Source organism: Talpa occidentalis, unplaced genomic scaffold (assembly GCF_014898055.3).
Source record: "Talpa occidentalis isolate TD23 unplaced genomic scaffold, MPIMG_talOcc4v2.1 talOcc4.14, whole genome shotgun sequence".
NCBI lineage: Eukaryota > Metazoa > Chordata > Mammalia > Eulipotyphla > Talpidae > Talpa > Talpa occidentalis.
Window position 1 is genome coordinate 13,767,634 of NW_023601433.1, and position 70,070 is coordinate 13,837,703.

Below are 70,070 nucleotides of genomic sequence, written 5' to 3' on the forward strand. Positions count from 1 at the left end.
TAAAACCCCCTTATCTCATGCATAGTGTCCAGACCTTAGACCATCATTTATTTCTTCCTCCCCAGGTTTTTTCTCTCTCCCCCAAGTTTTCTTTGACTGAACACCAGACCAGCCATTTCCTGGTTTATAGGGACCATGTTGGGTCCAGTTCTAATGCTGTGTAACTAACAACCCCCAAACATAATATTCTAAAGCAACAATCCATTGCATCTGTGGTTTAAGAATTTGGAAGGGGGCCTGCAGTGATGGTTTGCTTCTGTCACCCCAATATTGGGGGCATTGGCTGGACATGCAAATCCATTGCTGAGATGCTTGTTCACTCACTCCTGGCACTATGGTGGTGATCGCCCACCAGGTCAGGGTGGCAGGACTTCTTCCATGGAAGCTCAGTGCTCCAAAAGGGGAAGCACGAAGGGGTGTGTGCTAAGAGGGTCAGGCAGAAGACAGTCGCCTTTTACTACCTAGGTTGGGAAGTTGAACAGTGTCTTGTCCACTCCACTCTGGGTTGAAACCATTAGGAATGGCCCGAATCAATGGGAGTCATGTAAAAAAAAATGTGGGCCTCCCCTGGTGGCACAGCGGTTGAGTGTGGGGCTGCGAAGCTGCCTGCAGCCTCTGCAGCACCAGTTCGATCCCCGGCCGCTGGCAAGGGTCCCACATGGCGAGACAGACCTCTCCTGCCACACCCACTGCTCCCCTCAGCAGTGTATTTCGTCAGTCTGTCTGTTCTGCTCCCCGCTCTGGCTCTGGTTAATCCTCTCACCCTCCCGCGCATCTTACTGTACCCAGTGCTTGTATAAATAAATAAATCTTAAAAAAAAAAATGTGTGGCCATTTAAAAAAAAGCTTCAACAATGTTTTAACAATATTTAAAACTGCCTTGTAATTTTGCAACAATGCCTGCTTTGAAGCACTCCTGTCAGTGGAGCAGAGTTCTGAACTGAACTGCTGAGCTGAGTCTGGGGGTGGGGCAGGGGTGTGTGTGTGTGGCAGAGGATCCCTGGTGCCTTCCAACTGGCTCTGTTGATCTCCCTAAGCACAGAGCCAGTCTCTGGACCACAGAAACTTCTCTGTGTCAGCAGCACATGGAGGAGCTGCTGTAAGTAGAAGCACGTGTTCATCTCTGGGCTGGCTCTGCAAATGGACTGCTCACCTAGGAGCAGTGGATATTGGTCTTGAAGTCAAGGAGTTACCAGTTTATGACACGTCGGAGGGTCAAGGTCTCTAAGGAAGACTTCCAGGCAATATCTAAGTGCAGCTGGAGAACTCCTCAGTGCACCATTTCCTGCAGGGCTGTGTGCCACTGGGCACAGAGGGGCGGTGGCATGGAGCACTGTTCAACCACTGACCCCAGGTCTGGTGCAAAGCCAGGGCCCTACCTCCCGATCATCCCCCAAACCCAGCACAGACCACTCAAAGGCCTTAGTCAACAGTTTCCACGGGGAACTATTTCTGAATTTTCAGGAAATGACTTCTGGTCAGAGATGGCAGTCTCTCAGCTGCTCTTGGGTTACCTGTAATGTGATTAAAACGAATTCGTTTTCAACTTCTTCTCCTTTTCTTTTCCTTAGGGGAAAGCAATCCTTTTTTTCCTGGAATATCAATAGTCTTGGTTATACAGCTTTCTGTTTTCTCTGTTAAAGAAGTTTCAAATCAAACACCAAATCCCAAAACCAAATCCTGGAAAGATTCAAATCAAAGAAGCTTGAGTTGAAAGAAACATTTTGCAATACATTTTATTTTTTTGTTTTTTAAACAAAATCAGCTCTAGTAACTACTGACTCTCAGTGCACCATTCAACATAGGCAGCCCAAAGCCCAGAAAACCAGCTGAACACACAGAGAGGAGGGTGTCTCCCAGAAGTTGACCGTAGATGCCGGTACCCAACTGAGGACCTCAGCTGACTGGAAGTGGGGTGTCTCAGCAGATCACTTCTGGCTCCACTTTCTTTGCTTTTCAATGCTGCTTTCTACCCCCTTCAACCAAGAACACTGCTTCATTTGTAAGACCTCAGCTACCCCTTACCATCCTTTAGTTCTTCACCAAATCCTAGAACACCAAGAGCCAAATATCAAAGTCTCATCCTACATTGTTCACAGAAAAACCTTGCAATCCCATTAATGGAATGCTCAGTATACAGGATTCCCAGGAAAGCCCCACTTAGACCAACATTGCTTTTATTTATTTGATTTGATGAATCCCCACATTAATTAACTAGCTTCCCATAGGCTGGGGGTGGGGGGCCGTTGAGAGGTGAGAGAACTCCTGGCTGAGACTCAGGGCTCTGTGTCTTGCTATGTGTGGCCTTGGAATGTCTGCTGGTTTCCCTGAGGCTCAGTTTTCTCCCCTACAAAATGGAAGGAATGGCACTTACCCCATAGCATGTGTCAATGTCACCTTCCATGTGTGTCAAGGTGTCAGAGTATCTAAAGTGTTCCTGAAGTTTGGGTCTTACTGTGATTGATCACAGCTTGGCAGGAATCTCAGAGTCAAGTCCAAAGGAGGAAATGTAACATTTGACCCTGAGCAGCCACCCAGGGAGGGTATTACAAGTTAAAAACGACAGATGACCAAGGAGTTGGTGGGAGGGATGCACAGAAGGATGGACAATGATCACCGAGACTGACCGGAGACCCTCCCAGATCATCCTGAAGGAGAATGGGATCCCATGTCAGCTGTGTTGCTTGGGAGGGGTCCATTTGCTCCAGCAAGTCTGGAATTGACCATCATTTCAACATGCTTTCCTGTAGATTTGCAGACACTGTAAATACCTCTGTCTTTCAATGGTTCAGTCTCAGAAGCTTGCTGGTTCTAATCCCATGTAAATGTGTCCCAAATGTGGAGTCAGCTTTGGGCACTTAGGACCTGATGAATTATTTTGTACTCTGGATCACTGCGAAACAGGACATGAAGATGGAATTTTCAACTCCACCCCCAAGTCTATATATAGAGAATGGCTTGTTCTTTTCACAAGTTCAGCCATCGGTGACTGTGATGAGACTTCAACAAGAAATTCCTCCTTTAACCATTCCATTCTCAAATGGTCAGGCTTGAAGGGGGCAAAACTCTAGGGTCATAGTCCTTTTTGGAGTGAACAGTTCTTTATGGTCTTGTGAGTAAGTCAGGAGATAGGTAGAAGTGGGGAAGAATTTGGGGGAGACTCGGAGTTTAACAAGTGACCTCTGGACTGGGTGAAGAGGATACTGCTTACCCTCTGTGAATGGGAGCACTGAGCCTCATGAGATGATCCTGGATAAGCTCCAGCCACCTCCTGCTCAGCCCCAGACCATGACTTTATGAATTTATTTTGGGGGACACAGACATTCTATGTACAAAAATTGGGTGACTGGTTGTCTTGGACACAATCTTTTAATCTTAGTTTCTCCTTATAGCAGAGTTATACATACAGTTAACTAAAGCTTCAAGGTTTGAGATGAAAACTAGCAGTCCTACCCCTTCCTCTCCCCAGACAATCCCTCCGGCCTCTTCTACCTGATTACTTCCATGACTCAAACAGCCTGTGCTTCTATTTTCTACTGGTGGTAACAAATTACCACAAGTTAAGTGGCCACAAACAGCACCCACTTAAGATCTGGTGGTTCCAGAGGTCAGAAGTCTGGACCGGTGTGGCTAGATTTTTACTCAGGTTGTCACAGGGCTGAATCAAGGCATTGTCATGGCTCTGTTCTCCTGTGGAGCCCAGGGCCCTGCTTCAAACTAATGGGGTTGGGATAGGCTGTGTCCTTGTGGTAGGGCTGAGTCTCCAGTTGTCTGTCGCTGGATAACTCTCCCCTCCCAGAGGCTCCTTGTCATGCAATTGCTACATCTTCAAAGTTAGCCACAGAGAATCTCCCTGACCTCAAATCTTTCTCATGCTTCCAGTTTCTCTGAGCTTCATGCCTCTGAACCCTAAAACCAGATAAAAGGGGACCCATTCAGACCATCTCCTTATCTCTAAGTGAACTAATCTGGGATCTTAATCACATCTGCAAAATCTCTGCACAGACACATGTAGTATTTGACTAACGGGGAGAAGTTGTGTCTAAGTCACAGGCCAGAATGCTGGGGCCATCTTCAAATTCTGTGGCTCACAGCATGATCGCCTTGCTCCCCACTGGGTTCTCAGTTTGCTGGATCTTTCCCTAGGTAGAGGGTACACTTAGCTTCTTTTCCTCCTGCCACCCCAACCCCTAACACAAAACAGAGTCCCCAGCACATCCTCCACATACTGAGCATGAAACCTTTGGTATTTGAAGACACTGCACTTTTGCAATTATTTGTTACTGTGGCTCAGTTTAGCTGCTCCTGATTGATTCTGAGAATGAAAACCAGAAGTGGGAGTTGCTGCCACAGAAGAGGGATGGGTGCCCTTGGCTGGAAGTCTGGCCAACCAGGCAGTAGAAAAACTCAGGTGACAGTAAAGGTGAAGGATGGTCATCATGGATCGAATGGTAGAATCTTAGGTAACTGTCACTGGGGATTACTAAGAAGTTTCAGAGAAAAGAGATTTAAGGGTATTCTAGCATCAAAGATCTACAGGCTGGAAGAAACTGTAATTAAGCTGAGAAGCATGTCTTGAAAAGCTCTATCAGAGAAGCTATTGACAATGAAGCTAACTGGAATCCAACAGATAGGTAAGAAGTTAACTAAGATTTTGAGAAACTAGTAATGCCATAAAACCACATACAAAGACTAACAGTTTGTGTTGGGAACTTAAGATAAAATCCTTCAACTTAAGGGAACAGAAGATTGCTCAGTCTCTAGTGACCCTCGCTCCTACCCACTATGCAGCCAAGTAGGATGATGGTGAAGGAGCAACCTTGTTCCTTCTGCTAAGAGTGTAGCAAGGCCCCATAGAACAGTGGACTTTTCAACGAACATTCTCACTCCAGGATTGGGGGCAGGATCTGCCCAGCAGGACTGGGTGATGTGTGCGGGGCATCTTTTACTGCTCCACTTTCTGAAATGGGCTCTTTGTTTTCTGCCCCTATCTGTGCGTTGGGACAGTGTATAGGGGCTGGCGGTGGGATGGGTTAAGATAATTTATCTTTAGGTCATAAATCTCCAGGCCAAGAAGAACTACATGAACTAGCCCCACGAGCTACACACAGAAATCACTGAAGACTGACTAGGCGGCCAGACCTGGAGTGGGTGCTGTGGAACCTTCCTTACCTCCAACCTGTCATCCTTCCAATCGCTGATGCCTGTTTCTGGCCTCTAGATCCAGATTGAAAGGACTCACGAGAGGGGGATCAAATCCACCGGGGCAGGGAAATTATATTTCATGGGTGCACAGTGCTCTCCCTCCCGCTCCGTGCCAGTGACCAGTGTGCTCTAGATGAAGGCTACTTCCTTACCCCATGTGTCCCTGGGGCCGGAAAGAAGCCTTTGAGATTTGCAGGTTGTGGGCCTGTCAGTGCAGTCCAGCTTCTCCTGAATCCACAGGGGTTCTATCTAGCACGCTTCCAGAAGTGCCCCCAGACTTCTGGCCTGCTCTGACCTGGACAGGTGAACCCCTGTGCCTCTCCCCTCCCTCCTTTGGTAAATACCTACTTTGTGGCTCACCTGCTTTCCTCTTTCTTGGCTGGTTTCTTAATATATATTTTTTTTTTTTAGAGGCATGTTTTATTTATTTATTTGTTTGTTTGTTTGTTTATTTATACAAGCACTGGGTACAGTCAGAAGCGCGGGAGGGTGAGAGAATTCACCAGAGCCAGAGCGGGGAGCAGAGCAGGCAGAAGGACCGAAGTACACTGCTGAGGGGAGCAGCGGGCGGCAGGAGAGGTCTGCGCGCCATGTGGGACCCTCCTCTGGTGGCCGGGATCGAACCGGCGCCGCAGAGGCCGCGGGCAGCTTTGCAACCCAGCGCTCAACCGCTGCGCCACCAGGGAGGCCCTGGCTTCTTAATATTGGTGAAGTATCTCTCGTAGCATCCAGGAGAGGATGATGCCTCGAAAGTAATTTTTTTGAGATCTTGTGCATCTAAAAATACTTGGTTTGTGCTTATCCAGGTAAAAATGGGTTACTCATTGTCCTTTAGATTTCCCAAGGCTTTGTCCTGTGTCTCTTAACTTCTGTCACCGTGAAGGCCACAGCCATTTTAAGTCCTGCACATCTGTCTGTGACCTGCTTCTAGCATCGGGACACTTTGGGTTTCCAATATTCTGAACTTCAACAATCATATGACTCAGAAGAAGCAGAAGAAGGCTATTTCTCCCGCCCCCCCCCCCATTTTGCTGAGTGTTCTGTGGGGCCTTTCAACATATATTCGTCTGTCGTGAAGATAATTTTTGGATCAATTCATTGATGATTTCCCCATTCCTTACATGCTGTTTACTCTGATCACCCTTTTGGGGGTTTCCATTACTTAATCAATGGGTTTTCTGGGTGTTCCTCTAAATTTTAAATCTTACCTCTCCTATTTCCCATTTCTTAACGATTTATTCAAGTTTATCTTCCAAACCCTCTTCTGAGGGTTTATTTTCCCTTTTTCATTTCTGCTGCCTTGTTTCAAATTTCTAAGAATGCTTTGTGTTTGTTCTCTGACTGTTTACATAAGTCCTGCTTTCATGGATTGCAACATCTTTAATTTCTCTGATGAGAAATTATGAGAGTTATGATGACATGTCCTTCTCTCTGCATAGTCCCTATTTCCTCCAAGATGCTTTTAAAAAAATCTGCCAGGGCTTTAGATTTCATGGCACCAGCTTGCCGAGATGCTGGGTCAGCTTTGACTGCCTGTGAGAGGATTAAAGCTCTGCATGTGTGTGGGGCCTGCCTGGCCTCCCCTCTAGGGTGCTCTGTCTGTTTAGTCGGGGAGTGGTAGATGACAGGATGCTCAGGTGTTCCCCTTGGCCCGGTCTGATGCCCTAAGCAAGACCCTTCCACCCTTGTCTGTGTGTGTTCCAAAATTCCAGGACGGGGTATGGTGGTCATAACACCCAATATCCTTATGTTCATTTAATTCCTCTGTTCCATTTTGGCACTTTTGTCCTTTCACACTGTGCTGCCTCTCAGTCTGAGAGGCTTCCTTTTACCTTCTTCAGACAATGCAGGTCTTCCTCATTCTCCTAAAGTAGAATGTTCCTATTTGGTATGATCTAGTAGGTTATTTTCAGGGTCTGGGAATGCTATTACTATTAATTTATATGGAAAAATCTTGAACTTTCCTGACTCACCAAATAACCTACCAAATCATACCAAATAGGAGTGTTCAGGGAGTGGAGAAAACTGCAAACATAGAGTCTTTTGTCAGGAGGGGAAGGCTGCACAAAGCTAGGAGGGGTTCTGGGTGTAAGCACTTCTTAGGCAGACTTTTCCCTAGTCATCCTTACTTTAACTCCATTCACACCCATCTTGTGCCACCCATTCCTAAACCTTCTGGAGAGTTCAGAGTTTGTTCTTGGCTTTCCTTCCTGGTTACCATTTCAAGCTTTCTTTTTCTCAGATCTGCTATAATAATTATGCTGCTGTTACTTCCTACCTGCTTTCCCCATCCCCGCCAATGTCTGCCTTACAGCAAATTATTATTTCAGGAGGCTCCAGAAGTGAGAGGCAATACATGCTGTCACCCCACCACCTTCAGAAACCGTGGCCCCTTAAGCAGTCTTTAGTCTCTTTACTCACAGACACACCTCCATCCAAGAGTTCTCTGATCTTCCCTAGCATCCTTCGTTTATTGTTTCTTCCACTCAACACCTCGATCCCCACCCACCCTCCTACATACTTAAGCCACCTCTGTCAGAATCCTATGTAGCAAGGAAAATAGGGACTGTGGCTATGGTAAGATTTTTTTTTGGGAAAGAGAACTGTATCTATATGGAAGATACTTCCACAGGGGTTTGGCATCAAGTCTGTCAGGGCGAGACTTCCTTCAGTGAGCTCCTAAACAGTCATTGACTACTTGAGAAATCAGCTAAGGGATTGTTTTGCAATTAGAATGTCATGGGACACAGCTGAACCCCTTGGGGAGGCTGCACTCATAGGGAGGTCTGTGCATTGTTTCTCCTTGTGGGTGGAGAGGAGTGTGTGCCAATGCAGAAGACCTTGACCCAGGGCAGGTGCCTTGTCCAGGGTTACCACTCGATACGTAGTACAGTGCATAAGCCTAAGAGGCCATCAGTGGTTGCAGGCTGGGGCCACCCAGCAGGGCTCAGGGAGAAGGCAGAGAATTGTGTTACCTTGAAGGTTGGTTGGGTAGACTCCTTGCGGCTAGAGTGCAGTGGGAGGTGGATGGGTGACTAGCAAGTCCGTGCAAGGCCAGCTCCGTCCTTAATGAAGTGACTGATTGTAACATGTGGTGGGACTAGAGGAATACTCTGAATCATGATTTGGTCAGAATGCAAATCTCTTAAATGTCATCCACACAATATGCCTGGAAGGAGAATGACTCTTTTCTGCCAAGAAAAGACCCCCTAGAAGGATATTACCCAGTGGGCCAGACAGAACCCAACCCACAAGCTGGGTGGCTCCCCAGAGAACCAGTGCCAGGAGGAAGAGGACAGTTAGGGCTTTAGTTAGATACCCAGAAGAGAGCAAACGTCCAGGCCAGTATGCAGTTCACCAGAACATGCAACCCACAATGCCTGTTTTAAGTCCTCCTTGGTTGCCTGCAAAGACAATTTTTTTTCCTACTCAAAATTAATTCCGTGAGAAATGGCGGCTCTTTGTTTTCCGACCGGGATGTCTTTGCCCCATCCATTCCTTCTCTTCGCATCCTCAGGGGTGGGCGTGCTAAGGCTGCCCTCCTTCTCTAGCCCCCCCCCCCAGCACCCCAGCAGGCCTGGAGGCTGACAAACTCCAAAGTCCATTAAAGCAAATGAGCCAGGGGTTGCAGGCACTCTCACCCCCCTCAATTTCCTGGGATCAGGGGCTGCTGGCAAGGGTCCGGGAAGCAGCCTGCAGCGCTTGGTTCCTAAGAGGCAGGAAACTACGCACTGGCCTTTCTGGGATGGTGACCTAGGCCAGGAGAAGGGAGAATGGGAGAATGGGGCGGGGCGGGGCGGGGCGGGGGAGGGGGGTTGGAGGGCAGTCCAGGGGATAAGGACTGGGGCGCCCGTGAGAGTCAAGGGCAAGTTGGCAGGTCTGGGGAGACCACAGCAGGACGCAGTTTCTCTGGGAGGCCCAGACAGCGGGTGGGTGGGGCGCGGTGGGCGGGGTCCTAACAGCTGGTGGCATTTGAAGCCTCCGGTGCCGCGGTGCGCGAAGGGCAGCCTGGAGAAGTTGGCAGCAGGCCGAGGGCGGAGGGGGGGCGAGGAGGAAGAGACCCCGCGTTCTCTGTCTAGCGACGCCGGCTGCCCCAGCACGTAGTGCACTCCCGCAGGCGCGGGGCGCGGTGGGCACGTCACCCTCGCCCCTGTGCAGCCACCGTCCCGGGGACAGTCCAGCTCCCGCAGCCCGGACTCCAGAGCAGCTCAGTCTGGCCCGGTTCCCGTCCAGCAGGAGCCAGTCGGGGAAGCTCCGGGTCTCACCAGCGCATCGGCCCCGCCAGCGGCGATCTCGCCACCGCTCGGCCGCGCGGAGGGCCCGGGGCTAGCACAGGGGAGCGTGGAGAGGGCGAGCGAGCGATCGCAGCGGCCTGAGCCCAGGGCGCGGCCGCCCGGGCTGCGGTGTGGGGCGCAGGGAGCGGTTCCGCCCCCAGACGAGGCCCGCGGCCCGGCGCGCAGCCGGCGCGGACACGCCTCCTCGACGTGCAACCCTCACTCCGCGGGGCAAAGAGGAGCAGCGGCGAGCGCCTCCGGGGCGCACCCACCCACGGAGCCCTTCCCGGGCGAGGCTGGAGGGACAAAGGCGCGCCCTCGGGAGCGCTCGCCCGCGCGCCGGGTCCAAGGCTGTCACGGTACAAAAGCCTTGGCAGGAAAATGCCCCGCGGGGTCCCCGCTGCGGGGGAGGGGGGCGGGGACCGGCCCCCGCGACCACGCCCCGGCCTGCCACCCTCGGACGTCGTGCGTCAGCGTGCCCAGCTCCGGCTCCAATTTCCGCCCCTCCTCCCGCCGGCCAAGGTGTCACGCCCATTGGCGCACGTCGGTCCCGAGACCGGTGAGGCCCCTTCGGCGGCCCGGATTGGCCCGGTCCCGCACCCACGGGCCAATGGCGCGCGCCCCGGCGCCCGGCCACGCCCCCTCCCCAGGAGCGGGCGCGCGGCCGCGCTCCCCGGCCGGTGCGCGCTCCGGGGTCCCCGCCCCCCGAGCGCGCGCAGCGCCCCGCGGCCGCCGCCTGTAACCTGCGCCGCCAGGATGTGGCTGGGGGCTGACGTCGGGTCCAGATGTGGCCCCGGCCCCGCCCACCCCCGGAGCCGGGCCGCCCACACCGAGCCGCGGCGCGCACGGCGGCTGTCCCGCCTGCTACAATGCGCGGCGAGGCTGCGGCCGCCACTCGGCGCGGGCGTCCTTAGCGTCGCCGCTCCGCATCCCTAGGGCCGGCCGCCCCTGACGCCGCGCGGGGCCCCCACGCGCCCGCGCCCCCCATGCGCTCACTCCTCGGGGCCGGGTCGGGCGGGCGCCTCGGGGACGCGGAGCCGCGCGGGTGACGGCAGAGGCGGCTGCGCGCCCAGCCCAGCCCGCGGAGAGGGCGCTGCGCCCCCGCCCCCCGTCCGCTCTCCGGAGGCCGTGGGCGCGGATGCGCCGCTGACGACGCGCGGCGAGGAGCAGTGTCGCCGGCCCGCTGGCCGCCGCGCGCAGCATGGCAGCCGCCGCCTATGTGGACCACTTCGCCGCCGAGTGCCTCGTGTCCATGTCCAGCCGCGCGGTCGTGCACGGGCCGCGGGGGGAGGCCGAGCCCGGCCCCGAGGGCGCGGCCGCCGCGGTGGCCGGCGCGCTGCCCCGCGTGGAGGAGCGCCGCGAGGGCAAGGACAGCGCCTCGCTCTTCGTGGTGGCCCGGATCCTGGCGGACCTCAACCAGCAGGCGCCCGCGCCCGCCCCGGCGGAGCGCAGGGAGGGCGCCGCGGCCCGGAAGGCGAGGACCCCCTGCCGCCTGCCGCCCGCGCCGCCGCCCGCGCCCGCGCCCGCCTGCCCCGGCGGCCAGGGCGCCGCGGCCGCGCCCCTCAGCCCCGCGTGGAGCGAGCCCGAGGCGGGGCTGGAGCCCGAGCGGGAGCCGGGGGCGGCGGGGGGCGGCGAGCCCGGCCTGAGACAAAGGGGCCGGCGGGGCCGCAGCCGCGGCGACCTGGAGTCCCCGCAGCGGAAGCACAAGTGCCACTACTCGGGCTGCGAGAAAGTTTACGGGAAATCCTCGCACCTCAAGGCGCACCTGAGAACTCACACAGGTCAGTGCTGCGGCGCGGGCGCCCCGCGCGCGCGGACCCCGGCCGGCCCCGCGCCCCACCGCGCCCCCGGGGCGGCGGCGGGCCCCGCGGGGCTCCCCCTTCCCCGCCGACCTCGCGCGGCGCGAGGCGGGTCCCCGCGCTCCGAGCCGGCGCCCGCCCGGCGACCGCGCCCCCGCCGGGCACGCCCCCTCCCCGGGCGCTCGGGCGGGGCGCGGGGGCGGATGTCGTCATCGGGGCTGGGGGCGGGGACCCCGCCCGGGCCGGGGGGCGGCGCGGGCAGGTGCCGGCGGGCGGGGCGGGGGCCGTGGGCGCCGCCGGGGGCGCCTCGGGGCGGGGGGGGCCGCTCCCCGGCCGGCCCCGGCGCGCGCGCGGAGGGGAGGGGCCGCCGGGCCGGGCGCGCGGGCGAAGTTCACGCGGGGACAGGGCTCGCTCCGGCCGCGCGGCGCCTTCCTCGCTCGCCCCTTCCTGTAATTTTTCCAGCGCTCTAAGGTTTAATTTGTGGAAACCGGAGCCAGAGGCGGCCAGCGGGGCAGGGGTGAGGGGGGCGGTCCCCGTTCCCGCCGGGCTCTCTTTGTGGGAGCCCCGCCCTGCGGGCCGGCGGGGGCGCGCCCGGCCGGGGGGCTCCGTGGCCCGGCGGCGCTTTCCCCGCGGAGCCGCCCCACGCGCGTCGCCCGCGGGCCCCTTCCCGGCCCGACGCTCACCTGCCGGGGCTGCGCGCGGGCGGACGCACCTGCCCGGGCGGGGGGCGGGCGGGAGGCCCGGGCCGGCGGCCCCCGCCTTTCCCCGGGGCGGCGTTTCCCTCCTGGCCGCTGGGACCTTGTCGTTGTCGCTTGTGCGCTTGTTTTTGCTGCTTCAGCGCAGACCTGGAAACCACATTTTAACGCGTGGCAGACCCGACCCCTTTTTCAGTTCGATTTACCGAATTGTGCATGTCCTCGGCACCCACCCCCTCTGCTCTGGGACTCTTCAGTCTCCCGGGTTTGGGGCAGGGTCCAGACCCCTATACTTAGGCTGTTACCTTGTTCCCAAAGGTTTAATAGATTACGAGCAGATTAAAAGGCCGACTTGAAAACAAAAACTAAAAAAAACTGCAGCTTTCAAGACCGTAAAGCCGAAGGGCCTTTCCCTCCCTTCAATTTAAGCGGGTGGCAGAGATCGGCCGGTGTCCAGGCCCCCGAATCTCAGGGGACCCCTGCCTAGGAGGCTGGACCCGCTTTTCTGGGCCGCTGTGGTGGCCCCAAATCACGTGGCAGGCTGTGGGGTCGAGGGTGAAGGCGGGGCCATTTCTAGGCGTTCTGGTCAGAATTAGGGGTTTGTGTACCCAGGAGAGGGGTGGGCTTAGGAGAGGGGTGTTGGCTCAGCTGGGGAACATGGCTGCGAGGGTGGGTGTGGTCCTGCGGGAGGGCCCGGACAGAGATCCCAGCCTTTGGGCGCTGAGTACCCACTTGGGGCGTGACCGGTCGAGGACCACTTTGGGGGGGGCGGGGCCGGTACTGGGAGGGAAAATGAGTGGAAAATCTCTCTGCAGTTAGTTTCACAGCAATGTGGCCGCTGGGGTTTTAGAATCGCAGAGGGCTTGGTGGAGGGGCGGGTTCCCTGTGCCGAGCCAGGTGGGCTGGCCTGGGCCTGATCCAGGCTCTGGGTTTTCAGCCATCCCCTTGGCAGGAGGGGGCGAAGGAGCTGGGAAGTGGGGCCTGCCTCCCTCGGTGTGAGGGGCTTCCGTTTCTCTGGGGTGCCTGGGAACCTAGACAGTGAATAAGCGGGTGGAGCTAAGACTGCAGTGTGCTTTACCTCTTTAGCCGTTATTAGAACTGGAGTCATTCTCTCCCCGCCCCATCCCCGAGGTGTACGAAAATTTGAGGCCCTAACTCTAGAGTGGGTGCAGACCTCAGAGCTAGGAGGGCACAGGGTTCCCTTGGGAAATGCAGATTTCCAGGTTCTAGATGCCCCCCTTTAACCCTGCACTGCCATTTAAATGCTGTCCCAGGTGACTTTCACCGTCAACCAAGAACCTGCCCCTGGAGGAAACCTCTTTCACGCTCTGACCCAGGGCAACTCTAGGGCACCCACTTCCACCCCAGCCCAGGTGTGCAGGGCATAAGTACTGTAAATGGTGTTCAGAAGACAGACTGGCCCTGGGGAGACCGAGAGGCCGCACCAGGCTGGGATGGCTGAAGCTTCAGCCCTGCTCTCAGGTGGCTGAGGTTTGCTTTGTGGGCTTCTAGCAGGTTGTGGGGGAGGAGGGATCTGTGCAGGCAGTGGCTCAAATCACCCCAGGCCTTCTATTCCACTAGTAACCACCCTCCCCCACCCACGGGGATTTCATGGCGGAGGCTGAGTAGCAAAACCACTTTAATGGGTGGGGAAATCTGGTAAAGGGATCAAATATACGGTGTATGGAAACTAGACTTCTGGTGGCGAACATAGTGTCATATATGCAGATGCAGATTTTAATTTATAAAGTTGTATACCTGAACCTTACATGTTAATAATTAAAAAAAGAAGTAGAAGCCTTTTATATGGCAATGGTAATAATAAAAAGCAATTCTATAGAAAAACGAAACAAAAAACTCACTTTAACCGAAGAGGTTGTCGATGACTTGCTCTGTCTAATCAGGGTCAGACAGATTTGTGACCTGGGATTGGCCCCAGACCTCTCTGAAGTGTGTTGTCTCCCCACACCCCCCTGGAGAGTCTGTGGCAAATGAGGGCGTGTGTGTGTGTGTGTGTGTGTGTGTGTGTGTGTTTGTTTGTGTGTGTGCTGCCTGCAGAGAGCTACCTGCCCGGGCTAGCTGTATGGCAGTCTGGTCCTCCCCTCCCATCCCCAGGTGTCATCTTGGGCACTGATCACCCTCTGTCACATTTAGTAACTAGTTGAGGTTATGGCAACTGCATGATAAAGTGATTCAAGACACTTAATATTTGGTTAACCAGAACTACCCAGCCCAGACCTGGAAAGTTTGCTAAGATGTCTTTGGGGAGAAGCAAGGCCAGGCACAGATTTCATGTGAAAAATTTGGGGATTACAGAAGGAAGGCCCTGGGGGGCATCTGAGGAAGACACCCCATGACTCCCATGAGCATGGTCACTCAGCCCCGGCAGGGACGCCCCAGTGCATGCCTACCTATTTGTTCCCACAAATAATTGTTTTCAGAATGCCTGTCTACTCCGTTTCCCCTCCAGCCCCAGTAGCTGAAGCCTCTTGTGCACTGCCTGGGCCATGTCCCTCTCAGACCCCTGTGCAGACCCCAAGGCTCATCCTGGTCACCTGGCCCTGTTTGGGATCAGGTGGCGACTAGAACAAGATTGTATTCTCTTAGGCAGTTCTTGTGATAATTTGGGTGAGGTTAGTTTGAAACGCATCTCTTCCCCACTGAACATGGGGTTTGATCCTGAATGGCATTATTGAATGGGTATTTAGCCTCCCACAGCCCCTCTCCAGCACCAGCTCTGCCTGCAGAACCTGGTTCTCTAGCACACTGTTCTCCCCGACCCCTTGCAGGTGCTCCCTGGTGCAGCTGCCGGGAGAGGCAGCCTGTCAGAGCTGGGGCTGAGTGGCCGGGATCTCCTTCCACACACGGCGAAGCCAGGCTAGGCTGGCTGTGGGCCAGCACTTTGTCCCAGACACATCCAGGCCGGCGGCCGGCCGCTCCCGTCCCTGCACCCCCACAGCCCAGCCTGCCAGGGGACCTTGTTGTGAAACTCTTCAAAGAATGCAGAAGCATATAGACAGAGTGTGCAAACTTTCTCCTTCCCCTGCTAACCCTCTTCCCCTGGGTTGGTGTGTCTCTTTCCAGACCCCTCTGATGGGTTTGCACCTCAGCACTCATATAGACACGTACAAAATACACGTGCCGGATCCTCCAAATCACACTCTGCCATAGGCTTTGTGTTGTGTGTTTGCTTAGCGAGCATATTCCTCCTTTTCCTGGCTTAGTTGTGCTCCAGGTTGTGGGATGTGGCTCTTCTGTCATTATTGTCCCTTGCCTGTTGGAAGGACAGCTTGGGTGTCTTGTTTTTTGCTGTTTCTAGCCTGCATCAGTGGCCTCTGGGTGTGTCCTGGTCCAGAGGAGTTGGTATTTCTGTAGGAATGAGACCAGGCAGTGGTGTTGACTGTAGTGTAGGCAGCATTTAAATCAGATGCAGAGTTACTGTGTTGATTTAAAATACCCATTATGTGTTTTTTAGGGAAATAGACCAAGACATTCTGCTGTGCTGCTGTGTTACACCCTGTCTTTCCTCTTTGACTTCTACTTCTCCTTTTGCACGTGTGAGAGCATCACATGAGCTTGTGAAACAACAACACTGCTGTCACTCTCACCTCAAGGCGGCCTGCCCTCCATCTTCATGCCCGGGACAGCTCTCAGACCTCAAGGCGGTCAGGCCTGCTCCCCCACCACAATCCTTCCTCCACTGACTGACAGAGGGCTCTGGCCCCCCTGTGTGCATAGGCGGTAGGACCACACTTCACTTAACCCTGTGTCTGGGGCTTCCGATCTCTGGGATACAGTAGAGCTGGGGGCTCTGCCCTTTCTGAGTAGGTGTCTTGAAGTTCACTCATTGAAATGGGCCGGGGACAGCCGCACACTCGTAGGCCTTTTTTGTTCTGACTTTATTCTGAACCCAGTTGGTTGGTTGAGACCGAGATAGAGTAAATCAAAAGTTGGAAGGCCAGGGAGGTTGGTAATGGCTAAAAGAAAGGGAAGAAACAAGCCAACAAGTTACTGATATGTCTGCATGTATGTGCTTACTTCAATCTATAACTCAAGAAACCCCACAGAATGTGGCAGGCCTGGAACAAATGGGCCATTTGTGGATGGCCTGTCATCTCCCCAGGAGTCCCTGTGGGCTGCGTTCTGTCACAACTGACATCCATTCAAACTAAGATCTTGACATGCTAGGGTGCTGTTAATTTGTGCCTGGTTTGTGATTGAGGAAGGCAGTCAAAATAGTTTTTAAAATAAAAACTTCTAGAATGGTACACTCAGTGCTTATGGTTGTATCTCATATTTCGATGCGACTTGCCAGGGGCAGCCATTGTGCTGTTTCCATTAGTTAACAAGAAATTGTTTGGTCTCATAAGGATCCTATGAAAAAGGCACTATTTTAATTATTAGTTTCCAAATAAGAGAACCAGAGCTCCAATGGGTTAAGAAATAAATCCAACATCACACAGCAAAATGAGGGTAGAGCCAGGACTTGTGCCTGGGCAGCTGCACTCTGGGATACACCTGCCGTGCTGACTGCCCCTCCTGCCCAGACCTGCATTTCAGGTGGTGACAGGTGAGCAGGGGCCTGTGGTGATAGATGCCTTCATGTCCCTAGTACACTGCTTCTCCGCAAAGTTGTAGTACTTCTGAAATCTTTTCTTTTCTTTTTTTTTTTTTTTTAAAGATTTATTTATTTATGCATACAAGAGCTGGGGTACAGGCCAGAGGTGTGGGGGGTGAGAGGATTCACCAGAGACAGAGTGGGGAACAGAGCAGGCAGATCGACGGAAGTACACTGCTGAGGGGAGCAGTAGGCGAGACAGGAGAGGTCTGCTGCGCCATGTGGGTTGCTCCCTGGCCAGCCGGGATGGAACTTGCACTGCAGAGGCTGCGGACAGCTTTGCAGGCTGCGTCTTAACCCCTTGCGCCACCAGGGAGGCCTTACTTCTGAAATCTTAAGGGAGGTGCAGTGAACACTCAGGTACCCTTCTAGATTTGTCAGTTAATCTTCTTTTGTGCTTTTTAGCCTTCCCTCCTCTCTGACCTCCCTCTAAATACGCTTTCTCTTGTCCCTGCCTCTCTTCTCTGTAAATACTACATCTTATCTTACATACAGTCTGTATTCAGTTTCCCTAACAAGCCTCACAGTGTTCCATGTAGGATTCTGGATCCAGCTAAGCACACATTGCATCCCTTTGTCCTATCTTTTTGGTTTCCTTTCATCTAGAAAAGCCCCCTTCCCACCCCCAACCTCCCAGCCCCCAGTTTTTGGACTTTTGTTGTATTGGCATCTTAGGGCTCCAGGTCTGTTGTCATGTAGACCACCCCACACTCTTGATTGGTTGGACTGTTTCCTCACGATTAGATCCAGTTTAAACAATTTTGGGTCGAAAATATGACCCAGAGGATGTTAGGTGTGTCTGTGGCACCAAGGTAGGGGGGCCGGTGGTGTCAGGTTGTCCCAGTGCTGGGTCACATGGTTAAGGTGGTGTCTGCCAGGTTTCTCCCCTGTAAAGGGACATTCTCTTCTTGATCATTAATAAGTAACCTGTGGGGTGAACTCTGAGACTCAGGCATTTTGGAGGGTCAGGTTGCTGCCGCTCCTGCGCACAGCCAGGTGCCCTGTGGGGGCAGGTGTGATATCTCTTCACCTTTAGATGTTCATCCCCTTCTGTCCAGGCTAGCTGGTAGGTTTCTACTTCATCTTCCAACTTCCTGCACTGCGCAGGTGCTGGGTTGTGCAGGTACCCCTGCTGGGAGTCTTTTTAAAGTCAAAGAACAACCGGGTGAGTCTTAGGCGCTCCCTTACCCAAACAAACAAGGCACTCTAATTTTACCTTGAATGAAAATGTCTCCACATGATATTTATAGCCAGCTCAGAAGGTGGTTATGGGCATTTTCTTGGCCAAACCACCCTTGCTCTGTGGCCACAGGTGACCCGCCTCCCAGACCTGGGCAGAGCCTGTCGCTGGTGACACGCGTAAGGTCCTGGTGAGTCTCTGTGCTTTTCTTAAAAACAACACAAAAAGCAGAACCCACTCTCCAGGTCTACACATTTAATTTGAGCCAGTTTTTCTCCCTTCTCGTTGCCCCAATTGGGATTATTTTCTTGAGATGTCAACTTCCTGTCAGGATAGGAAAAACTTTGGGGTGTTCTCTCCAGTGTGACAGTTCAGAAACAGATGCTGCAGGGTGACTGGAATGGGAGGCAGGGGTGCCTCCCTCCCCAGGGGGTTGCTGAGCTCAGAGGCTTTGGCTACTGTGCTGGGTCAGTAGAATGGAGACTACCCTTTTATCCTTTTACCCAGATTGCTGGTTGGCAAGCAATTTAACATTATGCCCCTAAAGTAAGACAGAGAAATCCTTACCCAACCGAAAGCTCTGCAAAGCGCGCACACGCACACACACACCCCCCACTCTCAGACACACAGACGTGGTAACCTCTTCCTTGCTGGGCAGAACTGAGCACTCAAACCTGGGACATGTTTGTGCGGAACCTGTGATTTCTGGCTCATTTGTTCATTTGTAGATCTTAGAGTTCCCTCTGACCCACACCTCCCCTGCTCCTGTGTATCGGGCAACTGTGAATCCGCTGTGTGAGAGTTAGGCCTCCTGGGGTGGGAGGGGGCACGGAGTTCCCTTGGCGGGAATGGGCCGTGGTAAAGATGCTGTTCCTCTGTACCTCTCAACCCCCTCGCTCCTTCCAGTGAGTGCCCACAGCTGGGGTGGTTTCCACCTGCTTCCCTTGCCCTTGCATCCAGGGTGGCAGCCTTGTCCCTATTTGCTGTTGGGTTATGTGTGCATGGGGGAGCACACAGCCCCCATCTCTAGTTTTTACCTTGGGGTACGCGTGTGTATGCATGGGGGCATCTGTTTATTGTTCTCCTTTATTGAAGTTCATCACACAAAAACACTTGCTAACCAGGAACTTGGCCACACTCTGTGGCCACTGGCCAGTTTGTCCCAAGGTGACCTGTTCGGAAAAGCGCTGAGGCTTGATGTCTCAGATTAAATGTCCCTGTGCCACTGCCACGGGGGTGTGGCCTGCCCTGCCTGGGTGGGTGACCTGGGGTTCCTGAGCACAGGGCATGTCTCCTTGTTGCTGAGCCCATAGTACATCACGGAATAGCACTGCAAGAAACAGTGACACAAATTAAAAATCACTTGCTAGGGGCACGTGATTCCATGCCTGGCGGGGCTCCTGTCTCAGAAGGCGCTTGTAAAGGGGGAGCTCTGGCCTGTGCCTGTCTTCTGTAAACATGGGCTGGGTGGAAGGAAGCTTGGGCCAGGAGAGAGGCCCAAGTTGGCTCAGAGGAGTTCAGGGCGACGCACAGACATGGAGGGGGCGGTTAGCAAGGAGACAGCGGGCAGCCTGATGGGTGGTGGAGGACTCCTCAAGGCCAGGGGATAAGTCCCCTTAAGTGAGTGCAGGGCCTGTGGTGGGCCCAGGCGTCTCTGAGCCTCTCACTTGTTTCTAGCTCTTGTTCGTTGTATAAATGCTCTTTTTTTATTTCTATTATGTACATCCAAGGAAAAAGTACTTGGATTAGAACTACAAGTAGAAACCGAAGAACACAGGTTTTTGCAAGGATGTGTCAGAAAAGAGAGAGGAAGCAGTAAAGGCCTAGGTGGGCCCAGAACTCCACCATTTTGGAGAGGAAGAGCAGAGACCCAGGGTCTGGGCGTGTCCTTGGCGCGGGGTGATGTTTTGCCTGGACGGTTGGCTGGGTGTGTTGCCCAGAGCCACGTGGGGAGTCACAGGGAGGGCCTGGGAGTTGGAGGTTGACACCATGGGTACCCAGTATCTTAAGCCAGTATCAGACAGTGCAGTGCATTTGACAGTATGTGGTTGAGTGGGTTACATAGTTGCTACTGTGTAATACTAATCTGTATTATGTAACCATTGATGGTTACTCACTTACTGCCCATTGGCCTCAGTCCCCTCACTGGCAAGGTCTGATTTGCCCCCTGGTGATTGGTGGCTTCCACGTGTCCACCGAGGTCCTCTCCCTGGCTGTGCCAGTGATGGTGGAGGGGGGTGGGGACACAGGCCTGTCAGCGTCTGCCCACAGGTCTCCTCCGCCCCAGCACCGAGGTCTTGCCAGCTTCCTCCTGCGCCGGGCGCTCTGGAAGGAGTTCCCCCCGCCTGTTGCTGTTTCCATTTCTTAGCAAGGGCGGTCAGCAGTCAGCGCCGTGGAGGAGGGGACCCACAGGGACGGGCTCCCTGCAGCCCTGCGTGCGAAGGGCGGTTTCCCAGAGCTTCATTGTCTTTCACAAAGTGCCCCTTTTGGTCTGCTCGCATGGCAGATCCTGTTTTCTAACATGACTGTGCACTTGGCCTCAAAGAACAGGGAGTTCTCTAGGAGAGCGGCTTTGCAGGATGCCATCCTTTACATGATTGACATGTAGGTCCAGCCTTCTCAACACAGTGTCCTCACTGCGGTGGGGTCCTGCGACTGTCCACTCGCAGGCGTTGTGGGGATATGCTGGCAGGCACACAGCGGGTTGTCTGGAGTTACCACCCGGTCTTGAGGTCCTGCAGGAAATTCCGTCCTGGCTTCCAGTCGCGTCTGATTTGAAGCTGCCCTCCTCTCAGAGCTGGCTGGGCAGCACATGTTAGCATTTTGCTGTGGACACGTTGCATCATTCTCCAGTTCAGCCGCTATCCTTTGCAAATCTGCAACCTCCTTTCTTTTCCCTGGTCTTCCTCATCTCTCTAAATTATTCTCGAGCATTCAAACTTCCCATGTTCATTCCCTTCTGCCGCACATTCGACACTGCGTGGAGCCTTGAAGACAGATATGTGTGTGTGTGCAGGTGTGCCTGAATACGTGTGTCCACGTGTATGTGTTCCTGTAATTGTGTGTGTGCGTCGATATGTCCCTGTGTGGTTTGCCTATGTGTGTGTGCATGTGTGTGCCTGCAGATGTCCCTGTGTAAGTACACGCATGTACATGTGTGCATGATTCCGAGTGTGTCTACATGGTCAACTGCCCGCCAGGTCTCAGGACAGTAGTTTTGGGAAAGCAAGTCAGTCATGAGGCGTCTGGCCAAGGGGTGCAGCCTGCGGCGAGGGTGTTTGTTTCTCCACGACCCCCGGTGGGGCTCTGCCACGGGAGGCGGTGTGTGCTGGCCGGGCCGCGGAGGTCCGTGGAGCTGCGCTGGAGGATGTGAGTTCCTGGTCCCAGGCTGGCAGGCCTTCTGGGCCGTTTTGCCCTTGACCTTTTCACTGGGCCTGGCAGTCTGGTGTGGTGGCCTGGAGATGAGCTCTTTGGCTGCCGAGCTGAGGGTTCAGCTTGGGGCAGTCTCCTCCCTGCTTCTCCGTCCTCCTCCATCTCTCCTTCCCGCCCAGTAGGAGACCAGCGGGGTTCTCACCTGCCGCGCATGGTTGTAGCCCTCAGGACTCTCAGTGGGCGGACATGCTGGGCGCTGGGCGCAGGCCCCCCCAGGGCTTGGGGAGGTCTGTGGATAGGAGCCTCTCTGTGATGCAGCCCAGGCCCCGCTTGGGTCTGGTTGGGAGACCCGAGGGGACGCTGAGCCTCTGGGGGCAGATGCCTGGGCGGTCGGTCCCCTCTTGCGTGTTGGAGGCAGCGGGCCAGTTCCTGGTTGGTCAGTCCTCCCACCAGGGGAAGCAGGGTAAACACTGGGTTTCCTTGGCAACCAGCTGAGCTGGGGCTCAAAGTGCTCATGGCAGGAGAAGTTCTCATTGTCTCAAGTTTCTAGGATGGGTTTCTATTTTGATTTTTTTCTTTAATTAGCTATGTGACTAAGATACCAAAATGCCTGACCTGGTTCTTATAATTTCTTAATAAACATTTGTATTCCCTTCACAGGAGGAGCATTTCTTTCAGTGATTCATTAACTTTTTCTTTTTAACTGTGGGAAGGGCCTGGTGAAGAGTGGCCGGGGCAGCACAGAGGCCCCCCCCACCCCAACAGCTGGCAGGGCCCCAGGCAGGGGAGCGCTGGCCAGGGTCCAGGTGCTGGAGTGCTTACGTAAACACCACACCAGGATTTTATTGGCTTTGAGGTTGACGAAGGGACATGGAAAATTTTGGGGAGATGCCTGTTTCATCTGGCGGTGCTCAGATCCCTAGAACTGGAACTTCTGGAAGTCGCCTGGTGGATCGGTGTGTCTGTCTGAGCCCAGGCAGCATGCTCCCCACTGATGCCACGTTCTCTGGAAGGCCCAGGTGGGAACTGGTGTTGTACCTGGTACTGGGAAATGGTCTGGTGTTTTGCTGGCAAAATGGAGCTGCTCCCCTAGGTAGCTGGGACTGAATGTGCTGTGTTGGGTGACTTCCTGCCCACCTGCCAATGTCTCTGGGACCCCCGGAGGGAGGACCAGGTCAGGAGGACCTAGAGGGCACATTGCTGTGGGCAAGATTCACTGGCTTGTCCCTCACCTGCTCTGTCTACCTGAAATAACCTGGCGTACAGTCACTGCCCCCTGCAGGGAGGAGCCAGGTCAGTGCATAAGAAAGCTGACTTCATCTTCTCATCAGACAGGCTGGTCCAGGCCTCCCTGTCATTGTGGGAGTGCAGGGCCCCTTGGGTCCCTTTCTGAGACACTGACAGGCTGAAGAAGTGCTGGCTTGGGCTGGGCTACCTTGTAGACCCCCTTCTCTGGCCTCCCTGCCCACCGCAGGCCTGGACCTGCTCATGGTGACCTCCATGAGGGCAGGGCCCACCAGCGACACTGGAGGAAATGTCCAGATTTGTTGCTTTTGTTTTGGGGTGAGTCCCTGGTGTTACTTTCTGGGCACCTCTCCTGGGTATGACACAGGGCCCTGGGCAGCTCAGGGCTGCAGCACCTGGCCTACAGCACCCCTCTTTACCTGGACACTTAGCAGCCTTCTTGCCAGCATCCTTTCTCTCTTTGTAAGGGACCCTTTCTTTTTTTTTTTTTTTTTAAAGTTTTATTTATTTTATTTATACAAGCACTGGGTACAGTCAGAAGCGCGGAGGGTGAGAGAATTCACCAGAGCCAGAGCGGGGAGCAGAGCAGGCAGAAGGACCGAAGTACACTGCTGAGGGGAGCAGCGGGTGGCAGGAGAGGTCTGCGCGCCATGTGGGACCCTCGCCGGCGGCCAGGGATTGAACTGGTGCTGCAGAGGCCGCGGGCAGCTTCGCAACCCAGCGCTCAACCGCTGCACCACCAGGGGAGGCCCTGTAAGGGGTCCTTTCTAATGACGTATACAGAATTTAATTTTTGGGTGAGGAATTCACTTTAATAGTCTTTTATGGTTTTTTACTCAAAGATATTGAAGTGTTATTAAAAGCCTGGAAAGCCCGAGACACTAACACATCCTTTGGGGTTTTGTGAACCACCCAGCACCTCACCTCTGTGTCATCTGTAAGTCCTGACAATGTTGGCTTTGGCTCTGAACCCCACATCACTGCTGCAGCTCGTGTATGGCCACGTGGGGGTTCGACCGCAGATGTGTGTCTCACTGACCTGGTTCAGGAGCCTCTGGAAGTTGTGTTTCTATCCAAGAAAGTCCTTTCTGTGTGATTATGCTTTGTCATAGAAACAGACCAAAGGGACCCCGGGCTTGGAGTGAGAGCCGATGGAACCCAGCCCTGGGTTTTCATCTCTGCAGCAGGTTGGGGGGTGCTGAGCTCTGAGGTGGGGAGGCGCGTATGTACAAGTGTGTCTGTGCTGTGTGTACACGTAGCATGTATGGTATGCCCATGTGTGCACACACGGTGTTTGTGGTATGTGGTATGTATGTATATGTAGCGTGTGCTGTGTCCCTGGGCGTGTGATGTGGGAGTGTGCACATGATATGTAGTGTGTACGTTGCATTGCAGCATGTTTTATGTGTACATGTGTGGCATGTGACACACATGGTATATCCATATGGAGACATCCACGTGTGGTGTGTTTGCTGTGTGTACATATGTGCACACATACACGTGGGGAGGTGTGGTGAGTCTGTGGGGAGGCGTGTGGGGTGTACATGCACATGCGGCAAGTATGTTGTATTGCATGCATGTATGTGCTGTGGAGTGTGTGGCCATCTGTTTAACTTGCCGGAGCAGAATTTTACTGCTGTGGTATTGCTCGCAGGCACCTGAATGAACATTCTTGTTGCCTTCTCTTTTGAAAAGGAGCAAACAGATAGACAATTTGAACTACTCTTTTGAAGCAGGTGCCAGCTCTTGCCCCAGGGTTCTCCCAGAGCCTCCCTTTGGAGATGAGCTTCAAGGGCCTTGTGGCCCCATGATCACAGCCTTGGCTCCAGTCTGTAAGATGCCCATCTTGGACTGTTTGAGGATAAACCAGGACTGGATGCAGAAAGGTGGTGCCCATGTGAGGTTCTGGGAGCCATCTCATTGCTATAGAGACCCCTGCCTGGTGGGCTCTGCTCAGACTAGGGAGTGGCTGCCCACGTCAGGTGAGTCTCTTTGTACCTGGTAATCTAGCCTTCCCAGGGACCAGCCGCTATACCTGACCAGACTTTACAGAGCAGAGGTAGGTGAACCAGAACCTGAAGGTGAAGCTTCAGTTCCCAGAGCAGTTCTGGATGGGCCCACTTGCTCGTGGTGGGCTTGTGGGTGATGTGGCCCCTGCTGTCCCCTGGAGAATAGTCTCAGTCCGTCTCATGGCAAAGGCCTGCAGTGCCAGCGTGCTGGGTGATTCCACCTAATAGAAGGACTGTCTGCGTTCACATGTGCTTGGGAGACTCCCTGAAGTGTGCGGTCTTGGACCAAGGCGCCATGACCAGTTTTCCAGCTGGCAGCCTCTCTAGCCCCAAGGACAGAAGCTGCAGCGAAGCTGCTTCATCGGAGCAGCTCAGACGGGTGTGCGTGCAGCGGGGAATCCCACTCAGGACACCGCTTGCTATTTTTATGCTGTTCCTGGGCAGCCCTGGTCGCTGCTCACATCCTATCCTGCATCTTGTTTACATGAGTAATTGCTGCACGAGCTTCCGGCTATCTGTGGATATGATTTTTGGGTATTTTTTTCCTTTCTTTTTTGGGGCAGTAATTCTATATTTACAGATATGAGACTGGTTTCCTAATGGGAAGCATGGAAGCATCCTCGGGGCTGGCTCCTCAGCCTTGAGCCATGGTTTTGTGCCCCTTTCCTGCCTGCTTTCATCTTCCTGTGAGTGTTTGGCATTGGAATACTTCCTGTGTGGTCCGAGGTGAATGTTTTGAATGGATGGGGAGAGCCCAGGGCACTTATTCTGAGATAAAACCTGAGCCACCAGCGTGGCCTTCCTTTCTCTGTCCCTGCATCTGACTGTTCCAGTGGATATCTGTGAACGTCCCTCTGCAGTGCCCACTGTCACCACGGGTGGCTCGTTCTGAGTGCTCGGGGAACATACTGTGGCTGCCACTTCTGCCCCTTGAAGACTGGGTGTCTGTGAGGCCCCATCCCCATGTGCTGCTCTGGGCCTCGGGGAGCCTCTGCTCCTTGCAGGCCGGGGAGCCACTTCTCCTGTGCCCCTTGGGGCTCTCCTTCCTCCTCTGGTGCCTCCTTGAAAAGCACTGGGATCAGGGAAGACAGGGGCCTGGGTGACCCTCCCTCTGCTCAGCACCCACGAGCAAGGGAACGTCTCATTGAGTGTGAGGAATGGGTGGAGACCTGAAAGCCAGAGGTGACTTGCTTCTGTGTCCCCGCTCAGCAACCCCTCCCCCCACCCCAGCCATCCCTTCCTGAAATGCCCCGATGCTCCCTGCCTGATTGGCATGTGGGCCTCTGGGAGGCACCACTAGGATGCCATGCTCGTCTCCTATAGCCTGTGCTGTCCCCCATGGTCTGGGGAGCCTCTCCCTGTCAGAGAACTGAACACACCTGGTGGCCTGTGCCAGTTCTCACCCAGTTGTCTGCCCAGCTGGCCTGGGGAAAATTTTCCTACACTTTTAGTGCCATGATATTATCCTTGCACACACGTTTGCCATGGGGTGCTCCAGCTGTCACCCCAGCTCCCACTTGCCCCTTGCCTCTGCTGCCCATAGGTGAATTTTGGGGTCGCTCACGGGGAATAAATGTGTCTGTTCCAGAGGCTGGGAGCAAAGGATAAGGTCTCCTGGGAGACCCTGAGGAGGCAGGCCTGGGGCTGGGAAGGGGTGCTGCGTAGGCGATGAGAGATGGGGGGTGAAGGTGTGGAGATCCAGGGGGTGGGGTCAGGTGCCTCCTGAGATGGTAGGGAGAGAAGTTCTAAGGTAGCCTTCCACCATCGGGAGCTGCATGAGGTACCCCAAAGGGGGAAGGCAGGCAGCAAGAAGCCCAGGGAAGAAGTGGCTAAAGTGGGGTCGCTGTGGCTGTGCCTGACAGAGCCTGTCCTGCCCTTTGGGGTCTCTGGACCTCTGGGCCCCTTAGCTGTGTGCATGCCCTCCTCCCCCGGGGCTGGAACTCCTGCTCAGCCCCTGCCCCACCTCCCCAGGATGGTGCTGCCCATAGGTGAGGAGGAAAAGTGTGTTTCCAAAGTCACATCTGGTGTCTCCTGGTTGAACATTCCAGCCCATGCTTCTTGGCACCCTTTGCGGATCTGCCTCAGCCCTGGTGCTCCTTGCTCTTTCTGGACTCTTCCTATCCATTTCTGAAGGCCAGAGACAAGAGACAAACCCTGGGTTTTCCTACTGGTGGGGGAGAGCAGGAAACAGAGGACTTGGAAGGGAGGGAGCATGCCAGTTCCTGACCCGGGGAGCCAGCTTGGTGTGTTGGACATGCCGCCCACCCCCGTCAGGAGGACACTGAGAACGGGCAAGTCCAGCGAAGAGAAGACTGCAGCAGAGGCAGACAGCGGGCAGCTCGGCTGCAGTCTTTAACTAGGTTCTGCACTGGAGTGACAGCAGGACCCAAGGGTCTGGTGTATCATCCAGCCTTGGCTCTTTCTGGAAGGAAAAATGCCAGGCGTGGTAATGCATGCACACACACATTTTTATTGAAAATGAGACATTTACTTACAAGCCATTTGGGAAGAATAAAAGAAGAAGAGGTTGTAGCAGCCTCAGTTTTACCTTCCAGAGGGCACTGTTGCTTGGCTCATCCTCCTGGATTCACCAGGATGTGGCCCTAGGAGGTCCCCCTGGTGCCCGGAACAAGGTGGCTGTGACTGCAGTCGCCTGCCCTCTGCGGGGGCACTGGCAGCTTGTACAAGCCCAGGATTGGACGGCGTGCCAGGCCCCGGCGTCTTGGGCTCTCGTAGTCAGCCTCAGCCTCTGGTATTGCTTTTCACTTCATCGAGGGCTGTTTTCACCAGAACCAGAGAGCACAGGAGTGATGTGGGGTGCTGGGTCCTCTATAGCCCTATTTCCCCAACTCACGGGGGTGTTTTGTCACCTGACTTTGGAGTCTTTGACTGGGGGAGACTGAGGCCCAGGGGAGAGGCTGCTGCCTGATGCTTTCTGGTGGCCCACCTGTGTGGTTCCTGGCTTGGGCTCCGCTGCCCTAGGGATGGGGGTTGGACCCAGTGTCCTCTCTGCCCAGATGTTGGGGAGAAAATGGCCCCTGCCAGGCTGTGCCTCCATCTCTGCACAAGAGCAGCAGTCAGGACTTGGGGGGCCCCTCTTTCCTAAGGACTCCCTGAGATCACACCTGCCAGCTCCCCTCCTGCCAGTGTGAAGTGGGGTGTCAAGTAACAAAAAGCAGAAGAATTCAAATGTCTCTGGAATTCACATAAAGTTAGAGAGTGGAATAAGCGATCAGCCACATGTCCTCAGCTAAGCCGGAAGTACTTGGAGAGCTGCTGAAAGTGCCAAGTCCTCGGAGAAGCCCTTGCGGGATCTGTGACCTTCCCTGTGGATGCGGTGGCTCTTCACCAAGTGAAACCTCACAGAGGAGTTATCCTGACCTCCCAGACCTGGCGGTGTGATGGGGCCCGCAGTTCTTGTTTGTAAGCCAGCGTGCATGGGGGTGTGTGGGGAGAGGTAAAACTGGCCCCTGGAAGGCCCCCTGCTTGTCCCATAGGCTACCAGGCCAGTTGTTCAGAGCCTGTCCTGGGCTCCTCCACCTGGGGCAGGTCTGAAGGACTGTCCCTCAGCCAGGCAGGTGGACATTATTTGAACTCCATCTCCTTACAGATTTCAAGCGGGAAGCATTTGGTTCTAGGTGAGGATGCTGCCCTTAGGTGCTGTTTTTGTCAGATGCTTAAACCTGGTCTGTCAGGGGCTGTGTCCCCCAGAGTGTGGGGTAAAGGAAGTGAGGTCCAGGCTTGGTGCCTTGTACCTGCTCACCCTCCCAATGTTTCACAGAAAGTAGTAGGCATTTCAGGAGGCCTGACTTTACAGGACCCACAGGGTGACATTGGTTGGGTACAGTCCTCTGGGTAAGCCCTGGAGCAGGCCAGGCCTGGTGAGCCCTGAAAGGCCTCGAGGCCAGGTCAGCGCCGCGGCCCAGGGTGTTTTCATGGCCATAGCAATGTGGAGTCGGTGTGGAGCCTAACTTTTGTTGGCCCTCCTGTAAGAACACGATAGTGGCGACAAGAACAGGGACACTAAGAGGGGATGTTGGTGGGCATTCAACTAGTGAGTCCCACAGCATTCAGGAAGGAGTTGCCCTTTCAGATGGCCCATGTCTGCGCTCCCTGGACCTGGTGGCAGCTTCTAAGCTGGGTGCAGCCAAAGGTCAGATGTTTGCTCCTCTCTTATTATGGCTTAGCTGGACTTCCAGGGTGGCCTCTTGGGTTCTTGGGGGCAGGGAGCTCCCTGAACATGGACACATGATGAGGCCTCACTGGCCTCTCTTGTCCTTCCTCAGCCCAAATTCCTGCCTCACTCTGACTGGGTTGCTGGGCCCTAGCCTCCCAGCCATACCCCCTTCCCCCACCATGCCTTGCTGTGGTGCCGCCTCTGAACATACAGGTGGGCTTTCTGGAGGAGGTGGCGGCACTGCAGAGGGTGGTGGCAGGTGCTGTGCCCTGGGTGGCCCCACTGCCTGCTGCTGTAACCCAGGACGTCGCAGACCCTCACTGGGCCTGTTTTCCTGTCTGTCACTGGGGCAGTTTTGCTGGCTGGTGTTAGAAGGAAGTGCCCACCAGAGCAGGTTCTCGTAACCTGGTTCCACAGCACAGTTTCTGGGAGTTTTATCACCCCTGACACCGAGCCAGGAATGAAAGAAGAAACCAGGCTAGTACCTGGGGAGCCCAGCCCAAGTCTTCTGTAGCCACAGCCTTAGGTGCTTCTCAGGCCGTGGAAGGCCAGCGAGGGAAGAGAACCAGGGGACGTCCCTGGGGGAGGAAGAAGCCTGAGAGGGTCCTGGGCTGGGCAAAGCCTTGCCATCTGGCCTGGCCCACCACCGGCCCAGTGACTGGCCTTGTCCCGGCAGGGGTTGGGCTGCTTCCAGATATGTTTTCATTTTCAATTCCCTTTATTGCTCAAACCACCTCAGGGCCGCAGAAAACAAACCGTTATCCTTAGCTGACCTCGGATTCCTGGCCTCAATTGTTTGCCGTTTGCTAATTTTAGCTTCTGATCATTTCCACCCTTATCCTCCCCCCAAAGGGAGACACAGACCAAGAATAGTTGCCGGGAAGGGGGGCTGCGGCCTTTGTGGCCAGAGTTCCCACAGTGATCTGGCAGAGTGTGTGGGGTAGCTTGCTGCACTGGCCTTCCTCTCCCTGGGTGGGTGGGTATGGGGGGCCTCTTAGTACACAGGGGATCCCCCATCCCCTCTGACTGTGCACTCTGCACCCACAGGCACTGATGTGCAGAAGGGAAGAGGGGTTTCTCAGTCTCTGTTTCTCCTTTTAAACAAAGCAGGCCACTTCTGGGAAAAGGCACCCTGAGGCTCCCAGACTCTGGGACCAAATAGACATGCGTAGTCTGGGGTGAGACGTGGCGCTTGGCCATAGCAAGGAGACAGCGTCAGGCCGGAGGGCCCAGTGTGGCCTCCCTGCCCAGTTATAGGCCCTCCTTCCAGCCACGGAGCCAGCCCAGAGCCTCGCGGCTGACCTGAGCCAGGCCTCCAGGGCACACCCTGCCTTCAAGAGGGCAGGGCGAGGAGCAGCTGATGGAGCCCCAACCTGGGGTGTGCAGTAAGCAGGCCTGGGGGCAGCCAGGGATGGATAAAAGGGGCCTCCAGGCTGGGCTTGAGGCAGTTACCCCTCACCTCTGCATGGTCATTCAGCTTCTCGGAGAAAACATCAGATGGACCCCGGGGTTCAGAGGAGCATGTAACAAATACTTGCACCCACAGCCTCCCCTCTCCCAGAAATCTCAGATACTCGATTCACCCATAAACACTGCTGTGCTGCGCATTTTAAAACAAAAGCCCCACGAGTCTAATTCTAATGCCAGAATAACAGAGATTGGCGGTGGAATAAAGGAAACTGAGGCCTGAAGTCTGGGTTCCCAGAGCTGGAGGGGCTGGGCCCACACTGAGTCCCGTCTCACTGGCCCTCCTTGCAGACGCACACATTTATGAAGTGGAAAGTGACAGCAACAAAAACAATCCAGAGTGCTGCCAAGGTGACCCAGGTAGACAAGGAGGGGCCGGGCGGCCCCCACGGGACTCTGTGGTGTGCGAGGGGCTGACACTTGATTTTTGGCTTGGCTTTTCTGGTGGACTGGGTGTACAGTCATCGGTCTCGTGGCTTGCTGGTGGGGTTTGGAAGGCCTCGCCCACTGTCTGGACCCCTGAGGTTGCTGCCAGGAAGACTGAAACATTCTGTTTCCTGATCGCTGGTCCCTGACTCATTCCTTCCTTCTCCGGAACTTGAGGCTGTGTCCATATCCCAGGCTCCAAGCACTGCCTGGAGGTGCCCTGGCTGTTGCCTGCAGGGGTTCCTCCGGCTTCTGAGTCTGGCCTTTCACGTGCTCTGGCCGGAGGGCACCTTCTGTGTCCGCAGGGCACTCTGGAAGGGTTGCGCTGAGCCCTCCCTTTTCTGACCTCCGCCCTCCTGTCCTCCATTTGTCTCTTGGCTGTCCTCCGTGAGGCTTTCCCGGTGTTCTCCTTCAGCGCGGTCCCTGAGATTTCAATCCACCCTGTTTCCCCTGCTGTGTCTTTACTTTCAGACTTGGGTTTCTGGGTCCCCTTTGAAGGCGCACCCTGTCTTTGCGTCATGGCCGCTGTTGGGACCTCCGAGGATGATGAGTGCCCGTCCCCACACGCCATGGCCTTTGTGTCCTGTTGGCCGCCTTCTCCACCTGCTGGCTTGGAGCCCTCACCCATGTGCCGCAGCCAGAGGCTCTCTTAGGTGTCTGTGAGCCCCGGAGGCCTGGGGGTGCTCCCCGAGCTGGGCGCGTGGTGACAGGCAGTAAAAGAACTTGCCCTCAGGCCCCTGTTTGGGAGGCGGCCTTGCCCCAGTCACCTCTGGGGTCACCAGTCTGGAGTCCCCGCCTCTGCTGACCTGCTCAGATAGTAAACTGGCCTTCAGCAGGCACGAGAAAGGCGGCAGCCGTCTGCGAGGCTTCCTAACCCTCAGTTGTCCTCTCTCAGCCCACCTACCCTGCCGCCAGGGCCCCCTGTGCTTTCGGGCACTGTTCCGTGTGCCTTCCGCTCTAATGTCCAGTTCCTCAATCATTATTGTTCACTCCTTTCCCTTTCATTTCTTTTGTCTCAGAGGGCCCTGGGGACAGAAGGTAGTGATCTGCCGCTTTGGTCCAGCAGGGAGGTCTGGGAGAAGAGAGGACGTGATGAGGCCTCCCTTGGTCAGCACCAGCTCCCCACCCTGGGCCCCCACCACCGTCATGCTCTGTTGTCTAGCCCCTCGTCGGCCCGTGTCCTCCTTCTGCTCTTAGCCGTAGTGCTGTCTGGGGATTACAGCCAGAGCTACTCTAAGCAATGTTCTAGAAGCCTGTGAAAGCAGCTCAGAAAAAGGTATGCAGGGCAGGAGAAGCCTGCACCTCAGGTTAGCAGGTTTAATTCCGTGCTCTGAGATGGACCGTCCAGGACTGCAGCGGAGACCCAAGCGCGCGGCTCTGCCCCTTTCCCTGGTGGTGGTGGTGTATGGGTGTAGCCGTGCTTCCCGCCACGAGCACATGCCAGCAACTGTTCCCCCAGCATCGGGCAGACTCCAGGCAGGAAGAGAGGCAAGGGTGGGACAGAGGGGGCATGGCCCTCTATTACAGAAATGCACCCAGTGGCTTATCCAGCACACCTTGGTCGGGACCAGCTCATGGAGCCAATCCTGGCTATCGGGAGTTGGGAAGGAAGCGTTTTTTACCTGGTGCATTTTCACTGCAAAACAAAGTCATGTTTCCTGGGGAAAACATCCAGGGAAAATGAGTGCTGGCCAATAAGCACTTAGCTGTTGCTGCCAAAGTCTCGTGCATTGGTCCCCTAGGTGGACAGTCATTGATCAGAAGTGTCCGTTGGCAGAGATGACCACTGTGCGAGCCAGTGCTCTCGGAGCATTTGAAGAACCTTGGAAATCACTTTCTCCAGCATTTACTTTCCCCCAAACAAGCAAGGCTGTGTTCTTCGCCATTCGTGTTATAGCCAAGAAGTGTTGGTTTATTACTCAGAAATAAGCTGCTGGAGCGATGGCAAAATGTGGGTGAAGTGGGTTTTTGATAATTTGTTTTCTGAACTAGAGTCACTCGGTCTTCTTAGCCACTTCTTGGCTGTGACAGTTTTCTCAGACTTTGTTTTCCTGCCCTGGAAGGTTTTGAGGTGTGCTGGCCAGGTGTTGTGTAGAATGTTCGTCAGTTTGCATTTGTGTGATTTTTTTTCCCGGTTAGGCTGGGTTTATGGCTTTTGGGGAAAAGTCCCACAGAGCTGACGTGTCCTTCTCTCACGTCCCCTCGTGGGAGGACATGGCCCGTGATTCGTGCTGCTACCTGGCATCTCTGCAGGTGGGCTTCGGTGTCCCTTTGCATGCCCCCACCATTTTGGATTTGGGGAACATTTCCTTACTTTCTGCTATGACGAAAAGGCTTGAGGCTCCTCTTGTATTTTTCCTGTTCTGGTCCTACCCAGTTCTCTAAGGATCACTGGGTCCTTTGATTGGAAAATGGTCTTTAGAATGTAAGACTTGGTGCGAGATGGGGTGTCGCTGCTTGTAGCCTACCTGAGCGGACAGAGCTCTGTCTGTGTCCCAGCCTGTTTGCTCACGCCCGCCTGAAGCCTTCTTCTCTCTGCTCTGTGCATACTGAGCTAAGCTGGGGTCCACACTGCTGGTTCCCGAGCAGGGGCAGCCCCTCTAGACCGCCCCACCTCTCGTGGCTGCTCTGTTCCCTCCCTCGCCCACCATCCTCAGAGCCGTCACCTGTTTGTTCAGCTCCAGTGAGCACTGAGGCGGTTTCGGAGTTGTTTACCCACTCACGAGAATCTAGAACAGCGCTGAAGTTCAGTTCCTTTTGTCTACAGTCTCTCGGTTTCCGGTCAGACACCCTTATCCCTAGTTACTCAGATCAGCTCCCCCCCTCCCCCTTCCAAGCAGCCATGTCACACATCTGTAATACTGGGAGAGTCTGGTAGAGTCTGCCTTCCAGCCTGGGGTACCCCCACCTTCCTTCTCATCTTTAGCATTTGTGTACATGAAAGTGCACTCTTGGCAACACACATTTCTGTGGGTCTTGACAAGCAGTCTTTTCTCCACCACCCCAGTACCAGGCAGAACAATTCCATTGCACCCCAAACTCCCCGTTGTGGTCAACTCCCCATTGTGGTCAACCACTCCCTGCTCCCCTAACCCTTCCAATCCTGGTAATGTTTTCTGTCCTTAGCTTTGCCTTAGAAGAATGTTGTAGGAAGGAAATCACCAATAGGTAGCTCCTGGGTCTGGCTGCTTTGACTTAGCAGAATACATGTACGCTTCGCCGGGACGGAGTGTGGGAATCAAGAGCGCCTTCCTTTTTAATCATTTGTGCAGACTGTCACTGTAGGGGCACATCACAGCTTGTCCACTCACCTGTGGCAAACGCTTTCTTCCAGTTTTGATGATTTGAATAAAGCTGCTGCATGTTGGGGGTTGTATGTGACATCAGTCCTGTTCCTGTGGTGAGAGCCTAGGAGGGCCGTGCCGGGGTGTGTCATGAGTCTGTTAAACTGTATGAGATGCTGCCAGATTGTGTTACAGACTCTGCCACATTGCATTCTCACAGGCAATGCTCAAGCATTCACTTGCAACCCCAGCATTCAGTATTGTTAGTTTGGGACTCCAGTCATCCTCCGAGCGTGCGGCCCCAGCTCAGTGGTGCTCTGCGTTCTGTGATGACACATGAGCACCTTCGTGCACAGTCGCTTGCCATCGCGTCTTCTGTGGGTCCTTCCTTGAGATTTAAGAGAGTCTTACATATTCTGGATAGGAGTTGCCTTACGTGAAGAACATTTTTATCAGGCGAGTAAATCTCCATCTGTAACCGTGGAATCCAAACTCAGGTTCTTGCTGTCACTCATGCCCTTGGTGTGTCAGAAAATCTCGGAAAAAGCCAACTGAAATGTCAGTCGTGGTGAGGGCTGGGCGTGCAGTTGGGGTCACAGATTCCTAGAACAGGGATGTCGATGGCCGTGCGGGAAGCACGCCTTTCAAGATTGCAACAGGAAGAAGGGGGGGTGGAGAACTGGACACGACAACTCTGCTCAGTTTGGGAAAGTGCACCTGACTTCCCGTGAGGCAGTTAGTGACAAGACTGTGAGAACAGAGAGAAAAGAAATGGAATCGTCTGCTCTTGGGCTCAGCTCACGAGTGACTCATAGCGATCCACCACCTGGAGGAGGACCCTCGACTGTGGCAGTCCAGGGTCACTATCCTGTGCCAGTCCTGCAGGGTGAGAGCTGATATAACTCTCCCTGCATGGCCCTTCAGGAGAAATAAGGGGTGTCTGTGTGTGCCTGGGGGGCGGGGAGATACCTCGATGGCAGAAACCACTGGTATTTTATTATTGCTCTTGTAAAAGGGACCTTGGGAACGGAAATTTTCAAATGTGTTTTGTATCCCTTAGCAAAAGGGGGAAAACACCTTTGTGAAATTCCTGGCATGTGGTTCTCTGACCTGTGCAGGCACTCGTGCACGCCATGTGTGTAAATTAGTGCTACTCCTTTGTCAGGGACCGAGATCATGGGTTCTATGGAAGCAGGCCCAGCTAGAGAGCTGGAGTTGGGGTGAGCCTGTTATCATTTCATAATAGGAGTTTGTAGTGCACATGTCTGTGTATGTATGCAGCTTTGCACTCTTTCTGACTGCAGAAAGAATTCAGTTGAAAAGGGTAGCATTCAGGAGGACAAGGGTGCATGAACCCCTCTTCCCAAGATAAGACTGCTTCCTGCCTGCAGTAGTAGCTCTGCAACATGTGTACTTCCTGTGTGCCTTTGGGCAGTGGGCTTGGCCCCTCAATGGTCTGTTCTCTTGCTGGGCCTGTGGGAATGGGGCTGCTCATTAGTGGGCCCCTGTCAGTGGGTTATGATGACTGCAGCCTCCATGCTCATCCTCCTCGTGACTTAACCCAAAGCTCGTTTCAGTGACCTTGGGGGTCTGGTCTGGAGGAGAGCATGGAATGGCGTAGAGAAGAAGCAGGCTGGAGGGGCAGGCAGAGTATGAGGAGGAAGGGACAGGCAAGGAGAAGTGTGGGCAGCTAGGCCTGTGACAGGGAAGGGCTGGCCTTTGTCTGCTGAGCCCTGCAGGCCCTCTGGGCACGCTCTTTCCCACCCATCAGGATGGCCACCTGTCTTTCTGCTGGGCAGGTGCAGAGAGGGCTGGTGGTGAGGGGTGGACCCTCCTCCCCAACATGTCTGTGCACGCCTGAACAGAACTCAGGTTTCCTGAGGGACCAGGCCTCAGCTCACTACCCCATCAGTATATTCTCTGCAAGTTGGTTTTGGGGAACCAACTGGTTTCTCCAAAAGACAGCACGCATCAATCCTCAGCTCCATGTGACCAGGCTGGCCAGCAACCTGGGGCAGGTGGGAGGGTCATTGTCCTGGGCTACTGCAGGAAGGGCCCTGGGAATGTGCTGGCTCCTCCCAGCTGTCTGCAACAGACCCTTCTAGAAAAGATAGGTCAGCAACTGACTTTTTTCTTTTTACATCCACTCCCTCAAACACCAAGACATTTTAGGACTACAGTAAAGTGACATCTTCTGTTTTATTTGCTTGTAAAGTCAACCCTGAGAAGTAGATTGCTTTGTTATGTTCTGTTTGAGACCTTGTGCTGCTTCTTGTACCTGGAGCCAGCCAGGTCGAGGTGCCAGGCTTGGTGGAAGGGCACCTCCCAGCATGCCCCTAGCCAGGACCCACTGAGCCCCATTGTTGAGTGTGCTGCCTGCCTCAGCTTTCTTCAGCAGGCCCCTAGCTCCTTCCAGTGTAGCTCTTCCTGCTGAGGAACTGGGACTGCCTGCCCAGGACCCAGTGGATCGTCAGGCAGGGAACCCCCTTCCCTGAGGAGCTGGGGGCCCTGGGGTGCAGAGGGTGCGACTTGATGGTTCTTGTGGGTTGCCTCTCAAGAGGCCTCTTGAGATGGGGCACTGGCCTCTACTGTCCTCTTCAGCTCTTACCTCCTGGGGCATTCATGGCTGAGGTCAGCTTGGGCAGCTCCCCAGCAGTTCCTGTTCCATGGGGAGAGTCATGAGAATGTCTTCTGGGTGACCTCGACACTCTGAGACCCGGCCATTGTGGGTGTGTGGCTTGGTGGGGTCACTTTGACTTTCCAACTTCATTCCTATTTCTCAGATGGGTTTCGTCTTGACCCCTGTCATCACCTCTTGGGGTTGGTAACAGAAGATGGTGCTGTAAGAAATGAAGGCCCACGCAGCCACCGGTGAAGTTACGCGCTGGCTGTTGTCTCTGCTGGGGAGACCCTGCCTGCCCCCGGAGTGTCTGAAGCCAGGCCAGGATGAGGAAATGAAGACTGGGGAGGAGTGGCCCAGGAAGCGGAAGTGGGCAGAATGGCCGCCAAAGGCTTCGCCGAGAGGGGCCCCCCTTCGTGTGCCCAGAAAACGGGTGGGAGGGGTGGTGTGGGTGTGGGGTCTTCATGGGCGCACAGCAGATGGCAGCAGGGAGGGAGTCATTTTCTCTATGCTGTGCCCTCCACCAGGGTCCCTGACTGACCTTGGAAAGCTTTGTTCCTTTGGGGAGGGGAGGGGAGGTGCGGGCTGCTCAGGTCGCTGTGGGCTTGTCCGTGTCTGGGAGCAGCTTGGCTCCTCTGCGTGTCTCTCTGGACCTCCCTGTGTGGCCGCCAGTGACTGGTGCCACCCCAGACGTCACAGCCCAGCACGGGCTGCCAGAGGCTTTTCTGTACTGTGCCGCCTACCAACCCTCCCTCCCCCCCACGCCCTGGCTCTGCCTTCCTTTCTTTTGATTTTTTTTGTCCAAGAGAAAACCCTCTCCCAGAAGCCTGCACAGCCCCCTGCCCGCCATGGCCACCTCCTCACCAGTACCTGGCAGAGGGAACGGATTCTCCTGCCTTGAACTTGGGTCTGTGTCCTGACAGCTGGGTGCATTCGCCTGGGTAGCAAGTGGGGAGGAAGGGCTGGCAGCCAGCACCTGCCCTGTCCGTCCACTCCGGCTGGTTTTCAGCAGACAGTCGTGTGAGGGTGGAGACAGTGACATTTATGACAGGAGCGTGGTATTCAGGAGCCTGGAGGGGCCTCTGGCGCACGGTTACAAGCCTGGTCTGCTGCTGTTGAAATGCCTCACTGCTGTCTCGTAAGTCAGGAGCCGTCTGTCAAAGTGCTTATCAGGGAGTGCCCTCCAACAAAACCTTTTGCTGCATGACCAGCCCCGGGGCTCCTGAACCCTGGAGTCCTGCTCTGGGAACACCTTCTAGAAATGTAGATTGGCCACTTGTTATTTTACTTTCTCACTGCAAGAAGCTCTCCAGGTCCCTACAACATCCTGAGTAGAATCATTTTAAGGGACCAGATTAGGAAGCTACAAAGAGTGTCAAACAACATTCAATGCCTGTTTTTGTATTGGCATGATTGTGGCGCCAGGCTTTCCTAGTTTGCCAGGGGTGATTTTTTTTAGCCTTTTGAATTAGGTTAATGTATTTGTGTGTTTCAAGATTCAAGACCTGTAAGTAGTTTTCCAAGGAAAATTCTCCCAATTCCTCTTGCCCTCCATCCGCCCAGACCTCTGCCCCTAGGTGGTCTGTGTTCTGAATGTCTTCTGATCCTCCAGCAGATCTGCACACACCAGCAAATACGCAGACACACTCACTATTTATCCCACCATCTCCTGCATTTTGCAGGAAGCCTGGCTTCCCTCACTCAACAGTATTGCTTAAGAGACCTTCCTGTCTCAGCAGAGAAAACTCACGCTGTTTCTTTTCATCATAGTCTGTTATGTGGGTGCTCCATAATTTGTATCACGGGTCCCAGTGGAAGGGCACGAATTGTCAGGCTTTTGTTACATCACATAGTCAAGCACACATCCCATTTCGTAAATGTACGGGTGTGTTTGGGTAGGTTCTCAGAAATTGAGTTGTGAGGTCAAAGGTAAGCACGTTTGAAATTTTGATAGGTATCACCAAGCCACCTGCCTAGGGCAATTTTTGCTTCTATCAGCAGTGTGAGGGGCTGTCTTGCAGCCTGGCCACCTGGAGAAGCAAAAAGTAACTCTGGGGGTGGGGTATGGTTGCCTTGGGTCCTTTTTGTATCCTGTTGGGTGAGGGGGAGCATCTTTTTTTTTTTAAATCTTTTTAAAGATTTATTTATTTAGGGCGGTTGAATGCAGCGCTATGAAGCTGTCTGCAGCCTCTGCAGTGCGGATTCGATCCCAGCCGGCCGGCGAGGAACCCACATGGCGAGGCAGACCTCTCCTGTCTTGCCCACTGCTCCCCTCAGCAGTGTATTTCAGTCTGTCTGCCTGTTCTGTTCCCCCTGTCTCTGGTGAATCCTCTCACCCTCCCGCTCGTCTGACCTGTATCCTGGTTCTTTTATTTGTGAATAAATAAATCTTAAAAAAAAAAAGTATCACATTAAAAAAAAGACTTATTTATTTATGCATACAAGAACTGGGATACAGGCCAGAGGTGGAGGGTGGTGAGAGGATTCACCAGAGACAGAGTGGGGAGCAGAACAGGCAGATTGACTGAAGTACACTGCTGAGGGGAGCAGCGGGCGAGTCAGGAGAGGTCTGCTGCGCCATGTGGGTTGCTCCCTGGCCAGGGATTAAACTCGTGCTGCAAGGGCTGCGGACAGCTTCACCAATTGTGTCTTAACCCCTTGCGCCATCAGGGAGGTCCAGGGGGAGCATCTTTGCTGCTCTTAGAGTCACTTGTATTGCCCTTTTATGGGCGGTCAGTTGTAGCCTCTGCTCAGGTGTCTGTTGGGTGTTGCTTTTGCCTTCTACCTTCTGGGAGTCTTTCTGTATGGCGGCAAGCCTTTGTGATCAGAGCTGAAACCGTTCTTCTCTCCATTTGTCATTTCTCTTTTGCCTTTGCTTATGGGGACTCTGTCCAGAGAGAAGTGTTTCATATTTTGGTGGTCAAATACATCAGTCTTTCTGTTTATGATATCTATATATTGATTCATAGAAAAAAACTTATGTCCCATTTTCCCTAGGACATGTCATTTTTCTTTCACTTTCAACCCTTTGACCCATTGAGAATTTATCCTAGTGAAACATGGGCCTTGGTGTCTTGCCAGGTGTAACCTAGTTTTCCTAAGGCATTTCTGGATCCTCTGCCCTCATCCCGAGATGTCACTTTATGCTAAACACAGTTCCCGCTGTCTTGGGGTCTAGTTCTGGCATTTCTGCTCTGTTCCACTGGCCAGTTATCAGCTTCTGTGACAGTGTGTTGTGACCATCTGGTGGTCTAGTCCCCCAACGCAATACTTCTTTTTCAGAGTAGTGTATTTTTATTTTTCGGTAGGAATTTTTGGACCAGTGATCCTACTCCAAAACAAAGCAAAGCAACAACAGAAATGCCTGTTTTAACAACACGCTCGCCTCCATTGTAAGCACGGAGACACACATGTCTGCAGAAGGTGGCTTTTCTGGCAGGCACCACCTCCCTCCGTCTCCTGCCAGCTCTGGCATGTGCAGGAGCACACAGTGTAGCTCAGCGACACTCACACCCACGACAGCAACGCCGACCCGAGAGCTCCTGACAGAGCCCGCCGGCTGCCTGGTGTGGGCTTTAAACCTGCAGTCAGTACGGCCCTGTGCCACAGGCTGGCACTCACGCACCCACTGCCAGGAGCCTCACCAGTGATAGCAGCTGATCTGCGGTCATGTGTGTTCTCACTTAACCCTCACTGAGAAACAGGCAAGATGACACCCTTGAGGCCTCCCATGAACGAATCGGGGCCTGGGGTGAGGGGCTGGTGCTGATCACTGCAGGACTGAGTCCTAGGCCGAAAGGGTCCCGTAGGGCTCTCCTCACCTATACAGTGGTGGGTGGAGCTTCTGACCTGGACTTCCCAGGAGACGGGTCTGTTCCAGGTGGGTCTACAAACCTCCATCAATTTTGGTGACCAGTAGAGTGGCAGCCAGATGGCCTCAGAGAGAAAGTAGGGAAGGCCACCATAGAGGGCAGGGTCTTCTGCTGCCTTCAAGCTGTAGTCCTGGATTTCTCTTGGAGGCTGGCAGATGGGGGTCCTAATAGCTGCTGGCTCAGCACACAGTGGGAGCAGGCCTCTTGGACTGAGGGACATGGCAGACTGGGTGCAACTGGCAGCAGCCCCATGCCCGTGGCCACAGAGCAGAGCTCTCTGTTGATAAACAGTGGCTCAGGAGCTGGTGGCATATAGCTGGGGACTGGGCATAGAGGCCAGAGCACTGAGAAGCTGTTTTGGGAACAGCCTCTTGCATGTCTTGTGTCTCCTCCCATGTGTTGTCACCCTTTGACAGACACCCCTGGGGCTTCCTTACGCCCACTGAAGCCCACTCTTGTGATCCAGGGTGCCCTGTTAAGTTGATGGCTCCTTCTGCCTTTGTCTCTTTGGAGCCGGGGCACGCAAAGCAAGGGTACCCAGTGAGGGGGATAGTTAGGGACGGGGGGGGGGGCATGCAGTGAGATGGGCTGTCAGAGAGGTAGTCCCCACTTCCTTCCACCAAGGAGCTCTTAGCCTGCTACCCAGAGCACTGGTGCTGCCAGCCTGAGTGAAAAGACCCAGCAGGAGACAGACACAAAAAGCCCTGGTCTGCAAGTACAGCTCTCCCTCCACTCCCACCCCCAGACAGAAAAAATCTGCTGTGGTGGATTGTGCAGGTGCTTTTGGAGCCAGGAAGCCCACTCACCTGCTGGGGACTGGCAGTTTGGCCAAGGCTGGCTGGAGGAGATAACTGGGAGCTTGCCCTTTGGACAGGAGGGCAGAGCTGGGGGGGAGCCACCCAGCAAGCCTGAGCTGCGTCCACCGGGGCTGCAACGAGTACCCTCATGAGCCTGCTGCGCTTGCAGGCCAGGCTGCGGCCATGGTGGCCTGCGCAGGTGGGCTGAGGGCTCAGTGAGAGGACACCCCGCCTGCGCTCAAGCCCCGGCGGGCCTCTCTCTCCAGCCTTGCCTCTCGGCCTCTTGCAGGGAACACACCGTTCCCGCCCGCCCGGCCTGCGGCTTGGGCAAGAGGCTCGTGTGGGACGCTGTGTTCCCTGATAAGATGAGGCAATCCCTCTCGGCTGCCTCTCTGCGGCGCCAGGGAACATTTATGTAACTGCTGCCTGGCCCCCCAGCTCCTGCCTCACTGCACCCCTGCCCCATGCCCCTAACTCCCTGCCTTGCTGTATGCCCCCACCCTGTGTCCCCTTAGCTACCACCTCTCTGCACGCCCATCCTGCACCCTGCCCACACACCTGACTGCCCACCTCACTGTGCGCCTCTGCCCTGCACCCCTGCCTTGTAGGCCAACTACCTGCCTCACTGCTTGCCCCTACCCCAGCCCCCAACTACCTGCCTCACTGTGCGCCCCTGCTGGCCTGCTGGTGTCTCTTCACCTCCCTCACCACACCCCTGCCGGAAGCACCGCGCTGGCTCTCACTCCACCCCGGCAGCTGAGTTCCCTCTCCATGCACCCTCCCTTCGCACCCCGAGTTATCTTCCTCACTGGGTGTCCCTGTGCTCCAGCCACCTCCCTCACTGCACACCCGCCCCAACTATCAACTGTCTCTCTCATTGGGCACCCCCACTCCACATGCCCCTACTGCAAGCTCCCCCTAGTGCTGGAAACCTGCCCCCCCACCGCAGGTCCAGACATGTGTGCCAGCAGTCCAAGCTGTATGCCCAGCGCCTTCTGTTACCCTCTGTCAGGCACCGCAGGGGTGTGTGGGTGGGGTGGTACCACCCCAGCAAGGCCTGGCCCCTCCCCCAGCTTCTGATTTCCCAACCCCCACATAGTTCCCCAGCCTTCCCCAGCTTCCCTCCTGTGTGCCAGTTCCCTGCAAGACCTCAGCTCTGATGCTTTCTCCCTCCCTCCCCCACCCCAAATTCCTCTAGTTCCAGGATGCCCTATGGCCCTCCCATCTTCAGAAAGTGGGGGTGCCAGTGTCTGTTCCGGCTGTTCCCAGACTTAGGCTTAGGATGCTGCCGGGGAGTTCTGGGATCAGGGATCAGGTTTCCTTCCTGAGATGGACACTGTCTCCTGCACTAGGCTGAGAGCTCCTGGTGGCGGCCTGTGCTGCTGCTTCTCCCTGCCACATGCCAGCAAGGTGGCAGATGTAGAATTTGAACCCAGTGAGAAGGAAACACAGGTGTGTTTAGTCCAGTGGACCAGCTCCCTCCAGGGCTTAGACCTGCTGGGTCCTGGGTGCATCCCCGTGCTCTCGCTCAGCCCAACCATACCATCTGGGGTCAGTCCCTACAGCAGCAGTTTGCAAAGAGAGGCCCAGGGACACCTGCACGCATCCAGACCCTTCCATCAGACTATGAGGTCAAAACTGTTTTCTTAACAGTATTGTTATTTGTCCTTTATTCTCTCAAAAGAATACAGTGGATTATTTGAGAAGCTACTGATGTGTGATGACGTCATCCCTCTGACAGCTACTGGAATGTGTGCTTGAATTTAAGCTTTTTTCAGCTTTAATTTCGAATAAGATTGATATCCAGGGGCATCACCCACAGGATCAAAAGCTCTTTGGGTTCCACACGAAGAGTGTGAGGCGCACTGTCCTGGAGGATTCCGTCCTCTGTCCCCCGGCCGTGGCTGCCTTTCCCTAACCTGCTCCCCATGTCCCTGGCTCCTCTCAGCCTCCTTGAATGTCATCACACTCAGAAGCCAGCCCCGCCAGAGCCTGGTGTGAGTCCTCGCCAGAGTGAATCATAACTGCTAAATGTTTTATCCTTGTTTGTGGACCAGTTTATTGGCGGTCTCCCCTTCTAGAACAGAGCAGGGAGGATCCTTTCTGTCTGTCTGCCTGTCTGTCTGCATCACCACCATGTCCCCAGGGCCAGGCATCAGGTGTGTGTTCTATGAAAGCGTCAAGCTGCTATGCCCAGACAGGCCAAGTGTCCGTGATAGCCGGTGGCAGTCTGGGCTGGCCCCCTCCCTCACTCCAGGCCGCCGTCACCCACACCTCGTCCTGTCGATCGCTGCAGATCTTGGTGGCCCTGACATCACCTCACGTGCCTCACAGAGTTGCAGACAGAAGCCCCCAACAAGGGCCCAGGATTCTTGGGCAGCAGGGCAGAATCTGCATTTGGCTGGCTCCCTGACTAGCTCAACTCTGAGAAAACCGAGTGACACGAACAGTGGATGAGATCCACGTCCCTTTCAGGAGGGAGTGTGGTGTGTGCCAAGGACTGCTTGCGTTTGACCCCGCAGAACCACCCTGTGGGCCCCACTGTGAAGATGGGCGGTGTGTTCATTTCCTGGGGCTCCTGAAACGGACGCCGCAAACTGGGTGTCGCAAACGGAAAAGTCTTTTCTCTCCGTTTTGGAGGACAGAAGTCTGAAATCAGGGTGCTGGCAGATTTACTTCCCTCTAGAGGTTCTGAGGGAATCTGTCCCAGGCTTCTCTTTATTCTCTTTATTGGCTTACAGACCGTCCCTCCGATCTCTGCGCTGTCACCACGTGGCTTCTCTGTTCTTGCTCCTTTTCTTTTCTCACAGTCCTTACCATATTTCTGTTTGCAAAGACCCTTTTCCCAAATAAGGTCCCATCCGCAGGTTCCAGGGATCAGGAGTTGGATGTACCTTTGGGGGCGCGAACAGACACTATTCACCCCGCCACAAGCAATGTGGCCCTTGTCTGAGGCCACGCCATGGAGCCTCACCTGTTGGACACCGTATGCCAAGTTCTTGAGCACAGTGCCCGGTTGCATGAAATGAGGTGGCTGTGCTTAAGCCGGACCTCTCCAAGCATTTCATGACAACGTGGGCTGGGAATCTTCTCGTATGTAGTCAACATGTGGTGTGTCTCAACCTTTTTGATTGAGGCTAGAATTTTAAAGAATTATATTTACATAATCCATTTTATTATTATCAAAGAAATAAACATTTGATTTTTAAAAAAAGATGTATAACATGGAAAAGCTTACAATTAAAAGCAGACTCTTCCCACACCAACCCTACTCCTCAGGGACCAATACTGGTCTAACTTTGATTGTCTTAGTGGTTATACCAGAAATTAATTATATAATTTTGTTGCCATTCCTTAATTTATCAAATTAGCTACTATCTGTTAACTCTCTGCCATGCACTTTAAGGGTTTACCTCCTTATTCCTGTCTCCCCCTTCCTGAATTGATGGATATATTCTTATTGTAGCTCTTTCGTTGATTATCTGTATATCTTTTACCTTATTTAGATATTTCCTTCGAGTAGGTTAGGGTGCCTACCTTTCCATTAAATATATAGTCTCTGCTGAGGCCATGAAGTGGGATTGTATGGGTTTTGTCTATAAGATTGATTCTAAATACTGACAGCTTGGGCTGGGGTTTATATCACCGCGACTATAAATACTTCCGTATACAGGAACTGTGCTGGGGTTACCTTCCCTTTTATATCATGGAGTTGTTCTGAAGGATAAATAGTATAACATACTGTAAACCCCTCTGGATTACTCATCATCGTGGGACATTTTAGTTTGCTTCAAACTTGTGCCACAAATTTCTTGCTTGTCTTTTTATTTTCCCTGAAGTTTCTAATTGCCTCTCTTTTTTTCTTTTAATCAAATAGTGTGCGCCTTCACTATGTCCTGAAGTTTACTCAGCCTCCTGATACTCCCTCTGCCTCACGGAAACCTCTTTTTTCTTGGAACTATCCTCCTGTGAGTCTTGGCCACTAAGTCCTGGTCAGCTGCAGTGGCCCCCAGGCTTCTGCCTTGCTTTTGTCCTGAACTGCCCCGTTATTATTCACTCACTCCCCTGACTTCTTGGTTTACTCTCATCTTTTTTTTTTGCTTGAGTGTGACAGGTAGACTTAGAAGACCTTGTATCTCTGTCTTCCAGCACCAATGTGACTTGTGAGAAATCTGGCATTTGTCCCACCCTCATGGATGACCTGTTACTTGTTTCTCCCTCTGTATTAAGTTTTGTGATCTTCTCTTTTTACTCAGTCTTCTGACATTGCAGAAATTCCCCAGCAGGGCCCTTTACTCACTACCCTGCCCACTTCTGTGCCAACCCTTTCCTTGTTTGTTTCCTGTTTTCTTCTTTCTCTACCCTGACAGATATAGCCCTATTGGTTCCTTTGTGATTTTCTCTCTTCCATTTTTCTTTTCACTTGGTACCTCCTATTCATTAGATGTTGCACCTGCAGGGAATGGTTCCCTGAAGCTCCTCTGTTAACTGTTGGGTTTGGGAAACAGTAGTCTGTTCTCCTATTTGTTTTTGAACAAACCCCTCCCCCCAACATAAAGTCAATATAAATAGTAAATAGCCACACACAGCCCCAAATGTCAGCATTACTAGGAGACAGAACACTGCGACGTACACACATTTTCTAGAGCCATTTTTTGTTTCTGTTTTTCTGGACTGTGTCCTTGGCTATTATATTCCCCGCCTTTTTGAAATTTTTGTTTGGGCAATGCTTCTCTCAAATTTTAAACACTATTAAGTTCTCAGAACTTCCTTTCTATGGAACTCTGTTTGTTTTATGCATAAAATTCTGTCTGAAATGTCTCTGGAAACACTAACTAGAATTTTTAGGTTAACATTCTCTTCTGTTTCCTGGCTTCACTCTTCTTCCTCTGGAGTCAGTGTTTTTGTTACTCTTGGCCTTACTTTTTCATACTGCTGGTTTTTCTTGGCCATCCAGCCATCCTTGGGTGTCTTTTATATTTCAGGTTGATGGCCTCATTTGGGGTGAGTGGTGTGGGTTTCCTCTGGCATAGGTGGTTCAGATTCCAGGAGGACTGGCTCTCTGCCTTCTGACCTGAGAGGGAGAGGCAAAGGGGAGCGTTGGAGCAGGAGGGTGGCTGTGTGGCCACCCCTAGTGCCAGAAGAGCTGCATTCTGGGATGCCAGAATCCCCTGCTGGGGCTTCCCAAGTAGTTACTGCCTTTTTTTTTGTAATTTAGATTTTGCCTGTGCAAAAGCTGGCCTGTCCCAAACTGTGAGCACGGGGTGGGAGGAAGGTGCTGATAAAACTGACCTTCCTTAACTCCCTCTGACTGGGTACTCTGGGCAGCCACCCTGCAAGGGTCTGCAGGTAGCCGCTGCAGTCTCCTGCCCTGTTGGCTGTTCCTTTTGGCCTTGTTGGAACTTCTCCGAGACAAAGGACAAAGTGGGAGCCTACCTCACTGAAGCAGACATCTTGGTCATAGACTCCAAAGGCCTGGAAATTGCTCCATCTGACCTGTCCTATCAGAAATGAGACTGAGCAGGGTTTGAGTGGTGGCAGGGTGCTCGGGTTGGGGGATTGTCTCTGCGCCCTGCTGGGGCTCAGAGCTCTGGACTGTGGCTTCCATGGGGCCAGCATGGGGTGCCCGGACTCTTGCAAGCATGTGAACCCACACTGGATCCTCCACCCTTTCTTCCTGGCTCTTATTACTAGAGCCAGAGACCCGGCTGTGTTACTCAGGGCTGTTGTACCCCAGATGCTGCTGATTTGTCCTGGATGTCAGCTTCCATCTTGCCTGTGCCCTGATGGTTATGTGGCAGAGGCTGAGGAGGTGTGGCATGGGCAAGGGGTGGGGGCGGCAGGTATCAGGCCCTGCCCTGGGGTCCGGGAGTGGCAGCGCTGACACTGACCCCCTGCCCTGTCTCTGCAGGTGAGAGGCCCTTCGCCTGCAGCTGGCAGGACTGCAACAAGAAGTTCGCGCGTTCCGACGAGCTGGCGCGGCACTACCGCACGCACACCGGGGAGAAGAAGTTCAGCTGCCCCATCTGCGAGAAGCGCTTCATGCGCAGCGACCACCTGACCAAGCACGCCCGCCGTCATGCCAACTTCCACCCGGGCATGCTGCAGCGGCGCAGCGGGGGCTCGCGGACCGGCTCGCTCAGCGACTACAGCCGCTCCGACGCCAGCAGCCCCACCATCAGCCCGGCCAGCTCGCCCTGAGCGCCCCGCGCCGGCCGGGGGCTTGGCCCTGCCAGGTGGCTCAGGCCCGCCCGCCCCCGGCCCGCCCCGGCCGGCCCAGGACCCCGACTACAGCCATGAGCAGACGCGCTCTCCCCCTCTGCGATGTCTCGTCCTTTTGTAATAAGTAAGAAGAGAGAGGACTTTTTGAAATCAACAACCACAACGAAAACCCAATTTTCTTCACCTCAGGTGTCAAAGTAAATTTGTAAAAAAAAAAAACAAAACAAAAACAAAAAAATTTCGAAAAATACCATCCACAGATTGCACAAGGGACATCCCCACGGAGGTGAGATTCAGCGGTGTTGACCCCCCTTTCTCAGGGATGGACATGTTCCACAAGGTCAGTGAGGACACCCCTTCCTGCCGCCTTACTTTGTATATAGATTTGCACTTGGAGTTGTGTGTTGGCTTCAGAACACACTGGGGACACAGCAGCGAACCAGCGCAGGTGGTGCCCAGTGCCCGGCCTGTGGGTCAGTCCATCGTCAGGCATTTCAGAGTGGACGTGGTCACTGACGTTTGTGCTTCCAGGGCAGATTCTTAAGGGGTGCCCTGCATCTCCCTCCCCTGCCAACCCGCCCAACCTCCAGCCTCTGCCCTGGCGCATGCTAGGCTCAGGACGAAGAAGCTTCAGAGGGATGCCTTAAGCCAGCAGAGCTGGGCAAACAGGCACCCCCCTGGGGAGAGGCAGGAGGCCGCCATCTCCCTCTCCTGCCTCCAGGAGCCTCTCCCCATGGCCTCCTGCAGCACTGGGAGCAGAGAGGCCAGCCCGGTCTGGGCAGACCCTTGCTCCATCCCTTGTCCAGTGTGACGGGCCACCCTCCACCAGCCCTCAGCCTGCAGGAGGTGGGGCGCGTGCCCTGCAAAGAGGTGTCTGCTCCTGTGTGTCCCTACAGTGGGCATCCAGGGACCTTTCACTCTCACCCCACGTTCTCTTACTGGAATATAGAGCCTGGAAGTTCTGGTCCTCGGCAGCACCGTCACCAAGTGGCAAGGGTGCATCCAGTCCCGGCGCCTTTCTCTCAGGCCCACCCTGCTGTCTCCCAGACACTGTTGCTGGAGGAGGTGGGTGAAATCGTCGGGCTGCCTTGCCAGAGGCTCTGCGCCTATGGCCGTGTGTGTGACAGTGGGGGCACTTCACGGAGGCTCTTCTGTGGCAAGAGACTGGAACCTGGTGACTTGGAACTTTTGGGTGTGGTGAATCGGATGTCGTGGGAAATGCTGTCAGGGAGCATGCATTCTGCTTCCTCCCCTGGGAATGCCAGACAGAAAGTTGGGGACACACTTCCCTCTGGCCCACCATGAGGTAGCTGGCCCTGGCTTCTCTAAGGACTTTGCATCCCCTGGATTCCTCCTTTTCCCTCCTGCATCTCCCCTTCCACCTGGGGGTGGAGTGGTCCCAGCCCAGCCCGGCCACCAGCCTTCTGCTAAGAGAAGAAGGGCAGAGAGCTGGGGCAGTTTCTCCCAGAGCCCCCCAGGGCTCCAGCAAGCTCCTCTGGAGACAGGCAGGTGTCCACCCCTAGCCCTGCTGCCCGGGCACTGCCTTCCCTACATCTCCCCCCGCCACCCCAGAGAGTTGGGGCCTGTAAATACAAGCCCCAGGACAGAAGTGTGTATGTGTGTGTGTGTGTATATGTGTGTGTGTGTGTTGGGGCAGGGATGTGGGTTAGGGGGCAAACTTGGGGTATCTTGCAAAGACCTCTGCTCATTTTGATGAAGAAAAATGACCCTTGGGACCTCAGAGGGCCACAGATGGGCTTTCTGGGCCCAGAGTGCCTTGGTTGTGGCTATCCTACTTCTCCCCACCCTCCCATGTTGTGGGGTGCAGCACAAAGAGACTCCAGAGCCCAGGTCTGGCAGGTGCCCGTAGCCATTGCTTCGGGCCACTCTGGAATGGACTGGCGGTTTCTGCCCACAGCCATCCCTAGGGTGGCAGCCTACCGCCTGCAGCACTCCGGGTCCGTTTCTAACTCTCCAGCACAATGGTGGCTGGGACCGGCTGACAGCGTGGTGGTGGTGGCGGCGGCATCTGTGTAGCATGATGGACCCCAAGTGGGGCCCTAGCGGAGTTCCTGCTGCGGGCAGGGGGTGGGACAGGAACAGTGGGGGGAGGGTGGGGCTCTTGGGGGGGTGTTGGCAAGCACCTTGCCTGGCCATGTGCTCCCCTGGGGCTGCCCGATGGCCCTGCTTGCATTTGGCAAGACCTTGGCGGAGAGTGCCCTGGGCGGTTGGGGCGAAAGAGCTTCACGTCCAGTTCCAAAGTGAGGTCCGAATGGGCCCTCGGAGGCCCCTCCCAAAGTTGTTTCTGTGTGAGGCCGAGAAAGCCACACTCTGAATACATTTCACGTCTCAGGAACTCACATTCCAGGTTCAGGAATTTTATTCCAAAGTCCTTTTGGTGTGCTTACCGTCCCCCGGTCCCTGAAGGCAGAGAGAGGGAGCTGCGTGCTGTGGAGGCCGCACAGCGCCCTCCCCGGGAGGAGCCCGGGGTCTCCTTGGGATCTGCCTGTGGCATCTCGGAAGAGGGATTCTGACCCACGTCTGTATGCCATAGACGGGGACAAGGACTCTAAACCCAGACGTCTTGGAATAAAAGAAGAGCTGGTTTGTTTTAGAGGTGGGGTGGGGTGGGGGAGGGGAGGGAAGGTGGGCGTTGGCTGTTTCCAAAGAGAGCACTTAATTTAATTTTTCTTCTAAATGACCCAGGGCTTGTCCGTCTGACAGATGGAAGGGTAACATTGCCTTAAAACAGAAATATGCAGGCGTTGGCTATTTTTGGCAAGTGAGCATGTCTTCATTCCCAAGTGGCTCTGGGTTGATGACAGGGTGTGGCCTTCCAGCCGTGGGCCTGGCCCGGGAGAGCGGGCGCTGCTCTTCTGACTTAGGGCACCTGGAGGAAATTCCTGCCAGACACCCCTGGGCACTGGGCCTGGGGCTTCAGCCAGCGGACTGTGGGCTGTCCTGACTCATCTGGGGCTAAAATTCATCTCACTTGAAGGGTGGGAACAATCCATGAATCTCAGGCTAGGTTCCGATGGGCTCTCGCCAGCCTCTCATCATGAAATGCAGAGTGTGCCTAGGAGGGTGGGGGGCGGGGACAGCCGCCCTCACTCAGGCCCCCGCTGACAGCAGGCGCGCAGGGGTTCCAGAGACAGCCTGTGTCTTCTGCTAAGATGTAGACTGTCTCCCCAGCCTGGGCCTGCTTCAGGTTCTTTCAGTTTTCTGGTTCGTGGCCACGCTTGCTGTCTTCAGTGTGGCTGAGACGCCCAGGGGACGCCCAGGAAGAGTAGTGAACGCTCATACCTTTGTTTTGTGGCAGAATTCAGTTCTGGCAGGCCAAGGGGCCGAGAGGAGCTCAGTGCAAAGGTTGCCTGAGCGGAGGGAGAGGCTCCCCCCACAAAAGGCCTGCAGGTGGCCACCAAAAAAAAAAAAAAAAAAAGCCCATCTTTGCATTAGCCATATTAGGGGACTGCTTGTCAGCTCCCCCTATGCCTGTGGAGTCCTACAGCCACTGGAAAGACCAACGGACACAACACAGCCCCTTCCACAAGGGCCCCGGGTCTTCTCCTGTCGGGTGCTACATCGGGATGGGCAGTGTTGCCCTTGGAGGGAGGGAACGTGGTCTGGGAGGTGCACCACCTGCATCCTGTCGCACCCCTAACCACCACACTTGAGGTGCGGAACCCCTCACCTTTCTTCCAGGCATGCATTGGAGCAGGTGCAGGCTCTGGGTGCAAAAATTAGTGGCACTGGAGTCCCCAGACCTCACCCTGCTGTGGCTCACACTTCAGACCGATAAGGGGTGATCAGAGGTGGAGACAGACGGGGGCGGGGAGGAGTGGCCTCAGGCAGCCCTGCTCACCCCCCCAGCGGTGGTTTGAGTGTACAGAGAGAGCCCGCAGCTGTCTGTGGCCCCAAGTGAGACATGACAGAACTGGTCTCCAGGTCTCCTGCCAGGGCGCCCGCGTCTCCAGCCCCATTCTTGCCAGAAGCAGGTGCTAAGGAGGCGTGCGCAGCACTGCCTGGGAGGCACCCTTGGCCGCAGCTGAGCAGACGCGCTACCTAACAGGGAAACGTGACCTGAGCAATAGTGTCCCCTCGCTTCTCGACACCTGCTCTGGGCTGTGTTTACGAGGCTACCTGATTATGATGATGACTTTTGACAAAGTATCACCGATTTTTTTCCCCCCCAACCCATCCTTTAAAAAGTCATTCAGTCATGTACGCAGAGCTGTAGGGTTTCAGGGTCTATGCATTGGTCACATGACAACCAAGAGGAAATGCTTGGTCACCCCATCTCTTGCTGTCCAAAGATTCCACATATGATTCTCGTGACCATAGTTTCCAAAGCTAAAATCAAGAGTGTGGGCGGACACTTGTGAATTCAGGATCGCCCGGGAAGAACCAGGTCCTGCGACTGATTTTCCTGATGCTGAGGCTGAGGCTGGGTCTCAGAGGTTTGTCCTCACACATTCCAGAGAATTTTGTACTAGAATTCGGATGCACAGTCCAGCTTACTACTGATGAATGCCTGAACATCGTGTAGGGAGAGGCCCTTTCCCAGCTGCCATCTCGTCTGGAAGAGTCGGCCTTGGCAGGCGGCGGGAGCCACAGTTCCAGGGGTGAGGGGGCCGCACTTGCTTTCTCCAGACCCCGTGGGGACAGCCTTGCAGCACGCCCGGCCTCTCCCCTTCTCACACAGCTTTAAAACCTTACTGCTTTTATCTGAAGATGAACCAGATGGGAGAGGACAGTGTCCCCTGCCCTGCACATCACACATTCCCTGTGGGGGGCGCAGCTGCAGCTTTCTCCCGGGGCGCGGGGGCCTTCCTAGTGACCAGTTGGCCAGCGCACACATTCGCTAGGACGCCGATTGTGTGAGCTGCATGCCTGCCCGGCTCGCCCAGGTCTGGCTGAGGCTGTCCCTCTACCCTGGGCATGGGGCTGGCTCAGACATATTGCAGGGGTGTGGTGGGGTGGGGTGGCCAGTCCCAGCTCAGCATGTCTCTCCGGGCATGTGGGTAGGAGACACAGCTCCCTTGGCCTCACTCTGGAGGGCGTCCGGGAGCCAAGTGCTGGGTACCCCGGGCCTTGATGTGCCAGTGTGACTCTGCTGAGCCTCTGCGCACTGTCAGGCGTGGGGCTCGCCACGGCTCCCGCGTGCCCGGGGAACGGCTCGTGTGCGTGTGTTCAGTACAGGAGGGGCTCGGCCCCAGACACACGTGGGCCCCTCCCTGTCCAAAGCCATTGATGGGGCTTCTCTGGAAGTGCTTGCCAAAATCATAAGGCAGAATCCAAGGGTCCAAGACCATTTCCATGGAGCATATGTTTTCTTTTTCGGTAGAAAGTTTTTGTTGTTTTTTTAACCAGTTCCAATTTATGCTTCGGAAGACCACGTTTCATCTTTCCTGGATCACTACAGTGAAGTATTACCGTTGTACAGTTCCCAATCTGGCCTTGGCTTGCTCGGATAAAACTTTGTATGTATTTTGTATGGCATAGATTCTATATTGTAATGATGTCCTATGCAAAAAAGAAAAAAAATTAACTAAATTGTAAATTTTATTGTTTTAACGTGTATGCATGTTTAGTGATGTTTACATTTTGAAATAAAATTTATGATTCATTATTTTATTGGCTACAGCTGGTTCCTTTGAAGGGCATGCCTTGGAGAAGTTCTGGGAGGGGAAGGGAACCAAAATGGACCAACTCAAGCAGTTGCATGAAATTGACCGAGGGGCAGAAACTGGCTTGCAACTTTGCAGCACTGACCCAGGAAGGAAGGCCTGTAAAGGGTGGGGGCCCTTCTGCCTGTGCCCTGCTGCCTACCTCAGCCTATTTCAGCTCAGCACATGCCCACCCCTCAGTTCAGTTCATCCCCTACTCTCCACCCCCCCTCCCCCTTAAAAAAAACCCTCTGGGCCTCCCTGTTGGTGCAAGGGATTAAGCACAGCGCTGTGAAGCTGTCCGCAGCCTCTGCAGCACCATTTCGATCCCTGGCCAGCCAGGGAGCTACCCACATGGCACAGCAGACCTCTCCTGTCTGGCCCGCTGCTCCCCTCAGCAGTGTATTTCAGTCAATCTGCCTGTTCTGTTCCCCGCCCTGTCTCTGGGGAATCCTCTCACCCCGGGCATCTCTGGCCTGTACCCCAGCTCTGGTATGCATAAACAAATCTTAAAAAAAAAAAAAAGACCCTCATCACACTTCCTCCCCCAAGAGCACCAAGGAGAAAGGTGGCTTCCCAGGGAGACGGCAATGGCAGAGGTTTCCCTGCAGAGCACAGCACTGGTCCCTAAAACTCCCCATTAACAACCCCAGTCAGCCTGAGGTTCAATGGGATGGAAGCTCACTCCCTCACCCTTCCACCCAGTGTCCAGACAATGCCCCAAGAACAGCCGTGGGAACTGGCCCAAAGTGCACAGCTGTGGGGGGATCTGCCTGGCACAAGGGGGCAAAGATGGGGGCCCTGAGAATCTGTGTGGTTAACAGAGTCCACCAAAGTCTCCTGTGACCATTAACCACCCCTGGCTGTGCCCCCCACCTCCTCCAAGCAGGGCTAGTCCACAAAGGGGAAAAAAACCACACCTGGCACACCTGGCACAGGAAGGGAGGGAGGGACCCTCCCTGGTGGCACAAGGGCTTAAAGCACCATACTATAAAGTAATCCACAACCTCGGCAGCATGAGTTCGATCCCCGGCCGGCCAGGGCGCAACCCACATGGCGCAACCCACATGGCGCAGCAGACCTCTCCTGACTCAGCAGGAGCCCAAATTCAGTGTTCATCTGTCCAGCCCTCAGAGTGTTCAACCCCATCAAAATGGGGCCGGCATTATCGATTACCAGCTTGAATAGACAATAATACCCTCCCCTCGGCAGTGTATTTCAGCCAGTCTGCCTGTTCTCTTCCTACTCTGTCTCTGGTGCATCCCTTCACCCCCTGCACCTCTGGTCTGCACCCCAGCTCTTGCATGCATAAATAATCTTTTAAAAAAAAAGTTAAAAAGAAAAAAAGAAGTGGGGGAAGGTGTTACGGGATTGGGGACTGACCCATGGCCGGTGCCCACCGCAGAGCGTGCAGGGGAGGTGCAGGTGCAGCCCCCAGAAGGGGCATCCGGGTGCATCCGGGACTGTACGTGCTTCTCTCGTTAGCACCTATTGCTCACGGGTACATGAAAACCACGAAGAAATGTGGCTGGTAGCATCAACGGAAGGCACCGCAGCTCATCAAAAGTGTCTTCCTAAAGCTACGTCTGCAATGACAGGCATCTGCTGATGAAGCTGGTTTTCTGTGTCATAGATTGGGGCTGGGGTGGGGTGAAGGAACACACTCAAGCACTTACTCAGGTGTCCGAAAACAGCAGACATTTTCAAGCAAAGGTCTTGTTGGTGCTGACAATGTGGAGCTGGTCCTGCTTGGAGCACTTTCCCAGGACGGCCTCGCTCCGCCTCTCAGAGACGTTCAGTTTTGCTCGGGAACTCCCCAGACAGCAGCGAGGCAGGATGGATCCGCTTCCATAAATAGCTGTGTGTGGAGGGGAGCCCACATGCTTTCAAAATATTGACAGGGAAGAAAAAAGTCGTGACGTCACCCCTGAGGGTGGAGAGGGAGCTGGGATCCTGCTGGGCTTCCTTCCAAAAACACCGTCAGGTATTCTGAGAGGCACCATTTCAGGGGTGAAGCGTCCCCCAAGCCCTTGAGAGACCCCCCAATGACACAGGAGGGGGAAAATGCTCACATAGCACCTTTTCCTGGTGTTTAAAATCACCGGCAGGGCCAGCATCCAACATGGGACATTAAATGGGACTGAGCATTTCCTCGCCGGTGCCATTAGGGAGTCCTTCACAGTATTTTCCTCCATTGCTCAGTTTGAAAAGTAGAAATTACAACAATGAAAGAAATAACAACAATGCAGTTGATCTTTGGATAACTGAGGTTTGAACAGCGCCAGACCATTTAAATACAGATTTTTTTCAGGAAACTCAGTGGGTCCTCCTTATCCTCTGCTTCTGCGTTCACCAATGCCCCAGTCGCAGGTGCTGAGTTTGAACCCTTGTGGATGCAGAACCCCAAAGATTTGGAGCTGCAGAGCATGGACTACAGGGACTTGAAAATTGCAGTGGCCACAGAGCTCCTGGTACCAACCTCCCAGACACCCAGGGACGACTGTAGATAATTCAAGGAGGGTTTTCAAATGCTGGGAGGTTGGTGCTGATCCCTTTCCCCACAGAAGGCCTCCCTGCAGCCGTGACTGCCCAGGTGTCTGGGCGTCTCTTCCCAACTGGGACCTTCTGGTACCCACGGTGAGCTCCAGGAATGAGAGACTACAAGGTTCCAGGGGAACAGAGTCCTGGGGAATGGCGCCTCTGGCTCAGCCTACACCTCCTGACCCAAATTCAGGGCTTATCTGTCTGGCCTCAGAGTCTTCAATCCAACCCCACCAAAATGGGGCTGGCATTATCGATTATCAGCTATGAATCGACAATAAATAGTGAGATTTGTGTAATCAACAAGCTGTCCCTTGCACTTCCCCCAAGTAAGAGGAGCCATCAACATGCACCCCAACCATTCCATAGCTGCTTACTGGTTTGGGGAAATAGTTAATGCTTGTGCCAAAGAATACACATTGCTGGGCCTCCCCTGGTGGTGCAGCAGTTGAGCGCGGGGCTGCAAAGCTGTCCACCGCCTCTGCATTGCCGGTTGGATCCCCGGCTGCCGGTTGGATCCCCGGCGAGGGCCCCACATGGCGCAACAGACCTCTTCTGCGGTTCCCGCTGCTCCCCTCTGCATTGTACTTTGTCAGTCTGCCTGTTCTGTTCCCTGCTCTGGCTCTGGTGAATTCTGTCACCCTCCCGCGCTTCTGACTGTACCCAGTGCTTGTCTAAATAAATAAATAAATCTTTAAAAAAAAATACACATTGCTCCTTGCCCTGGTCCGTCTCCTGCTCTTTCTGAGAGCCCACCCCAGGGCCTAGCTGAGTCTCATTGTCCGCCTCACTGTCCAAGGGACGCCCTAGCAGCGAGGGCAGTTCCCTCCCACCCACAGTCTGGGACTTTGGCCGGCCCTGACCCTGGGGGATCCCTCCCTGTGTACCGACATCTCAGGGGACCTGACATTGCTACCTGCCACTGTGAGGCTGGCTGCCGGGCTGGTGTGCGGGGGGTGGGGGGTGGGGGATGTTTGCTTTTCTGTGAGCATGCAGCCACCCATACCTTGGCCGGCTCTGGGAAGATTCTCTTAGCATTGGGATCAAATTGGATGAACACATTTTACACTGCATCCGTGACTTAAAACCCTGACACATTTTAGTTTGCCGGTACTGGAAATGCAGCGTCCTGTCTGCAGGCTCTCACTGCTTTTTTGCGTGTTAACAAGGGAATCTTGTGCCTCTGCCATTGCTGCCATCATCTTGCTGTTGCGTCCTCCACACTTGCTGTCCTGCTCCTGCCCCATCTGGTCCTTGCTCCCTGGGCTCCCAGTGCTGTGACTTGGGGGGCTAGTCTACCGCCCCCCAACCCTCAGGGTCACCCTGCAGGCTAAATACCAAGTCTTTTTGGTGTTGTTTTCTCACTTTGCTGGAAAATATCAAGTAACTGTCTGAAAAAGGATGTGTAGACGGTGTATATATATTTTGTTGAGTCCTTGAGGGTGTGAAATACCTTTATTCTGTGCCACACTTGATTGCCGGTTGGCCAGGTATAGAGAACCAGGTTGGAAATTATTTCCTGAGTGTCTTCTTCTGCCGGCCGCTGCAGACGGAAGTCTGGTGGCACGGCAGTTCTCACCCCTCTGCTGCAGGCGCTTTACTTCTATTCACTTGGAAGCCCTTCCGCCTCTTCTCAGCCCCTGCTCCTGCACCTTCACGCCGTGTCCCTGAGGGTGGGTCGTCTACCCTCCACCGGCCCATGAGCCAGGCCCTCTGAAGAGTTTGTGTCTCTTTGCACTAGAGATGCCTTCGAAGTTTTGTTGCTAGTTTTCTTCCCTCTGTGTTCTCTCCTCATTGGGATTCCTATTAGTTGGAGGGAGACTTGCTGAAACCACCTCCTCATCTCTTCTGCCACGTTTTCTTTCTGATCCTTGAAGTAGCGCCCATCTTGTCTCCTGCTCTGCCCCCAGGGCTGGAATGGCTTCTTCACTCCAGCGCCCCCCGTCCTGTCCTCCAAGGCCCAGACCACACCCCCTGTCCTCTTGCAGCCTTTCCTGGCATCCCTGTCCTTGGGGAGAGGCCACAGCCCGGCAGCCGGAAGCACCTTCTCCTGACCCTTCCGAGGCTGCTGGAACAGGAAAGGGTGTGTGATTCCTACCAGGTGGAGGGGGCTGGCGGCTGTGAGGGGGCTGGGCTGTGGGGGACTGTGGGGTGGGACTGTAGAGTGGAGCTGAGGGGTACTGTGGGGGGCCATGGAGAAGGCCTGGAGGGCTGCGGGAGCTGTGGGGAGGGCTATGAGGGCTGAGGGGGCTGTGAGGCACTGCTGTCCAGGCCACCAGGAGTTCCCAGGGGCATGTGGGGAGGGAGTGGGAGGGAGGGAGGGAGTCAGGCGTGGTGGCCCCCCCAGCTTCCCAAGGCTCTCTGAACTGTTGCTCCTCATGGCCAGGGTTAAGTGTACACTGCAAGGGAAGCAGTGGACCTGCAGGTGTGAAGCGGCCAGTGTGGGAGACACCAGAGCCAGAGGCAGAGGGTCTTCTCTGAGCCCCGGGCTCACAGCCACTCCCTCTGCACCCCACTCACCAGGCTCTGCTTCCCTCACAGCTCTACTAGCTCCAGGGAAGGTGACATTCTCGTGTTCAGCTCCCAGGTCCCCCCACAGCCTATGTGTCTCCACAGCAGATGTCTAAGCAGACACCCTGCAGTGTCCACACCAAACTCTGACCCCTGGCATGTCCCCTCTGCAACCTCCCTCATCCTGGGAGTGCCTTGTGGTGTCCACCCACATCCTGGACCAGGGTGGGCAGCACCAGGGCGGGCAGGACCAGGGCGGGCAGGACCAGGACTGGGCTGACCCCTAGTGTCTCCCTTCACCCCAAGGCAGGCCCTGAGCTCAGCTCAGACCCAAGACTGCTAGTCGCTGCTCCTGCTTGTTCCCCGCCCCCTCCAAGTACCTTTCAGTTCTCTGGTGCTGAGTCCACTCTAGGACACACACTCACTACCTCAGTGATAGAAAACTGAGGCCACACTCTCTGGCAATAATGATATTAATTGAGCATATGCCATGCACTTCGTAATTTCAAGGTCTTTTACTCACAAGAATTTATTCCATGTTAGCGATACTTCAGAGAGAGGGGCACACTCCATCCTTCTCACTTCCAGGGGGCACTGAGGCTGGGCAGACTGCACGACCGCCTTTGGCCACAGTGAGGGGCTGAGCCTGGAGCTGGTCTATGTTCAGCTCCCCCAGGACTGGGCAGGGCACTTCCCCTGCCTCCACACCCAGAGTCTGGTACCCAGAACCTCCCCCTCCGCCCTGATTCTTCCTTCCACAAGCACATGTCCTCCCTCTTTCACCAGTGCAGGGGTCACTCAGCTCCTGCAGATGTCTGCAGGGGTCCGGCCACAGTCTGCCTCCACTCATGTCTGTCTTTTGGGGCCTAGTGCTGCTGTGTCAACCCATGGGGTTCCTCCCTTCATGTTATATAGTGAAGGGCCTCCGGGCCACAGTGTCTGGGGGAACTCTGGGGATGTCCTGGGAGGACCCAAACAAAGGGCCACAAAGCAGAGTGACTTGAGCAGGTGAAGTTTTGCAAATATTGATACAGTGAAAAGTCTGTTGGCTTTATTTTGTACTGTGGGCTCTGCACAAGCTCCTGCACAGGCCTCACTCAGCAGCTCCCAACATACACACACACACACCTGCACACACCATAGAAGCTTCCAGCCTTCTGCAGCAGATATAGCCTTGCTCACAGCTCCAGATGCATGTGCAGTTCCAGCTTGCCCCTGCCTTGCTGGAGAAGGAGAGATAGAAGCACTTTCTGTTGGCCCCACCTTTAAAGCAGAGCCTCCCCAGGGCATTGCCCCACCACTGCGCCCCTCGGGGTGCAACCCCAGGCAACCTCTGACTTATTCCCAGGCCAGATCCTCTGGGAGCATTTCAAATCTGGAGACCTAAGGAAGGGGCCTTTTCTGATGAGAACCTGCAGAAGGTCACCCCTGGTATTTGAGGGTGCCGGACCCTTTCTCGCCTGGTACCAGCTTCTCTCCCAAAACTGCCTCTTCCCTGCCTTCTGCCGGCCCCACCCTGCTGGAACCATAGGTGCCTCCCTGCGACTTCTGGCCCAGACTGGCCTCCCAGGTTCTGACCCAGGAGCCAAGCCAAAGCCCTTCATGCTTTGCTGACCTCTGTCCCCAAAGCCCCTCATGATACAGGCCTGGCCTGGAGACCAGCTACAGAGCACCAGGACACTCGTGCCCACTCCACTCTTGCAGATCCTCCCCATACCACCCCATATGGATGCACTGACCATTCTTACTATAGTGGTATGGGGGGGGGTGCTCCCCAGCATCCTTCCTTCCTCCATCCTAGGGCCCCACCACACCTGCTCTCACTAGTCTCAACCCTGCTGGGCTTTGGGGGGAGATAGGGGTGCTGCAGCTGCTTCTGCTGGCAGATAGCAAGCAGAGCAGCGGTGCTGTGCCAGGCAGCTGTCAGAGCTGCCCAGCCAGGCCTCAAAGGTGAGGGTGATGATAACAAGCGTTCCCACTCAGATCATGTTCGTTACGTCCCAGACACTGCTCTTGCTCCTGACCTGCAGGGACTTGCTCGGCTCCCACGGCAGCAGGTGTATGGAGTAGAAGATGAGGTGTCTCTGGGGAATCAAGGACCAGCTACATGGCTAGAGGGAGAACTAGGGGTGGGATTAGGTGGGTGGTGGGGTGCGGGGTAGAGGGAGTGCTCAGTGTTGGCAGAACCTGAGCTCCTGTGCCTCTGATTCAGGAGCCTTCACTGCACGGACTAAGGAGCGGGCAAGCCCTGTGTTCCTGGGGTGCCTGATACCCCCACCTGGAGGTACTGTGTGCCATCAAAAAGGAGCGAGATGAAAGCACTCAGGGTGCACTCATAGGGTGCACCAGTGAGTTAAAAAATAAAAAGGTGAGGTATCAAATATATGTCTAAGACAATACTACTTGTGTAAGAAACTAGAGGACACATAAAAAGCATTTGTGTATGTGCCAAATTTTTCAAGTTGACCCTTTAACAGTGTATGCTTTGGGGCACTGATTTCTCCCCCTGCCCATAGCAGTGGAAATCCAGGTGTAACTTTTGACTCCTCTAAATCGAACTATAGGGCCTCCCCTGGTGGCGCAGTGGTTGAGCGCTGGGCTGCGAAGCTGCCCACAGCCTCTGCAGCGCCGGTTCGATCCTCAGCTGCATTGCAGACCTTTCCTGCTGTGCCCGCTGCTCCCCTCAGCAGTGTACTTCGTCAGTCTGCCTGTTCTGTTCCCTGCTCTGGCTCTGGTGAATTCTCTCACCCTCCTGTGCTTCTGACTGTACCCAGTGCTTGTATAAATAAATAAATAAATAAATCTTAAAAAAAAAAATTGAACTATAGGCGTTACCTTGTCTCTTTGGGGGTTTGGCTGCAGGACCCAGCAGACATCCAAATCTGAGGCCCTTGCAGTCAGCAGTTGCATCCTTGGATTACACACCTGAAGGTTCAACAAATCCACATCCCTGGTTGGCTGAATCTAAGAATGTGGATCCTTCAGTGGGGAAAATTCACATAAAAGACCTGTGAGTTCAAACTCATGCTGAGCAAGGGTTCACTGGATATATCTTATTTTTGTACAAATTTCTGTGGCTATAAGCAGAGAGCATAAAAGTGTAAGTAAGACCTCTCTGGGCATACATTTTTCCCCCTATCATAACTTTATTGAGATATAATTCACATATCATACCAGTCACCCCTTTCCTGTACACAGTTCAGTCGATTTTTGTGTCTGTATAGACAAGAGTCACTCTCACTGTTGTCAATATCCCCACACATTCATCAGCTCAAAACACTCTCTGGAGTTATCTCCCCACTGGTCCTTCCTTCCATGGCACTAAGCAGTCACTAGTCTCCTGTCTCCACAGAGTTGCCAATTCTGTGTATTTCTCATAACAGAATCAGACACTCCGTGGCCTTTGTGTCTGGCCCCTTCCAGTTGACAGAGTGTTTTCCAGGTGATTCATATTATACACATGTTTTGTTATGACTGAATAATCCACTGAAGGATATTTCACTTTTTTTTTTAAAGACATTTATTATTATACAAGAACCGGGGTACAGGCCAGATGTTCAGGAGGGTGAGAGAATTCACCAAAGACAGAGCGGGGAACAGAACAGGCAGACTGATGAAATACACTGCTGAGGGGAGCAGCGGGCGAGACAGGAGAGGTCTGCTGCGCCATGGGGATTTTTGTCAGCCAGCTGGGATTGAACCCGCTTTGCAGAGGCTGCAGACAGCTTCACAGTGTGGTGCTCAACCGCCTGCGCCACCAGGGAGGCCCTATTTCACTCTTTAAATTCATTCATCAACTGATGGATGTTGACTTGTTTCAACTCTGACATTTCTGTGAACACTAGTGTGCGTGACTTTGGTGAGGATTTACTGACATGTACCTGAGGCATGGAGTTGCTGGGTCCTATGGTAATTCTATTTACCCACCTGAGAAATTGTCAGACTGTTTCTACCTATATCTTCCTTGCCCACCAACAGGGCAGGAGAGTTCCAGGCCCTTCACATCCTGGCCTGCACCACTGTCCGTCTGAACACACTGGCAAGGGGACTGGGTGCTGGGAGGCTGCCTGCGACCTGTGAGTGGGGTTGGCTCCCTGTTGGGTAATGTAAAAATATCAGGCTTTTCTGCCCTCCTGCCATTAGGATTGATGATGACTCTGTGGTCCTGAATGCATGCCTGATGGCGGGCACCTGGAATAGGGTGTGGGCATACGTAGGTGGGTACACCTGGGCTAAGGCTGGGCTTCTAAGGGTGGCATCATGGGGATGCCAGGAGAGCAGAATAGCAGAGAGAATGAGAGCAAAAGAGAGAGCGAAAGAGAAGCAGAGGCCACCAGAGAATGCCAAGAGCCCAGAAAGAGTGCAGACTTGCTGAGGGCTGGGAGGCCTGCCAGCCTCCTGGCCTCCCCGGCACCCCTGCCTGCTGTGTACCCAGTAAAATCCCTAAATAAAAGTCTGATCCGTCTGCTCGGATCATAGAAAACCTGCACTGTATACTTCCTGCTGTTACACTCCCGGACACACTGGCTCTTGGGACTCACAGAGGTGCCAGGGCACCCAGGTCCCATTGGTGCTACTGAACATCTGTTTGTGGTGGGCAGGGGTCATTGGCTGGCAGGGTCTCCTTGATACCAATGAAAGTCCGATTAGGGGGAGATGATCAGGACATCGGGTCACGTTACCAGGCAGCCACAGTCGGGGATCTGTGGGTCAGGGAAGAGTGAGCCACTGAAATGCCTGCCGGTTTTGTGAATACACAGGGCGCTGTGGGCCAGAATGCAGAACTGAATGGAGAGTAAATAGAGCAGCTGGAAATGATTAAGTGTGGAGCCACCAGGGCCCGAGAGGTCTGTGAATGGAGACAGCCGGTAGATGGCCCGGAAAGGCATGCAGGGCCTTGACCAGCAAGACGCACCCTTTCCTGGATCGGAGGAGGGATTATCGTCAAAGCTACTTGTAGCAGGTGAAGCCCTTTGTCACATTTAAGGTCTGAAGCCCATCTCTGCCAGCCCAGAATGAAACCCAACATTCCCCAGAGAGGTAACTCCGATGCTGTTTTGGATGACAAAATTGTAGAATTGTCCATCCCAATGTCTGTAAGAAACAAACCCAACATTTTATTTTATTGGGGGGGGGTACCTAGATATTTATAGAATTACTCTTGTATTTTGTATATGCTTAAAAGAGTTCATTCAAAATGGGTGGCATTGTTTTAATTGCTTGCAAGTCTCCTGTGGGTCTAGTTTGACAGACTGGATGCACTCATCTGCTTCAGCATTCAATCTTTTGTGAAAAACAACAACAAAAATATCTGGAATACAAGTCAAAAAAACAAGGCTTGCAGTGAGATGCTCAATAGTGTAATTGAGTTAAAGGGAATCATCCTCTGCCACTGGCCACCACCTTCGCTGCCCAGCAGTGGTCAGGTAGCCTCTCCATGCACAGGGTAGGGACCCGCAGGGCTTCCAGACACAGAGCTGGGGGCTGGGGTAGGCCCTGCCCCTCGGACACCAATGGGCTGCCAGACAGACCCACACGGGGACCAGAAAGGGCAGCAAATGTCGACAGGTCCATGACAAACGTCAGCATGGCCAAACACAAATTTTGACATTCTGCAAAATGCACTTGTCTCTTCAGCATTTGTGATATTGAAGATCATTTGGGCTGTTGAAGTCACAGGTCAGCCTTGTGATTAGAATTTACAGTTACAATTGCCCAGTTAATTAGACTTGAGAGTTTTAACTTGAAATCTGAGTTCTTGTATAAATGGAAAACCCAGAGAAGTTGAGTCACCATATTGTAATAGATTTATAAAATATAGTAATTACTTACTTGGAATTTTTTGGTTTTTTGGTCATTGAAACTACGGAACTACTTCAAAAACAAATTAAAAATTAAAGATACAAATATAGCTTAATGTGTTTAAAGGATTTACTTCACAAAATGTGTGGGTCATCCACACAGAAACGAAAGCCCCTTCCCTGCAAAGGGATAGTCGCCATTTGCTGGTTTTTGTATGAAAGAGAATGTGGGTGCAGGTGTGCCTCCTTATCGCACTTGTTTGATTGCATTTTGCAGATTGGGTTTTTACAAATTGAAGGTCGAAGACCATCCTGCTTCTAATAAGTTTATTGGCACTGTTTTTCCAACAGTACGCGCTCATTTTGTGTCTGTCATATTTAATAAAGTCACTGTAAGGGGCAGGAAGACACAGTGCAGGTTTTCTGATCCCGCAGACTGGATAAAGGAGAAGTCCTGGATCCCTCAGTGGCTTTTGCAGGCTTTTATTTATATTGGGATTATCAGGTACATGGCAGGCAAGGGTGCTAGGGGGGCTGGGAGGCTGACAGGCCTCCCAGCCCCCAGCAGTTCTTCACTCTGGGCTCTCAGGCCCCAGCAGTTCTTCACTCTGGGCTCTCAGGCCTTCTCTCACCTTCTCTCTGCTCTTCTCATGGCTCTGCTTCTCTCAGGGCTTCTCTGCTCCTCTGCTTCTTTCTCGGCTTCTGCTGGTGTCCCCGTGACGCCACCCTTAAAAGCCCAGTCTCAGCCCAGGTGAGTCCCATCGACATATGCCCACACCTTACTCCAGGTGCCCGCCATCAGGCATGCATTCGGGACCGCAGGGTTCCGTCATTTATCCTAATGGCGGGAGGGCGAAAAAGCCTGATACTTTTACCTTACCCTACAATCACATTTAATTAAGTCACGTACATTGGATATTTTTAGACTCAATGCTATTGCACACTTAATAGACTGTAGCCTTTGTAAGCCTAAATTTTGGTTTCCCAGCACTGGAAAACCAAGAACGTCATGTGACTGGCTTTATTGTAACATTTGCTTTTATTGTTGGACTCTGGAACCCAACCCATAGTCTCTGCAAGGCGTGCCTTAGGGTTGAATTTAAAAGCTCACGAAAGAACTAGCCTTGATGTAGGTAATTTCAAGAAAAAGAACATTAGTTTTTAAGTTCTTAAATAAGCTCTGAACTTTGTTTACACAATGCAATTGTTTAGCATATATATGTGTGTGTGTATATATATATGTATATATATAATAAAATGTATCTCCCATTGGAGTGGGGTTAAGGCTGAGGGGTTTTAGGGAACTATTTCACTGCTCTGGCACATGTGGGGGCCCAAGGGGTGTCCTCAGGTGTAAAGGGCAGGAATGGACACAGTGCAGGCTTTCCTGATCCCATGCAGACTGTGTAAAGGAGGAGTCAGAGTCCTCGGTGGTTTTTGCAGGTTTTTTATTGGGATTTACCTGGTACACAGCAGGCAGGGGTGCTGGGGGGCCGGGAGGCTGGCAGGCCTCCCAGCCCCCAGCAGGTCTTCACTCGATCTGGGCTCTCTGGCGTTCTCTCGGCTTCTGCTTCTCTTGCTTCTCGCTTGGCTTCTGCTCGGCTTCTCCTTGTGTCCCGGTGACGCCACCCTTAAAAAAGCACAGTCTTAGCGCAGGTGTACCCACTTCAGGGGCCTGCCATCAGGCATGCATTCAGGATCACGGGGTTCCCTCATCTATCCTGATGGTGGGAGGGGAGAAAAGCCTGATGCCTTTTACCTGACCCTACACCAGGCTAGCCAGGGTGCCCTGTCAGTGGTCTGTCTGTTCTTGTTCTGTCCTAAGAGTATCTTCATCAAAGCAGTGGGACTATTTAAAAATGTCACCCCTGCTTCAAGGTCCCATCACACTAAGAAATATCCAGTTTGGCACACTGGCCCTGTGCCCTCTCAGGCCCTCTGTCCCCACCGTGCCTCCCCTACAACATCTAGCCTCCTGGCCTTCCAGCTGTCAGACCCGCAGGGCCCCCATCTAGAGACTGCTGTGGCTGCTACCTCCTGCCCGGGGCTCCCCCCCAGCCTGTGCCCACCTCTCCTCTCCCCTGCAAGGCCCCACCACCGTGTCTGAGGCGCCTGTCCCTGGCTGTGGCTGGGTCCTCTCCCTCTCCCCACTGTCCGCCATTTCTTGTCTCTGATGTACGTGTCTCCTCCACTGAAACGTCAAGGGTAGACAGATCCCCCGGTGCCTGCGCCAGCATCTCACGCACAGTAGGTGACCCACCCGTATTCAGCGGGCACAGGGACCACTGAGGAATGTTCTCACCAAGTACAGATGGGAAAACAGGACATGGGCCCACCTGGCTCTTGTCTCCCAGTTCACAGGAGCAGAGCTGGGAGAGGGAGCGGGCAGAGGGAACCCCACTCCAAGGGAGGAAGAGCTCTGTGCTTAAGAGACAGAGAGTTTGTTGGGGACTCAAGGTGCTTCTTCAACAGAAAACACACAAAGCCCCAGGAGCCGGCAGACTTAGCACTGGAGCAGAGGAAGGACCCTGGGGTGGGCTGCGCTACGGAGGGCCTGGTGTGGGTGGGGCATTCTGACGACTGGCTTGGCCAGGCACAGGGTACAGAGGCTGGGCTAGGGGTGGGGCCCAGTGAGGAGTTGAAGGGGCCTGGGTTTGGGGGGTAGGAAGCCCCAGTGGGATTGGAGTCCCACACAACTCAGCTCATATATGCAGCCTGGTTCTGGCTGAGGGATTCAGAGTGAGCACCCCTCCCTCGGCTCTGACCCCGTGACCTTGGACATCAGGTAGGATGTGGTGGCTTCTTGGAGACAGGCCTGGAGGCCTGGCTGGGAAAGCCGGCCCCTCCTTTGTGTTCCTCATCTCAGGCAGGTGGAGGCTGCAAGGCCCGATGGTCCCCATGTGGATACTCAGCCCCCCTGTGAAGAAAGTAGGCCAGAGATTGAGACAGAACTATAAATCCCCTCCTGGTGGACACTTGGTTAGAGGGAAGTGCCTGGGGGGCCTAGGGGAGCCCAGGGCTGGGGTGGGTGCTTGGAGAGGCAGGTGACCTGGGCAGGTCACCCCCCTGCACCCCTGGTACTTGGCCTAGCCTGAGCAATTACAGTAATTACTGGGCCCTAGGAGCCCAGGGCCCAGAAAACCTTGCCCCAAGTCTGTCCTTCCCTCTGACAATGCTCCGGCCTGGGCTGGCCTTCCCTTTCCAGTGACACACCTTGGGGCCTCAGAGCCCCAGTCTTCAGAGCAGGTGCCCCAGGATGCCCATGAACCACATCCCACAAGCTTGTCTCTTCTAAGAGCTTCCTGGAGCTGGTTCCTCTTTAGAGCTGGGGCTCCTTCTTGATTCCTGTCTCTGAGAGCTTGCTGGTCACTTGCTTGACATCTCTGAGACTCAGTTTCCCTGACTGTGAAGAGGACGGGTTTGTTGAAGGATGAACGAGCACTGTGTAAGTGGGAAGTATATTTTATTAGAAATTAGTGTGCTCATCAGCCACACCCAGCAGTCAATAGTTCCTGGCCCATCATATGCCAAGGGATGAACTTTACAGATGCGGAAGAGGGAGCAGAGCTTGGGGGCTGGTGTGGGGTCTGCAAAAGACTCAGTCCTCTCTGGTACCCCGCACCCCATCACTTCTTCTTTCTTTCTCTGCTGTGCCTCAGCTGCAGGTCCGTTGGCAAACATTCCTCCAAAGGAAAACACCCTCTTTGAGCTGCTCCCTCGCCAGCCCTGAGTTTATCTTATGTTTTATGCAGTATCGGTGGGCCGGGGCTGGTAATTAGCCTAATAAGGTGCTGCTGTGCCCGCCTGCGCCTGGCTCACTTGGATAGCTGCCCAGTAATTGCCAGATCTCCTGGATAAGGCCTTTGCCTGGACAGGTTCCCACCACAAAGCACACCTTGGTTGGGGTGGGGCGGTGTTGGTGCTGTTTTCGCTGCTTCACCCCCGCCTTCCTTGAGCAATGTGGGAAGCCCTGTTCTCCCAGGCACAACCATCTCCCCCATCAAACATGTGTCGGGGGCAGGGCTGCACAGCAATATACTGACCATGGGCTGCATTGACAGATGTTAAAGGGGAGGGAAGAAACCCCCAAACCAAAGCCAGCTGCAGACACAGGTGTGTGGGGGTGGCCTGGAAGCATAATGGTCAGAGAGGCCTGGCTAGGCCTGTACCCCGGCTCCTCTCTGGCGCCTCTTCTGGGGACATACTTGGTGCTGTTGCTCCTCTGCTCTCCAGGAGTGCCTGCCTTTGGGCCAAGAATGTCCCTGGTAGCACCTGCTCCTGGGCCCCATGCAGGAGGGAGCTCACCCCTACCCATGGGACTCAGCACCAGGCTCCCTCTGCCCACAGGCTGCAGTGCCACATCAGGAGCCGCAGTCCCTTGGGGCAGGATCCCTGGCCCTGGAGGGACCAGGCAGGAGGCCGAGGCTGAGGGAGCTGAGAAGAAGGAGGAGTGGAACACACCATGGTACCGGCCGCTCCTGCCCAGGGCAGCCACAGGCGCCCTGGAGGGGGGTGGGGGTGGGTTGGGGCGGGCGGGCAGCTAGGCCGGGATGTGCTGGCCCAGCCCAGATGCCAACTAAACACCCCCGCAGCTCCTTTGATCCGTCCCAGCGGGTGGGGCTGGGTCCTGAGCGAAGGCTTTCCCCGAGTTTATGCCCGGGAGGCCCTTGTGTTCCTGCGTGTCCTGTGTATCACTGGCAGAGTCCATGGTGCCTGGTGCCCCTCGATACTGTGCTGGAGAGGACAGAGGAGGGGGCTGCCCTGGAGGTCAGCACTGCGGCAGAAGTGGGGTCCTGTCTGCGTTCCCAATTGCCCTTCAGGGTTGCTGGGCTCGCTCCAGAAAGCAGCAGAGGCCCCTCAGCTCAGGAGCTGGGTGGGGAAAAACTCACCTGGCAAAGCATCCGGATCCCTGTTTTGTTCTGGGGTCAACTGTGCAAAACCACCAGCTAATCCCCCTTGACTTCTTGGAGCCATCCCGCCCACTCCTGAGCTAGGCTAGCCCCAGGGGCCTCCCTGACACCCACCACTCTGGGTCCGGGTCCAGGTCCAGGCCTGCCCTTCTAGTCCCAGACAGGGTCCAGGGGTGCAGAGAGCCCTGCTAAACGCAGCCCAGGCTGGGTGTGGACAGTCAGCACAGTCTAAATTAAAGCCGGTTCACCCCGGGCAGGGGTGCGCCGAGGCAGGGTGGCTGTTGGGGCGAGGGGCACCAGCCAGTGGCAGGGAGGGTTCTGGCTTCTGGGAGGGCTCTTTGTGCACATTTGCCCACACCCGTCCTGTCCTGGGTCTGCCAGGCCAAAGGGACATGAAAGCCTGACTCTGGGCTCAGCCCTTTTGCCCTAATGCGCCCCTCACTCGGGCCCCTTCGTTAGATGACCCATCGCACACTGGCAGTTCCCTGGCAACTGGGCTTCTGCCCTCAACCAGGGGCTTCCCATTGCGTGGCCCGTGGGAGGGTGACTCACACCCACAGGCATCCATCAGTGCCTCTTGCACCCACAAAGGCCACAGCAAGGGGTTCCCCACCACCAGGTGCAGCCTCTGAGTCTCCCATGCCATCCTTGCTCCCTCTCCCTCTGCCTGGCATTTGTCAATGGAAAAGAGACCTTTCCATGTGCATTTTTTTTTTTTTTTACAGGACTAAATTTTTTTTTAATGCATATTCTTTTTTTTTTTTTTAAGATTTATTTATTTATTTATACAAGCACTGGGTACAGTCAGAGGCGCAGGAGGGTGAGAGAATTCACCAGAGCCAGAGCGGGGAGTAGAACAGGCAGAGTGACGAAGTACACTGCTGAGGGGAGCAGTGGGCGGCAGGAGAGGTCTGCGCGCCATGTGGGACCCTCACCCAGTGGCCAGGGATCGAACCGGCACTGCAGGGGCTGCAGGCAGCTTCGCAACCCAGTGCTCAACCGCTGCACCACTGGGGAGGCCCCTATACAGGACTAAATTTTAAGCTGGATTGGACATTTAGTTGCCATAAAGGGCATTACGTCAGATGTGATCAGACCTACTGTTTAAAAAGTGATTAAAAGAGAATCATATTTAAATAGTCATATATGTATATATTGTAAACATTTTATTTTAATGTAAATATACATTCATCCAATAGTCTTTTTTTTAACTTTTTTTTTAAAGATTTATTTATTTATACAAGAACCAGGGTATAGGCCAGATACACGGGAGGGTGAGAGGATTCACCAGAGACAGAGCGGGGAGCAGAGCAGGCAGAAGGACTGAAGTACACTGCTGAGGGGAGTAGCGGGCGAGACAGGAGAGGTCTGCTGCGCCA

At 54.4% G+C, this 70,070-nt stretch overlaps 1 protein-coding gene across 1 annotated transcript; it reads left to right on the forward strand.

Annotated features, from left to right (window-relative positions):
• The first annotated feature begins 10,680 nt into the window (after positions 1 to 10,680).
• Positions 10,681 to 47,241, forward strand: KLF13 (KLF transcription factor 13). Its single transcript, XM_037510105.1, has 2 exons — positions 10,681 to 11,260; positions 46,952 to 47,241. Exons 1-2 carry the CDS (start codon positions 10,681 to 10,683, stop codon positions 47,239 to 47,241), a joined length of 870 nt encoding a protein of 289 aa, XP_037366002.1.
• The last annotated feature ends 22,829 nt before the right edge of the window (positions 47,242 to 70,070 follow it).

Excerpts from the sequence above, each read along its gene's own strand:
- KLF13 (XM_037510105.1), top strand. The coding sequence starts at position 10,681 with ATGGCAGCCGCCGCCTATGTGGACCACTTCGCCGCCGAGTGCCTCGTG. Across the intron at positions 11,261-46,951 it reads GCACCTGAGAACTCACACAG|GTGAGAGGCCCTTCGCCTGC; the intron begins GTCAGTGCTGCG and ends CTGTCTCTGCAG.